The sequence below is a fragment of the Glycine soja genome, chromosome 4 (genome assembly GCF_004193775.1).
Source record: "Glycine soja cultivar W05 chromosome 4, ASM419377v2, whole genome shotgun sequence".
NCBI lineage: Eukaryota > Viridiplantae > Streptophyta > Magnoliopsida > Fabales > Fabaceae > Glycine > Glycine soja.
The window spans coordinates 3,864,498-3,920,673 of NC_041005.1; the positions used below are offsets into that span (position 1 = coordinate 3,864,498).

A 56,176-nucleotide genomic window follows, 5' to 3' on the forward strand; every position below is an offset into this window, starting at 1 on the left:
AAGTTTGCTCATTAGTATACAATCACCTATGAATGTATCTTCTTGTCCAAATATCGCATTCTTGAAAATTGATAAATATAGATATGTATCTTGTGATATGCAGGCCTAATGATTAGATGCTATAACATAATATAAATGTATGTACCACATGGTGAGAAAATAATATTTCGGCAAACCACATGAGGATAAACTGTAATTTATCCTAAATTTAAGGATGCGGAATTATGGATAACACCTTCTAACGAGTCAACCTCCAATGTCGTGATTACTCGAATGCTCAACTTACGTAAGTTATATTTTGCAGTTTTTGTCCATGAAACTTGCCACTGTAAATCCACAATTGAATTTTAATGTAGAGCAGATCTGTTCCAAAGATGTAAGTGTAGGTCTCTACAATTTACTCACCAAAGTTTTAGTACAAAGTTAATATCTAGCTTAATTTGTTTCTCTAACAATAACATTCTCCAGTCACACATTGGACATGGACCTATTGGTGGATATGGTGCCAGCATCAGCATGCCTAACCCATCAACACAATTCCCTCCAATGCCACAGGTAAAGACTAAAGAGTGAAAATCTCTTGCTTGTGATAATAATTATAATTATACATGTATATGCAGTCTGTTTTGAACCAAAGCTTTTATGAAACAAGTTACAATACCATTACAGCTCTTGACAATTTGGGAACCAGTGGTAATTCCAGAAACTTCTTTGTGATTTAATTCTTTTGCATAATCAATTCCAATTTCTGTGTGTTTTTTTATAATAATTGATTGTCATTCTGTGCAGGATGGTTGAAAACAGAGTTATAGAGTGTGAGATATCTGGTCTTGTTTCTTTTATCAGACTTTGGAATTTTATTGTCCAGTTGACTGCACAAATTAACTGAAGTTGAAGGCAGAGTAACTAAAAGTAGTCAGTCGTGGTATAGGACTATAGGGTGTTAATACCTAACTGTTTGTTCTTTGATTTTTTAGCAGAAGATGATTGTTCGCAAATAGTGTTTCATATTGGAAAGTGAGGGTAATTCTGTACCTAACATGTGGGGTACTTTATGCAATGATATTTGGTTATCCTTCAATCTGCATATATGAGTAAAAATGTTGCAAAATGTATCAAGATGAGATATTGTTGAGTGGCATCAGTGTTCTATATATATGAATGATCTCATATTACTCTTGAATACTATCAGGCCTTGCTCGAGAGTCTCTTGTGTGTTCTAGGAATGAGATTCTTTGTATTCATGGAGTATATGTTGCGCCAATTCATAAAGGACATCGTATCGTATAAAACAATGCATAATTATGTTTTCTTTTTTAATTTTGAAAACATTTTTTTTTTGGTAAAATGTGCATGAATTCACCCGATAAGAATTTTATTACATTGATTAATTAATTTTATTATTTTATCTTTTAAAATTCCTAAAATAAAAATATTTTCTTTTACTTTATTTGATCGAAGGGGCAAAGATTGTATGAGAGTTAATAAAAGTATTAAATGTGGAATTTAATCTTCATTTTAACAAAGAATGTGAAAAAAAAACTATTATAATATATATTGAACATCTCTAATTAATTGTCATACATTCATTAACAAATTAGTAAATATATTACATTTAATGAATATAATATTTATCCTTATTGTTTTATTTGACTATATATCATATGTTGAACATATGTAATATTTAAAAGTTTTAAGAATTTTAAAATTAATTCATTTTAAATATATATTTTATTTAGTAAACTATTCAAAATTATGTTATATTTAATAAAAAAACGTTTAAATAATTAATCTTTTTACTTAATTTGACTATATATTAGATGTAATAAAGATAATATTTAATATTGTTAGACAATTAACTTTATAACGTATTAATTATAGCATCTGTTCAATACAATATACAATTAACATAAATAATATTATTAAATATAACGTATTGTTGATTAAATATAATATATGTTTATTGAACAATTTTTTTCATTTAGATCTATATATCTATATTGAAAATTTATTGTGAAAAATAATTATTATAGAAATTAACACCTATATACTTTTTCATCGTAAAATTATTATATCTTATTGTTTAAAAAATTAACTTACAAAAATAATTCAAATATATTAATAGATATATCGTACTAATTTATCTCTTAATTTTTAATTTTTAGTATTAATAATTTGACTATGTTTGTATGCTTAATCTTTTACATAACATTATATTTAATAAAGTAGTATTTAATATTTTATGACAATCGATTTTACTTGTAATATATTTGTTGTGATATTTTTTTTTTTAAAATACAACTTTTTTATATAATAATGACAATGAAAATCCAACTTAAGACACTTACTCTAATTCCCATATCGACCTAATGGATTATTAAATAGGAAACATATCTAGTGATTGTAATAAATATTTGATACAAATTTTTTATATGATAAATTTATTAATTTTTATAATAATATCTTAAAATTGGTATAAATGATGAATTTTATTTGGTTGAAAGTATAACTTTTTTTACACTAACAAAACTTACCTATTAATTTAATAAATACTGTACGACGTATATTTTAATATACTATTTTTTTTTCTGTATAAAAGAATTAGTTGATAAAACATACTCCAAATAGAAAAATAGAAATACATATGAATATATATATATATATATATATATATATATATATATATAAAATAATTTATAACTTGTTAAAATATACATTAAAAAGTTTGATTGTTTTGTAAAATAATTTATAAATTTTTTATTATTCTGTGAGAAATAATTTATAAAATATATTCTGAAATATTAAAATTTAAGTATACATTGATATAATTAAAATAAAATGATAAACATATAAATTGAATTTAAAAACTAATTATGTGGCACATTTTTGTTCTTTAATTAAAATAGTATGTTTTTAATTTATCTTTATTGTTTCTTACTAATTTTTATGACTATGTATATTTACCTATTGTCAAAAGTTACGTCACTAGAAGGATTATGATTTTTTTGATGTAAAATAGAAATGTAAAAATTACAATAAAAAGTGGTCGACTATAAAATGATTATTACATTACTTCATGTAATTGTAATATTTGATATATTTTATTTTTCAGTCATAATTTCATTAACAACTAAAAAGTCTAAAATCCACAAGGGAAAGAAAGATTAGAGAAGTGCTAATACGTAGCAGCTACCTTCAATTACAACTAATTTCTGGGAACATTTATATCACAAACGGCTTAGTTGGTGCAAACACCACATACTTGGTAAATGAAATATGTATCAACAAGAAAAATTATGCCAACGGCTTCTGACGCATGGGATTAGATTTAAATCATTGATTGACCATTTATATCTACTCGCACGGTCTTACAGATCTCTGTGATTGTGTTGAATAAGATTTTTCTTGAAGTTGTTTTGCGAGAGGAACAAAATGCTTAGCGTATCGTTTGTTCCACGTGTATTTTTAATAGAGACCATTTTATTCAAGACACAAGTGGAGTACAAAATATGGGCATATTCCTAGAAATTCAATACTAGCTCCTTCTAAATCTTGTTGCTTAGTGTCTATTTGAACGTTTGACAGATGCATAGAATCAATTTCTCTTGACTTAGACATACATTTCAATACAAAATCAACTTGGATTACTTAATTTTTTTACTTTCTTTTAGAAATCATAGGTATTTTGAAAGGTTACGAGATACCATCTCACTGAAATCAAATAAAATTATTATTATTATTGATAAAATTGTCTTTGAACTTTTTTAAGCAATCTCTCTGGATTCTTTAATGCAACTACATATAATCCAATTATGTTTCTTAATTTGAACACACATTTTAATTATATTTAATAATTTAAAAATTATTCTATCTAACTTTAAAACATGTTTAGTTCTTTTTTCTTTGTTTTATATATTTTCTTAGAAATTTATTTTCTTCACTAAAAGCTAAACAAAGGGTGGTACACTGTCTTCTTTAAATTGATCAGTAATGTCGAAACCTATTGAAATGGTACTCTACGTGACGTCTGAAATGATTCACGAATTCACGCAGGGTGTATATATAGTGAAATGGTACAACATGATAGATGGGAGAGAATAAATTAATCCCATTGGCGCTTCTTCATAAACCAGAGGTTGCATGTAAATTGTGAAACAAACTGCTTCTACAACTCATTAATTGGGTGGGTGCTCTATTCATCTGCTTGCTCATTCATTCATTTAATTAGGAGACATCACCAACATAATGTAATAAATCATCTACCCCATTATTTGGTAGAAACTAGAAAGCGAAACATATTATTGCATGTGATATTAATGATCTAGGCAAGACCATTTTGATAGTTAGAGAGAAAAGGTAGTAGCTTTTGGGTTAACTTGCAGAATTGGAGCGACAATAACAAGCACCTGAAGCCACGAAAGAACTCACATCATTTTAACAAGGCCTTTCGTAATTTTCATTTGCTCAATTATTAATAATACTAAAATAAAGAATTTAACTTTGATACAATTCATTTTAAATCATTCCAGATATAACTTTTCATTTCAAGTAACTAATGATTAGGTAACATATGCACCATTAGTACAATTAAATAAATTATAGTTTGTAAAAGAAAAGGCTGAATAGTAGAATGGCATCAAGCACGAACGAAATTAATTAATGGGTGACAAAAGCGTCCAATTTTCAGTCCTTGTTTTAAGAAGCAAAAGCAAAAGCAAAAGTAAACAAGCAAAAAGCACAACTAATCCTTGTTCGTGCTTGTTATTTCGATGCAAGTACGATTAATTCCTGAATTTAGCTTGTAAAATAATACGATACATTGTATTTTATATTAAGAAAAGTTTGGATTTTTTTTTCTTTGGGTCCAAGGAAAACTGGAAAAGTTTGGATATTGAACTGGCGAGATGCTGTCAATTAAGTACGATTGTAGTGGGGCCTCCAAACGCGCCACAAGCTCCCAACTTGATAAGCCACACAACGTCACAAAACCGTTTGCCACCGCTACCTTGCCCTGAATGAGATATGTCAAACGGCGTGAAGGATCAAATGCTCTCAAATTTCATTGCAGCGTTTCGCGGAACAGTAAAAGCCTTTTAAATTTCTAGCTTCAGAAATATTGTTCCGACAAGCACGGAATGAACGGTAACAAAGTTATAGAGCTGAAGGGTCAATAACATTGTTGTAACTAGTGGCCTATGGCATTTAATCCTTTACTAAAAACAAACATAACAAACATCCAGCTGGAGGGTGAATCCAATTGCCACGGCACTGATACTTTTTCTTTATTTCTCATACTAAGCAACTGGTATTCAAATTTCTCAATAGAAAAGACATGAAGAGGTAAATAGGGACTAACAAATATCTATATAAAGTAACCATTGGTAACTGATTTGTACCCCCAGAATAAAAACAAACTATGGGTGATTAATGTTAGTGGAAGAAAGCTGGTTTGAATTTGAGAGTTCACACAAGATACAACTTAACAGATGTATCGCTACCACAAACGACAGAACCCAATTCTTTGGTGAGCCAAAAATTCTTCAAGCTCCAAATCCAATAGCAACCATATTGAAGAAACCTAACCATTTTAATGAACCAAACCCTGCATCCACGTGCCACTGTACAAAACCAACCAACCTTTTTTTTCTAAGTAGGTCCTTCGATTTAATTTCCGATTACATTTATCGAAGTGTTTTGGGCCGAAAAGAGCATGGCATTGTCCCCTTGTAGTGGCGTAGTTCAAATAAAAATTGGAATCTTTAATTTCAATCTTCTGTTGGATATGATAAGAGAGTAATGGGCAGCACTCATCAAACGCAAAAAATGGACTCTTCATCAAAGCTGTGTTGTGCACATCTTAGTAATTTCCAGCTCCACATTTAAAAGCGGTGAGAATAACAAACTAATAGGCAGAGGAACACCTTGAATTAAAAGGGGTATCACATTCCAAGGGCCCCAGAAATCAAAACCCACGTTTTCGCTACCATCATGAAAGTTGACAAAATATGAATTTTTAAGTAATATTGAATTTGCACTACCGAATACCAAGCGGTGGAGGAAGTAGCAAGAACCATGACAAGGAGAATAATGTTGCTGCTGCTTACTATCACTATGAAATAAATAAATCCCAATGGGTGTCGGGTGTTTAAAGTTTGAACCACAAATTTTCTTACAAAAGAATTGATCCGGCGAGAAAAGAATCCACATAAAATTACAAAAATGAATCAAATTAACAAAAAAAAAAAACAAGGCTAAACTTACACACGTTGAATTGGCCTCAATTGCACCCATTTCCCAATGAAGCCCTTTACGGTCCATAATAACACAATAAAGTATCGTATTGGGTGGATTTGATTTACGAGCTTGGAGGGAGGAGCATGAGCAAGAAAAAGCAGCATTATGGGTCCGTCCTCCTCTACACTCTCCATTGCCCCCAAATAAGTGTCTTCAGTAATTTCATAAGGCCTGGCTTTCGCACCTTTGTGCTTTTCCGTGCATGTAAAAGTACACTGTCCTGTCAAATTTTTTCATTTTTATTTTTCTTTCAGTCCACCTGTTCACCAATCAAGTCTAGACCAACCAACAAGAATGATATTCCCTGGAATAACAAAAAGTAGAAGTGAATCCCTTGAGCAGAGAGAAGACTCCTTGCTGAGGCTGTTAGAAGAAGAAAAGCCAAAGCAAGCTCCTTCATATATATTCTGTTATGTTTTTTCTTCTTCTTAGAGGCCTTTTGCTGCTCCTGCTTTCGAAGTTCCTCTTTCATTTCCTCTAGATCAGGTGCTGAGGACCCTCTTTGATGCTTTGGTCCTTTCTCAATCAATGAAACCAAATCGCCCTCCGAGGAACGACCAGATTTCTTGGTGACCACCCACTCGTATGCACTACCAAGCTGGAATAAGCCCGAGATCATGGCGTTGAATTTGGTAACTGACATGGTGTTCTCAAATAAGAGATAAGGGACGATAAAGGGGAAGGCTTTTGGAGCTGGAAGAATGTTGAGAAAAGACATGGCAGCAGGGATGTAACACACAACCCACGCAGGAAGCTCGGCCTCCGGCACGAACATTGTCATAGGCAGGATTATACAAAACAAGGTGAATGAATAGAATGGCAATATCAGCTTTCTAAGAAGGAAGAAGAGGAATATCATGTTGAATTTCTTCCACACACTTATCTGCAAAAACATAATTGACACCAACACTACATAAGAACCAAAACAACAACACATTGATGTGTCAATGCATATTACCACAACACAAAAAAGAAGGTCCTCATCGAGAATTGAGATATGTATGTACATATGTACATACCTTGGCCCTGATGATATCAGGCAAACAAAGACGGAACAGTTGCATTGGCCCAGAATGCCATCTATGCTGCTGTTTCCTGTAAGCTTCATAAGATTCTGGTAGCTCGCATTGGCACTACAAACATTAATAAAAATAACTTGCAATCAGTAGTGAGAATGAATTATTGGCAACGACAAACAATTTAACCAACATAAGTGATATGAAATAATGTGGAATGGCAATTGTCGGGCGAACCTCAACATCGTTGAGGAAAATGAACTTCCAACCGTGAAGATGAGCTCGGACGGCAATGTCCATGTCCTCAACAGTTGTCCTCTCCAACCAACCACCGGCATCCTCCAAAGTCTTGATCCTCCACACTCCCGCGGTTCCATTGAACCCAAAAAAGTTAATGAAAATCCCATTGACTTGCTGCTCCACCTCAAAATGAAAAGACAGGTTAATGTTCTGCAGCCTCGTTAGCAGGTTCTCATCCCTGTTCACAAATGACCATCTCGCTTGAACAAGCCCCAAATCATCATTATCCTGCACCATCACCAATCACCAATTAAGTCAAACAAACAAAGACATTTTTCCATTTCATTCTTCTAACAGGACAATCACATACCTAAAAAGCAAACATTAGGCTTATAGCGAGTTATTGTAATTCATAACTTACAAACTCACGCAAACGACATTGAATGAAATCATTAAATTGCCTACCTTAAAATGAGGAACGGTTTTCTTGAGAAAATCCGGGGTAGGCTGAAAATCTGCATCAAAAATTGCAACAAACTCGTAGTCTTTCAAGTAGCTACAATTCATGGCGGATTTCAAATTCCCAGCCTTGTACCCATCTCTAATCACACGATGCCGGTACAAAATGTTGGCACCCTCTTGCTGCCACTTTTGCACCTCCTCCTTTATCAACGACTGCGTCGTTGGGTCATCCGAATCATCCAAAACCTGAATCAACAACTTCCCCTTCGGCCAATCCAAATTACACACCGCCGCAATCGACTGCTGATAAACCTAAACAAACACAACAACATTAATTAGATCGAAACCGCCATACGTGAATTCAACTCAACCAACCGACAAAAATACGAGAATTAGTTCCCATCATTTCAAATTGGAACGTTATGTTATGTTATGTTATTGTTACCTCTTTCTCATTGCACATGGGGATCTGCACGAGCACCATTGGGGAAAAAGAGAAACCCTTTTCTTCTCCAGATTCAAGATCTACGACACCCCCACCTTTGGGGACAGGCTTGATCTTCTTAAACCGGATCCAGAAACACCCCAAACAGAGAACAAGCCTATCCATACTCTGGATAAGGAAGAGCACGATGCACGCATTGGTCAAGAACTGCAGAGGAGGAGCGAGATACTCCACGCGAACGAAAACCCACCTTGCGTAGAGCCAATCGAAGAAACCCTTAACTCCGAAGGACGGTGCCCACAGCAAATGCTCCAGCTGAAACCTCGCCGCGCCGAAATACCACCCTTCGAAGTACGCGGCGATTTCGAAAACCAAGAGGACCACGGAGAGGCAGAGGAAGAGCTTGATGCAGGAATAGAAGCGCGTCTTCACGGCGGGGTTTTCGTTCTCCCTGCCTCCGCCGGTGTCGGCGTCGGTTTTTCCGGCGGCGACGCGGCGCTTCACGGCGGCGACGAGGCCCACCAATGCCGGGGCGAGGGAGGTTAAGCAACCCGCGGCGCGGTGCGCTTTGAGGAGGAGAACCCACGTGAGCTGTTTGGCATTTTTGCCCCTCCCTTTGTCTCTTGAAACGCCCGAAGAAGGTGAATTTGTTAGCATTAAGTCTTCTTCTTCGGGACCCTCGAGTTCCACCATCGACCAATTTGGGTTCTCCATCTTCACCACCACAGGGGTTCCCCTGTGAGTGTCCTTCACCCCCCAATTGAACAACGGTGGTGCCATTTTCGCTTTTGATCTCACCAACACAACAAAGATGTAGTATTATTTATATAATAATAAAATGTCCCTCTCTGTTTTTCTTTTTTTTTTTTTTTTCGAAAGCTAAAGGAGGAGAAAAAAGACTGGTAGTAAAACACTACTACGAGTTTGATCTCATTGTCAGGACCGAAATGAGAGCGAGGAATGATAACGGTGACAGATGCGTGGAGGAAGAAAGCAGAGAGAGGCGTCGCTAAGACATTGTGACATTCGGAGAAAGCTTATACGGGGAATGTTTTTCAGAGAAAGAAAGAGCGAGAACACTGTGACTTGTTTGGATGAGTGGTACGAAACAGGGCCCTCTCAGCTACAATCGCAACGAACGGTGTCTTAAAAAACCCAACTAATAACAACAACGGAGGGAGCGAGCGATGTTGGAAAATGGAAATTTCAATTTCAAAATGAAAAAAAATAAAATTGAAAACATAGGATTCAAAATGGAAAGGGTAACAGCTCAACACGTCTTTGAGTTTGGTTTCGAGAATTTTTATTTTAATGAAAGAGAAAGAAATGTGGAAATTGAGATGCGAATTCAACAAGAATATTACCCAGAAAGCACCTTCGCAAAAGTGTTTCTTTTTTTACCGTAACACGGCAAAACTCGGATTTTCTCTCCGTCACGATCCTATCAATTTAAATATAGGAAGAGAGCAATCATCGTGAATTAAAATTATGGCACAGGTAATGCTTCGGGAGACAATTGATAAAAGTAGAACCAAAATCGCGACGTGACACGCAAATTTTCCGACACTTCCCTTATTTTACCTCATTAAACCACCAACTCCTTTTAATTTTCAATAAACATTCACAACAACCACACAACTATAGAACCTTGCAATATCTTTCAGGAAGATATAATTCTTTAAAAAAAATATTTTTACAGTGGTAGGTAAGGATTTAAAGTTACAGAGTATATCTCTATGTGCGTGATGAAATTGAAAGCTTCGATCTTTGGCTTTCTTTTTCATTTTTAGTGGGTTTCCTTCCTCGCGCGTGAGGATTTTCTGAAGCGGTGATTAATCAATTATTCTGTCTTTTAGTACTACGGTAAAAAATTTAAGGTGGGTTATTATTATTGAAACCGGGAAACAGAGGTGGAGAAAGGTTCAGCGAAGTGGGACGCTGAATTAACAAAAGCCAAGCGCAAACCAACGCGTCAAAAAGCCAAAAAGAGTATTTGGTTTTAATTTTTAAATTAATTTAGGTTGTTTAACTTTAATTTTAATGTTCGTTTTTCAAAGTTGAAACCATTTCTTTTTATTCCATGATGCTTTCAGGTTTCTAGAGGTTTTTTATTTTTCATTTTGGTTGGTGGTGGAGAATGTGAACGAGGTGCTAAGAAATCCGTAGCCGTCCCTATTCATTTGTGGAGCTGACCAGGTCCTTATTCCCCACCTTAACGCTAATTCCAAGCTTATTAGTTCGGGCAGTGTTGATGTACACGCTCTACGGAGGAGCGTGACGGACACACATCTCATTTGCTATTTTTGTTGTACTACTATAATTTTAAGGCTAAATCCACTGGAAAAAAGAAGTGATGCAATCCACTGCAAATTTAACCTGGCAAATTTTGATGAGATAAATTTTAACCAAGCAAATTTATACAAGTCGACCATGATTGGACTCAAAATTTGCAAAAATCTCATATTCCGTTTTTTTATCCTCGTCTTTATGAGTTTAGGTAAAAAAAATATATATGGTCAGGTTATCCGTTCTTGCTCCGTGTTCGTTTAGAGATTATATCATTTTTTTAAGGAAAAAAGTTATGTATTAATAATTTATTGAATCACAAATTAGTGAAATTAATTTGTATAGGAAACTTGTTGATTTTTATAAAAAGAAATACTCTTAAATATATAATAACAATGTTTTTTTTTACGGATGACGTAAAATTATTTTACATTATTATTAGTGCATCATTAATAAAATTATTCTTTTAAAAGAAAAAAATATTTGGATATAAATGTAAGGTTTCAATTAATAATTTAGTTAAAATGCATCAATATTATAAAATTATTTTTAAATTAATTTAAATATGTATCTTAACTATATTTAACGATTTAAACTTAATTTGGTGGAGTACATGTTAGGGACATAGATGACAAAAATATTTGTATACTTGAATATTCACCGATAAAATTGATTATAGTAGAAAAGAGATATCTAAATGGATATTCACAAATAATTTAAATGGTTTTTTCTCTCTATCCATTTGTAAATGGAGCAAGATGAATATCATACTTTATTTTTCGGTAACGTGGATAAATATCATACTACTTATACTGAAAGTATTTGCTACCATACATTTACTTAAGTTCTCTTTCAATAATATAGATGTGCTTATATGAAATTTATGTTTTTAAAGTGTAGTTTTATTTGAACTTATACTTTAGATACAGCAATTTTTAGATATGTAATTTTTTTTAAGAAAATGAAAAATCTTATACACTTATATTGTAGGAGAAAACGATGTAATTTTGGGGTATTTAAATTATTTTCTTAAAAAAACTATTGGAAGGGGAAATTTTAAAAATGGCTAAAGTGATTGTTTTCACAAAACTCTTTAATTTATAAATTCATAATTTTATTTACAACACCTACTTATCTAGAGTACATGGCAACTTTTATTGATTATTTTTTACCTGAGGTTTCTAAATGGATATCCAATCAAGTAACAAGGCTAGTTTCTATACGACGAGCCGTGTAATGGATGGCTACTCCCTACTAGTGCCCGCCCACCCCATGCCCCATGGTCAATAGCTAATTAGGGATAATATATTCTTATTATCTTTTATATATCTCATTTCTTTCCATGATATACTAAATAAATTTAGGGGAGATTTCAATATTATTCTTTTTAATTTTATTTTAATTTCTTTCAAATCAACTCATAAAACACATTCTATTTATCATTTATTTTTATCTAATTTTTTATTTCCTGTTTTATTCACTCTACATTTCTTTATATAAAAAAAAAAAATTGGCGCGTCACTTCGTGAAAGGAAAATTCAAAGGGTAAATGGAGAAGGAGTTTTCTTGGAGGAAGATGAACAAGTATTGTCATTTATGGCTTGTGGGAGATTATATTGGGGTGAAGGTAACAAGAATGTTTGATTTTTGCTGATTCGACGATAATAGAAAACACGGAAATCCAAGCGGAGCACATGTATCTTAACCATTCACCGGTTGCACGGGATTAGGAACCACGATGGCTTGTTGTATTCATTCATGCATGGTTTCGGAACACATTCAGTTCCATGTTTTTTCGCACACAAAAATACAGATTCAACTTTTGTTCACTTGTTTTAATTTTGCTGTCAAATATGATTGACTCCATCTTTTAGACATTGTCAGAAGTCAATATATTACTCAATTACAAGCATCCATTAACCATTTGTTTTTGGCAAATTATACTTGATAGGATAGGATGAATGACATGAAGGTATAATAATGTAGTATTTGTGAAGAAGTTCAATAATTAACGTAATCTTTATTAATGTAGTATTTGTCTAATTGAAATATATATTTATATAACTATATTAATATTGCAATATAATATGTACTATAATGTATGAATATCTTATAATAACAATAGCATGCACTGATACTAACAGCGGACAGTACTTAACATGGAGATACTTGGCTCCTCTTTCTCAAAATATAATATATACACTACTATCCCTTCTTTTTCAAAATATAATATATATTTTTATCTATTAAAATATTGTATAATGCAAGGGAAACAAATACATAACCTGCTACTTTTAGTTTGCTCTTTGTCGTGGTGGTGTTGTTTATTCATGGTAACGTTTCAAAGCTTGGGATTTTATTTTTCATTTTCAGATTTCACATCACACTTATCAATTTTTTTTTATTTCATTCTTAGATATATTTTGGCTGAATCTGTCCAAGCTTAGTAGTTAGTAGTGTTCGATATGACCATTTATACTTTTCGGTATCCACCATTGTTTTTGGGGAAAATGTAAATTATATTAAACCCAAAATGATATAACAATAAACGGGACATACCCCGCAGCTAGATAAAATCAAAAGCCTTCATAATATAAGAAGGCCTATATCAAAATGCTAAAACAAATGCAACAGGTGCGCTTGTCTATACATAAGAAACTTAATCTTGCTAATAATCTCTATTACAGAAAATTGATAATCTTCAAAAATCAGCTTGTTCCTAAACAGTCAGATGCAGTAGACTGTAATTGCTATAGCCAGACAACGTAATTTTCTTTGAACACCTGATGTGGATCTGCCCCTAATTAAAGAGTTAGTAATGCGCTGTAAAGAAGTGAAACGCCTGCGGAAATGAGCCAAATGACGAATGTGAGCCCAAACTTGGAGAGATTTCCTGCAAGCAAAGAATAAATGAGCATTTGACTCAGCCTCATTTGAACATAAAGGGTAGAGGGAATCCTTGTTCAAAAAAGCAACTTTGTCAAGAGTAAGCAACCGGTTCCTTTTAGCAAGCCACAGAATGAAAGACATCTTAGGGGGGATTGTTGGATTCCATATAACAGAACACCAACTAACAGTAGGCTTCTTGACACCTCTAATGTATTCATAGACTTTGCCAACAAGCAATTGTTCATTGGTGCTCCAAGATTGAATCCTCTTTTTGGCCTCTTCCGTACTTAGCTCTTTTGAGATAATAAAATCCCTTATTTGAATGATTTTCTTTATCAAAACTGAATCTGATGAAGAAGTATTGTAATTCCACACATCGCTCCCATATTCAGCCTCAGCTAGCTCCACTCGGTTGGAGATGTTGCTGAACTCCTGCTTAAAAAGATTTTTCAATGGAGCTTTAAGAGCTTTCAATTTCTTACAGACCTTGAACATGCTACAGCCATGAATATTTTGCTTTCAGTCATCTGCAACAATTCTTAAGAAATTTGGATGATCCACAATAGCATTGTTGAATTTAAATGGAGAATTACCTCTAGGCACTATCAACTCAGTGGTGACAACTAGAGGAGTATGGTTTGAAATAGAAATAAACTCCATAACTTCACAAGTCGGTATCCACCATTGTTTATCGCTATTTGATGTAACTTATGTATGCTTATCTTTATCTGAAGAAGAACAAGATAAATGTAACTTTATTTATCTGTCCACTATTTTTTTACAGACTAGTTACATTTATTAAGATTATATTAGTTTATAAATTGTTTTACATTTGTTTTATATTAAGAACAACATATTGATGATTTGTTGTTGTTGTATGGTCTTTTACTCTTGTAGATGAATTTTTTTAGTGTTTAAACTTGCTACCTTAAGTCTAAGAATTGGTTAGTGCTTGTTTATAGGGTGTTTAATTAGTTTAGACTTGTTTTAAGTATTTTTGAAATTTAATTAGTATTTATTTTAAAAAAATTTCAACCCTTCTCATGATTAACTTTTGGATCTATGCCTGATATAAGACCTAAATTGTGGGGGACAACTTACAAAAGGATTATAAAAAAGATGATCTTTGTTTATCTAACTAGTAACTAGTTTGCACATTAGTTTCCTTTTCTTGTGTTCGAAAGAGAGATACCATGATTTCTCAACAAAGTTGATGATTGAAGTATGAAGGTGTCATGTAGAATAGTGATGGGTTGTCCCATGGCAATACCGATGGGGGGTGCTAACTAGCGTGAAAAGGCTTTGTCGAATTTTCCTTTTTAGCTACAGCTAAACGAGCCATGCCATGGCCAACACCCCCTGTCTACGTATAAAAGGCATTTCCCTTCCTGAAACTTCTCCCTTCTCTTGAGCCACGCACGCAAACACAACTCTTCTCTAGATCCATATCCTCGTTGCGGCCAGCGAAGCAAAGAGAGAAACTGGAGCGAGAAAGAGAAACAAAGAGAGAGAGAGCATCGCACCGTTGTCGTCGTGGCCGAGAGGTTCGTCGCAATGGTGGACCTGTACGTGCTCGGATGGATCATATGCGCCGTGCTCAGCCTCGCTGCGCTTCGTAATTTCGCTTTCACGCGGAAGAATTGTTGCGCTTCGTCGGAGACCGGTGCCACTCGCCGCGCGGTAAATGTTACCACCGCTGCCGGAGAATGCAGATCCTCAAGTCGCGATGGCGCCGTTGACATCATCATTGTCGGAGCCGGTGTTGCCGGCTCTGTTCTCGCTCACACTCTCGGCAAGGTAATTTAAATTGATCTCTCCTTTTAAGCTGTTTCGATTTCGATGCCTGCTTTCTTCTTCATTTACGCCTTCCTCTTGCGTTTTATCCGAAACCTGACAAAAAACGCGTTGTCGTTTCTTCGATGACCGAATTCGATTGGTTGATAATAGTAACAGATGTGAATTTTGATTACGGCTTTATTTTGCGAGTAGGATCAATTAAGTTTAGGTTGCATGTAGTTGTATCGTTATAGAAACAGAGATTATTAGAGAAAGGCACAATGCTAGTGTTTAAAGAGAGTTGCTCTCGTAGTGCTTATTGATTTTGATCTTTTGTTGAGATTTGAGAGAAAAATGTTAGGAATATTGCTTTTCTTCGTAGCTTCGGCGATTTGAAATTAATGTTACGTTTGTCTCTGATTTTATTGTTAAAACACGTGATTTGAAGAAAAATTACAATACTTAGTTGGCAGGTGATGGATCCTGCACCTGAAGCCTTTGAAAGTCGAAAACTCTGGAGTTTGAATATTTTTGTCGGCTAAAGATATAATTTGTGTGATTTAGGATGAACAAGACGTTAGGTGTATACATGTTTCTGAAAATTGTATTGTTTTCAATTTTAAGATGGTGGTGCTGCATTTGCATAGCATCTTTGCTTCTAATCTAAAGCTGCTGGTTGTTTCCATGAATAAACAGTTTGATTTAGATTTAGAGGTATTTACCTAGAGACAGAAATAAACTGTTTGATTTTTACTATTACTTTATCATGCGTCCAATTTAAACGTGAGGCCAGAAATTTAACTTTTACTGATGGAGATTCTTTATTTATGTTTGACGGTGCTGTTTATATGGCTTGATTGTAGTTGTTAGTTGTTACATAATTTATTAATTAATACTAATATTAATTTTGAAAGATGACCACTAACTTTTCTGGTTGTGCATGGGAAAGGGGATCTGTGATCTTGAACTTTACTTTAGGACTTTAGGTTATGCGGTCCAGTTGGTTCTCTCCTCACCTTTCTCACGTCCTTTTTTGTGGAAAAAAGTTTTGGGGTGTACAGAAGGAAGAAAGAGAAAGGTAGAAAGAAAAAATGAAGAAAAAGAGAGAAACTAATAGATACATAAATGATGTGATATAAAATGGATATGAGATTGAAAAGAAACTGAATGTAGGAATATAGTAACTTTTTTTTCTAGTAATTTTTGTGTTGCGGACTTGTGGCGATGATCAATTAGAGCCGAGGCATTTTTTTGGGATTTTTTAAGTACTGTTTTCTAAAACAGATTCATTATTAAGTTTTGACAGCATAATTATTATCTAATGTAGGATGGGCGTCGGGTACTTGTCATTGAAAGAGATTTGAGTGAACAAGACCGAATTGTTGGAGAGTTGCTACAACCTGAAGGCTATCTCAAATTAATTGAGCTAGGACTTGAAGGTAGTGCAAACTTAACTATGTGCATTTGGCATATGATATTTTTTTCTAGATTGTGGCTGATCATGGGTGCTGGAAATACTCATAAATTTGTTGGTGCAGATTGTGTGGAGAAAATTGATGCTCAGCAAGTGTTTGGTTATGCTCTTTTCAAGGATGGGAAGCACACACGACTCTCTTATCCGTTGGAAAAGTTTCACTCAGATGTTGCTGGCAGAAGCTTTCACAATGGGCGTTTTATTCAGAGGATGAGAGAGAAGGCTGCCTCCCTTCCCAAGTATTGGTTTCTTCCTTCATTTAGTATTGGTTGCATCTGCCTACTATACTACACAGGATTTAGTTTTTGAAAAGCACATCATTTTACCTCATTTCAATATTTTCTCGTGGATGCCATTTGAACTGACTTGGCTAGATATTTTAATCATGTTACTTTGATTTGAAGTTATTCATGCAATCAGGTCGTATCCCTATATTTGATCATACAGGCAACCATATGCTATAAGTGCTCATTATTGTTAGGCAATATAAATTCAGAAAAATATTTAATAATTGAAAAATAGACCTACCATTCTAAACTTGAACTAAAGGTACTTTCTTGTTCACATAAAGTATGTATTTATTTTCTTAATTATTTTTTATTTCACAATATATGACTGGAGCAAGGAACAGTTACTTCCCTACTTGAAGAGAAGGGTGTTATTAAAGGTGTGCACTACAAAACGAAGGATAGTCAAGAATTATCAGCTTGTGCACCCCTTACCATTGTTTGTGATGGCTGTTTCTCAAACTTGCGCCGTTCTCTTTGTAATCCTAAGGTGATTAACTTTTCAGCTCATTAAGCTTAAATACATGATTCTGTTTCCAGAGTCAAATAAAATTTGGTTTCTCTCTATGAAGTAACAGACTCCTATACAGTGAATCAACATTTTGCTATTATTCTTGGAGAGTTTCCCCCCTTATCCTGGTTATGTTCTTGTTAGTCATGTTTGAACAGATGAGTAGTCTAGAATTCCTCATTACTGGTATTTTATAATACTTTGTTCACAGGTAGATGTTCCCTATCATTTCGTTGGCTTAATATTGGAGAATTGTGAACTTCCTTGTGCAAATCATGGCCATGTCATATTGGGAGATCCTTCGCCAGTTCTGTTCTATCGGATAAGTAGTTCAGAAATCCGTTGTCTGGTTGATGTCCCTGGTCAGAAGGTCCCATCTATTTCCAATGGTGAAATGACAAATTATTTGAAGACAGTGGTAGCTCCATAGGTATCCCATTTATGCCAAAGGTTCTACAAATTGTTTACTTTTTTTTAAACCTTGGCACGTAATGTATTTCAATTTAAAAAATGGCAGTACTTTTGTTTCACATTCTCAATTAATAGTCTCAGATAATGATAAGGGGGAAATTCATGCAGATTCCTCCCGAGCTTCATGACGCATTCATAGCCGCAGTGGACAAAGGCAACATCAGGACAATGCCAAACAGAAGCATGCCAGCAGCTCCTTATCCTACTCCTGGAGCCCTGTTGATGGGAGATGCATTCAACATGCGCCATCCTCTAACAGGGGTGGAATGACTGTAGCATTATCCGATATAGTAGTGTTGCGAAATCTTCTCAGACCTTTGCGTGACCTGAACGATGCACCCAGCCTTTGCAAATACCTAGAATCCTTTTATACCTTGTGCAAGGTAATGTGCTCTCAAGCAACCAGTTCTTTGTGCTATTTGTTTTTTCCTTTGTGAACTATAAAAATGAATAAAACAATCATTAAGCCACGTCGTTCTGCTTGTTACCTAAACTATCTTAATCTTTCAATTTGTAGCCTGTGGCATCCACAATAAATACGTTGGCAAGAGCCCTTTACAAGGTTTTTTGCGCATCACTTGACCCAGCAAGGAAGGAAATGCGCCAAGCTTGCTTCGATTATCTTAGTCTTGGAGGTCTATTCTCCGAAGGGCAAGTCTCTTTGCTTTCAGGATTAAACCCTCGGCCCTTGAGCCTGGTTCTCCATTTCTTTGCTGTTGCAATATACAGTGTTGGCCGTTTACTGCTCCCATTTCCTTCACCTAAACGGATGTGGATTGGAGTTCGATTAATTTCTGTAAGTAGCAACAATTTTGTACTTCGTTCTCTAATCTAGATAATTAGTCGTAAAACCCTCTTTCATTCTAAATGCAAAAACCAATTTTATCTTTTGTCAGAGTGCATCTGGAATCATCTTGCCAATAATTAAGGCAGAAGGAGTCCGTCAGATGTTCTTCACTGCAACTGTACCAACTTACTACAGAATCCCCCCGGCGGATGCATAAATGTGAATTTCATTCTTTGCAAATTTAACGGGTTCAATTGAGACGTTTGTAAACATCCTGGCTTTAGTGTCATGTAAAGTCAATTTTAGATTAAAAGTTTTATTTTTTAATCTTTTTTAACGAGGTGTAGTTCACGGCGTAGTTCAAAGTGAGAATCATAAAATGCTATACAGGTCCTGAGGAATTTAATTGAAAACTTGATAAAAATAATTTCATGCAAGTTGCAAAAGTCGAAATCTTGAGCATCGTTTATCATACGGTAACACCTCTCTTTGCAATACTTAAAGTTCAAGAATCATGCCATAACTTGTATAAAAAATGTAAGCTGAAGAAAAGCTAGTATTAAATGCAAAACTCTTATATTGTTCATTTACTATACTTTTTTTTCAATTTAGTTCTGGGAATTTTACAAGCTAATCTCACTTAAGTTTGTTGGCAAAGTCTATGAATACATTAGAAGAAATCTCTTCAAGTTTGGGCTTACGCTCATTTCTGCAAGTGTTTCACTTCTTTGTAGCGCATTACTAACTCTTTAATTAAGGACAGATCCACATCAGGTGTTCAAGGAAAATTTCATTGTCTGGCTATAACAATTATAGTCTACTGCATCTGGCTGTCTAGGAACAAACTGATTTTTGAAGATTATCAATTTTCTGTAATAGAGGTTATTAGCAAGATTAAATTTTTTATGTATAGACAAGTGCACCTGTTGCATTTGTTTTAACATCTTGATATAGATCTTCTTATATTAGGGAGATTTTTGATTTTCTCTAGTTGCGGAGTATGTCCCGTTTACTGTTGTATTATTTTAAATTTAATATAATTTACATTTTTTTTTCCAAAGAATCACCTCAAATTCAGCTCATCTGGTTCCAAAATTGATGCAAATTTTGACTGTTAAGAGAATAACTTGAAAACATACTAGGGATTTTGGGGCTTAGGCCTTCCCCAGAATTAAAAATAATAGTGAAAGACCAAAACAAGATTTCAAATGAAGTACTAAAAAAACTAAATAAGAAATATAAAAGAGACACCAATAAACATCTTAAAATGGAAAGAACAATTATGCCAATTTCTGTTTGGGATAATATTTCAACCTTCGGAAAGCATTTGGGTCTAGGGCTCTGCCTCTTTCTAAGGCTTCCGTATACATCCTTCTTATGTTTACTCGGCATTCGACGCTTGGCAATGACATAGCCACTCAATCAAGTCATGTTGCCAAAAATTGAATACTTGATTACCAGACTTCGTACAAGCCAAACGAGTTATGCAAATCTGTTAGTTAAACAAGCGTTACATTCTTCTATCTATTGAAGGGTTAAAAACAGAATCGAACTGCTATCATCAGTATAATCTTCTACATAAAGCTAAGATTCCAAGTTTTGGAAGCCACCTTACACATACAATCCAGCTTCCTTACCAAAAAGGACACGAAAAGAAAAAAATTAACCAAAAGAATCTTCATCATTTTTCCTTTATTACCATCAATTATGTTTTTTGCACTTACCAAATCTAATCTCTATTCAGGAATCTAGTTGCATTAGTTTGTTTAAATAGGTAAACAAAGTTGCTACGAGATAGTTTCTGACAAATTGATAATTGGTTGACAAAAAACGATAGATAAATAAAGTTGGCAGTTAAAATCCAAACACCAAAGTGAAAATGCCTAAGAATGAACGTTCCGTTCTTGGTAAAACCTAATCTTGTAAAAATAGGATAATGAATGGGTCGTCAAACCAAGAGTTAGTGATGTGACTAACATTATATGTAATAACAGTGTTTGACAAGGATACTGCAAGCAATGTGTGTATGACATAATATGTATATTGTATGAGAAAATAGTTTGGCTACTTTGAAGGGCTCCAACTGTGTAACAAAAAGTGAATGTGTAATATTTCATTTATTCGTAAATAAATTAAAAATGTTTTTTTTGTTAAAAAAATAATTTTAGAAAATGATAAGATTTTTATAATTAAATAAATAAGAAAAAATAAATGTATCAAAATAATGATTTGAAGAAAAATAAAAAAGATATTTGATTTCTTCATTTGATAGAAAATAAAATAGAATTTTTTTTATAAAATAATAAAAATAAATAAATAGAGTAAATAATAGGTTGTGACTATCCTATTTATAAATAGAGACATGTTAAGTTAATTTTGAGATTGACGATACATTTCTACGCTTTCTCTACCTCTCAAATTCGTTTTTCTTTCTTTCCTTTCAAAACTCTTTTTCTCGCATACACTCAAACTTGTCTTAGTAAAGCGACGATCTTGAACTCGTTAACCGTTGGATCGTCGTGATATTTTAACATCAGGTTCGCAACTCATTTCCGAACATTCTCACCGTTGGAAATTATGAAAAAATGTTGAAGCTAAGAGAAGTGTCTTTCAAATCGTGGCGTTCTCTTCTCTCGCAAAGACTCCAAACATGTCCAGTAAAACTACGATCCCGGACTCGTTAACCATATCATCGTGAAATTTAGACATATGGTTCAAAATTCAATTTCACACACCTTCACGGTTGGAATTTGCAAAATAATATTCATGGAGAGAGAAAAGTGAATCGCATGAAGACGGTATAAAATGAAGGCTTTAATCTCTTCTCCTTCTCTCTCTATCAGAAGAAAAACTTAAGGAATCTCAAGAAATTGCCAGAGATGCCATTATCGTTGTCAGAATACACACGTGAGCCCGCTTAGAGGTAATGGATGAGTTTATCATAATTGAGGTTACAATGAACATGTGTAAGGATCCTTAGAGGATTAAATTGAGATTTATTTTAGGATGTTTATTGAATTATAATTTTATTTTATGATTATAAATACAATATTGTTATGTTTGACAGACCAATTGATGTTCTGATACGAATTGGTTGATAAGCTTGAGTGCTCTTGGTGTTTTCGTATTTTTGACCTATGATTTTGATTTATTGATTTTAATATGATTGTGTGAAATTATTTGATGGGTTTTACTCTCATGTTGTTACAAATATTTTGTATAAATTGTTATATTGAGATTATGAAATGGTGATTCAAATTGTGAGTAGGTAACAAATTGAACCTGTGATGAATGGTGAGATACATGTGTACTGAGATGTTGTATGTATTGAGTTGTGAGCTATGAACTGTGCAATCACACAATTATAAGACCCTTTAAGGGCGACGAGTTTTTGCGCAATGAGTATTGCGATGGGATCCACTGTGGAAATCCGACGAGTTGAATCACTTTGAGACGCGACAAGTTAAAATGATTTTGAAAACAATTGAGTAGTTGTATGTATTACATAGTTCATAGGTAAAATATATATGATTCATGAGGTGTGATAACATGTTACTTTGGGATTATACCATTGTAATTGAGATTGAATGTATGATAAATTAAGTATGTATTGACTTGTAATATGTATGTGCATTGAGATGTTGTATGCATTGAGTTGTGAGTTATGAATTGTACAATCACACGACTATAAGACCCTTTAAGGGCGATAATTAATGCACGGCGAGTATTGTGATGGGAACCACTATGGGACTTGACGAGTTTAATCACAAACACGACGAGATAAAATTATTTTGAGAACAATTGAGGAGTCGTGTGTTTTGTATAATTCATAGATAGAGTCTATGTGCTAAAATGTTTTTGGGATTGGACTTGAATCAGGAGGGAGAAGCCCTGACGGACTCTTCGGAGTCTAGACCTTGGGGATAAATACACCTGATTTGAGTGCTCCTTTAAGCATGTGCTAATCCCACATGGTTGAAGCATTCTTGCAAAACAGCGTGACCCTGACTGATCTCCCTATGATTTTACCTAGTGAGAGTGACCTGACTTACTAGTGTGTGGTTTATCTTGTTATGTACTTCTAAGCGCCCAACGAAATTTTTCACTGACATGGTACCACATTGCATATAGGATTAAGTCTTAGTGTAATTGTTGCATAACGCTTGTTTATTAATCGATATTGATTGATTTAGTAATATTGTGTTTTAATCCTTGAGTACGTGAATGTTGCAAAAATGAATGAGACATGCTGTATTGTGATGTGATCTTACGCGACAAAGTTGTGAAATTACGTGAGCTATGTTTAAGTAAGTTGTATCTCATTTACATGATATGTATATCTAGTTGTCTCATTTCTCTCTCTTAATTAGGAATGTGATAACTCACTCTCCGTGTGCTATTTGTGTTTGGATCCTGTGATGATCTCAAACTTTGTGTTCATGGGAGCAGATTAAAAACCTCATGGTAGAAGACGCGGGAACACAATGCTCTGATAGGATGTGACATTGGAGTATAGGTTTCTGTATTAATTGCATGAAATCTTGGACGACCTTGTTTTGAGCCGAAATGATTTATTATTTATTTGAATAAGTTTTATTATAATGTTAGAAAAGTGAATGTGAGTCTTTTACTCTTTTTAAAGGCTTTTATTTAAATGTGTTTTAAAAACTTTTAATTAATTCTGATTTCTTATTCTTTTATTATTAGTACATATATGTGAGCGATAGAGGACATGACCCAACACAACCCCCTGGAATCTACTGAGACCACATTACATTTACAGGGACATTAAATATCTGGTTGGAATGCTAAATAATTAATACATACTCTTGTTTTTTATGAATTTCATTTTTTTAAAATAATGTAATTCTCTAATCATTGCAGAAAATTTACTCACAGCACCACTATATTTTAGCTGGATGATAATTCAATGAAGTAATGAGGAACTTTATTAATTAGTTGGAATACCTAGCATCCTTTCCGGTCCCAGGATAGTTGGGCAGATTTAGGCAACTACGTATGATGGTTCCTTCTTTCCTGTTTTATGGCCTCGTATGAAGTCAACACTTCCTTGAACTTTGCCTCAGCAGCCACTGTAACAATTTCACATACATGGATCTGTGATTGATAACATCATGGCTTGAGGCTGTATGAACTGATTATAAGTCTATACCTACCTATATTATCCTGGTTCTGATCAGGATGATACTCCTTGGCCTTGGTCCTAAATGCTGTCTGCAAAGATGAGGGGATAATTTGTTTATAAATGAATGAAGACAGAATAACAAGGTGATGTAGATAACAGAGGGCAATTAGTAATTATCAATACCAACATATTTACAAAAATATGAAGAAAGAACACACTAAAGGAAATCAAATCAGGACTAAATCATGACAATTATATGACTAAAGATAGAACACAAGTTTTCAAGAATTATGGCAGGCTTATAATTTGTCTGGACTCTGGAGCAATAAGCACAAACCATACATGACACCATGACATCATTTTATATGGTTTCAATAATTTCAAACAGAAAAGTTATGAAACTAGTGTTCAAGAATGATGCTCAAACCCACCATTTATCTTGTACCATCAACGAAGTTTCAATTACAGTAACATGTTACGTATCATAGAAACTGAAGCTGAAGCTGAAACATATTTTTTTATCAAGACAAGTATGATGCATACAGTAACTGGTGGATAAAATCTTAGCATCTGATTATGCAAGGCATTGTAACAAGAAGATAAGTTACCTTAATCTCAGCTTCTGAATATGGAGTTTTTCTAAACCTGAGGTCCATCAAAAGAAAGTTAAACTCAATGTCTAATCATGAATGTAAAACAAGCATGCTAACTTATCATGCAAATAGTAACACACTCATGTATGGGTCTTTAAGTATTTATGAAGTTACATTCAAGCAAAAGTATGGATGCACCATTGTAAGTTGTTAGGGGATTAGAAATTAATAACAGAGGATGGCTTTGTTGAATTAGAAAAAGAACACGCAAAGTTACAGTACAAAAATATCATTCCCTCTCCCAGAACGTGGTACTCCTCCAAAGATTCACAATCACAGAATGATCCCCACGCCCCTTCATACTACTACTCTAGAATACCTGACCCCTCACCCCAAAAGCAGCTAGTCACACAAAACTAACTCCTAACAACTGCCTCTCCTTCACATGGAATACCCTCTTCGTCCTCGAGTAAACTCTCCATTCTGTGGGTTTCATTTGAGTCAAGTCCAAAACATGATCAACTTGGGTCTGCTCCTCCTTCTCTATTCTATGCTCAGTTCTATCACAAGTTGGATGTTGCATGTTGCATTTATTAGTAGATATTAGATATCAAACTCACATACTTGATACTTGTTTTAGTTTTTAATTACATACTGCTTAACAATGTTGTCAAAATCAATATCTTAGGATTGGGAGGGGTTGAAAGATTGTAATCAGAGGATCATAAGTTCATAACTAGATTTTAAGATCCTAACAACAATGCAAAATTATACTTAAACATATACATATGCATATATCATAGCATAACTAAGAAAAATAACCCCCATTCAAACCACACCATAGAATTTGAACTAAAGTTAAAACTAAAAATTCATAACCATAAGAATCAATGCAATTCGCAATTAGTCACACAAGCGATAACGTAAGTTTTTCATAAGAGAGATATATTTGAAACCATGCTTTCTTGAAAGAGAACAGAACAAAGAGCAAATAGACAAAAGACAAATCACAGAACAGAGGCACACACAAATTGCTGAGAAGAGCAATCCCAACATCAGAGAGCACAACAAAGAGAAACTGAAGCCAAAGGCAGAGCTGTGACCCAGAACAAAAGCCAAAGGATTTGAACAACGATAAATGTCTGAGCAATTACGGTTGAGTCAAAGAAGGGCACAGGGGAACTAGGGCACTCGTCATGTGACTAGAAGGAGCTTTGAAATGTACGAAATGGAGTGAAAATTGGATGAAAAGCTGGGTTTTTCGTATCAGGTAACAAAATCTGACCCGGAAAATCCACCTGAAATAGGATTAGCTATTGCAGTTCTACAGACAAGATCATCATCCTCACTGTGATCTCACAGAGTCGCAATTCAGCAACCAATCCAGCTCACATCTGCCCCCAAATATCACAGAATTGTGCAATCTCACAATCTTAATTGTGATCTTAACAACAATGTTGCTTAAAATGAGATTGCTCATTAAATGGCTCTGGATGTATTATTAAGGGACCCATAATAATGTTCTCCTTATCAGACCATTTCTTCCTCTCTACACAAATCTCATTTTTTTTTTCTATAATATGAAGTACGAACAGCTATATTGTACTTCCTCAAGTAATGTAAGTAAAAATATGGTATTTCCTATGAAACCACATATTAGATGGACCATTATCCAAGATTTCTGTGAGTACCTGTCAAGACCCAAAACTGAGTAGTGATGTGATAATGCATAGTTTCCACTCTCTCTTGGAGTTTCTCGATAATTAGTCCTCTTGTCTCTAAAGGATGTATCAGCCTTCCAGTACCAATCTTCTCTTTGGGAATGCTGATGATATGCACCAGGACCACTTTCCCTCCAGCTCTCATAGCTTCTTTTGTACTTATTCCTTTCTCTGTTAAACACACTTTGCATGCGCCTTATTCGTTCCTGCAAAGAGTAAATGGAAAATCACTGAGTGGTGAGTGATGCAGAATGAAGAAGCATACTTAAGGATTATCATGATATTCACAGAACTTTTAGAATTTTCTATTATGGAAAAGATCTTTCATCAATTTTAGGGATTTGATCTTTAAAAAATTATATGTTTCTTAATCTTAGGAAGATACTATCATATTAAGATTTCCTATTAGATATGATTCAATTAAGTCTCATATTTTAGAAAATTCATATTTGATTCAGATTTTATATTTCATTTAGATTTATCTAGTAATGTTATCATCTTTGATTATAAACACATTTTAAGCGCCTTGTATTATTCAGACTTTTCTGCATAATTATAATATTGAGATTTACTTTTTCCTCAAAACCTCAGATTTACTTTGCCCAAGAGAAGTACTCTAGTCAGCCAAAGATGAGTCATATCAGCTTAGGTTTATTGTTCTACATCACCTTGGCTGCTAAGGTGCCTACAATAACCATCCAATCCAACATTCATGCAAGCTAAAATTTGCATTTCTTTCTGGTTCACTGCAAAGCATTAAAATTTGATTTCTTCCCAAAATATTCTGATTCAGCCTACCGAAAAAATATAGCATGGCACATCTTTCCGTCTCAAACTTGAAAAGTACAATGCAAACTTCATATAGATAGCAAGAGGAGTTGTTACAAAAAAAAAAAAAAGGATAACGAGAGAAGTGCTAGCAACATAATCCCCAAGTGTCTAACACACTCTTTTTATCACCCCCTCTACTATTGATTAAAATTTACTGAAAACTACAAAATTGAGGCTCCTTAGATAACGATAAAAAGTACACAAGTAGAGAGAATAAGAAAAGAAAAAAAACTCACCACTCTTTCGATCTCCTCCTCTAACTCCTCTTGCATGCGCTTATTGTGCCTCCTCCATGCCTCTTCCTGAAAAGCTGATCGGAAAGAACCACCACTCTCTCCTTTCCACGATGACTGTGTCCTCGATAACTACAACAACGATTAACGTGTTCAAAACCATACACACTCAGTTTCACCGTGAATTGAATCTCTGCTACTTTCAAGACGATCGAGAAGAGAAAAAACTATACTCTTCAGCTCTCACACGCAAGTCATGTTAATAACACACGACGAAACGCGTAGTTTCATTGAATAAAAAAAAAATACCGTGAATTACTAATCACTCTATTAGATTTAAAATTTTCAATGCCTTTAGTTCGTAACAAATTTGAATTCACTTTCCGTACCTGAGTATAGAACCATTCAGCACTCCTCCGCAGCTGACCGACCTACAAATTCGAAAGCAATTGTAATATTCTAAACGCTAAAGTAAAAAAAAAAAAAAATCCGTATCTGAAAACTAAGATCGATTGAGAAAAACAAATTAAAGAAAAAGCAATCACCGCAAAGGTAGTGACGGTGGCGCCAATGAAGCCGAAGAGAATAGCTCCCCAAATCTTATTGTTGTCATTGCCTTTATCTTTCTCTGCGTCCTCCTTCATTTCGTAAATGAAGATAGCATTCAACAACTTCGATCACCGACTCCACAATGCAAACAATGAAACAAGCACACACACATCCTTTGCCGCACTTTTCCTATCTTCGCTTTATTCGCAACTCGCCATTCGAAGTCGCGATTTACAGACTCTTCCGCACTCATGAAACTTTTTATTTTGTTAATCGTAATAAATACGCGGTTAGTTTAGTTATTATTGACAAGCCAAACGTAACTAACAAAATTCTCATATTGGGCCGAAGAGATTAAAGAAAGTGGGCCCGTTGGAAGCTCATTATGAACCCATACCGTGGATATTTTGATTCGAACCGACCTCACTTGCTAAAACATAGCCACTGGAACATTAACATATGTGAACGGCTTAGAGACATAAGATTCATACAATAATGTAAGGTCTCACTCTATTAACATGTGAAGAGACGATTTATTTAACGGAAAAATATGTATTTGATTCTTTTGTATGTAAAATTTTCTTAAACTAAGGACAATCACAAATTACAAGCGGGGCTAATATCTGACATAGTGGGTTTGAGACATTTATATTTTTTGACCCATGACAAATCCAACATTAGTTGTAAAGCTGCTAAAATCGGTCAGTCGTATGGCTCGTGAAGTCAAGCCAAAGTGGACCATAAAAAGATTGGTCTAAAAATAGTTGGGCCAATTTGGCCTTACCAAACAGATCCGATTAGGTTTGTAAATTCTTAGCCTAAATGTTATCATGCCTATTTGGCCTAACATTATTTTTTATTTTAAAAATAATATAAATTTAAGAAGAAAAGAAAATAAACAATTTGACCACGCCAAACCAAGAACTAAGAAAAACATGGCCTGTAAAAATTGAGATCAATCATTTTCATCATTTAACCTGTTAAGTCAAGTCAAACCAACACAACTCAATCGATTCAATAGGTTTGGGATCTCACTAGACTTTTCACTTGGATAAATAAAAATACATAGTTATGGGACCCAAACGAATATGTGGGTCTCAGAATCCCTTTGTATTTTTTCTCTCCAACCGGAAAGGTCCAATTAACCAAGAAGAGTTTTTTTCCCAATATGACAACTCTAATTAGTTGGATTCCCATGAACTCAATCTCTATTTTTCTGTCCTTTATTTTTTCTGTCCATGCGCGTTTCATAATGCACAAAGTTCGATTTAGTCTCTTGTATCAATTACAATGTCATTTTGGTTTTTTCCTTAAAAAAATCATCTCAAATATTTGTCATTTTCGTTATTATCCTATATTTAAATTGTTATTTTTAATGAATAGACTTAGGTGGTTGGAGTAGCGCCTATTGTAGAGAAGATGGTGGAAAATAGATTTAGGTGGTTTGGGCATGTAGAGAGAAGACCGGTAGACTCTGTAGTGAGGAGAGTAGACCAGATGGAGAGAAGACAAACAATTCGAGGCAGAGGAAGACCTAAAAAGACTATAAGAGAGGTTATAAAAAAGGATCTCAAAATTAATGGTTTGGATAAAAGTATGGTACTTGATAGAACATTATGGCGGAAGTTGATCCATGTAGCCGACCCCACCTAGTGGGATAAGGCGTTGTTGTTGTTGTTGTAATGAATATTATTGTGTATTGTTGTAACTTAGACCTAAGTATTATAATTTTTTTATGTATACTCCGAGTGTTAAAGACCTATAAAAATGTGTTATTTTAAACTTTAGTGTTATTAAGCCATGATATTATGTTTCTCTAATGTTATTTTATATATTATCCAATAAAGTATAATATTTAAAATATTTTTTTATGGACTCAAAAATTGAAAAATGTAACCTCTAAAATGTTTGCATAGGCAATAAATCACATATACATAATACTCCCCCGTCCTATTTATAAGATTTATTTATTTTTATTACCTGAAGAAAGGATGAAAATAACTATTTTTTTGATAAAATTAACTAAATTAGTCAAAGTTAAAATTTGGGAACTAAAATCAAATTTTACTCATGAAATTATATCCTTCTGTTCCTATATATAAAATGTGTAAGTTTATCTTGAGGTTTTCACTCTTTTTATTCTTTCTCACATTCACTCATTTTAATATTCTCTTTTCATAAAATGGTACTTTACTCTCCTACATTTTATATATTCTTTTATGCTTTTAAATTTTAATATTAACTGAATGATTTAATAATATGTAATTAAATATCATTAACCAATTATATATATATATATATTATTTTATTTTCAAAATTTAAATAAACATGCATATACATATGATCATGGTTATCAAACTCTTGAGTTAACTCACTAACACTTACGAGTTTACGAGTTCACGAGTTGACTCATGTGTAAACTTTCTTTTTAGTAAACTCTAAGTAAACTTGATAGACTCTCGAGTTTATCATCGAGTCAACAAGTTAAAAAAAATTATACTAAAATATAAGTCATTTTGAGTTGTTTTTTTGTCTATTTAATGTTTAACATACATTCATTTAGTGTATTATTTTCGAATAAAAAAATTATTAGTTTTACTAACATCAAATCCTTGTTCTCTAATAACATCGAACTCTAGATGAGAATAATGTATAACATCTGTAATGCTTTATTTTCAGGTTGACGTTCCCTCTCGTTTTGTTGGCTTAGTTTTGGAGAATTGTCCTTGTGCAAATCATAGACATCTCATATTGGGAGATCCTTCGCCAGTTGTGTTCTATCCTATAAGTAGTTCAGAAGTCCGTTGTCTTGTTGATGTTCCTGGTCAGAAAGTTCCATCCATTTCCAATGGTGAAATGGCAAAGTATTTGAAGACAGTGATAGCTCCACAGGTACCCCATATATGCCAGAGGTTTCACAAATTCTTTCTAAACCTTGGCACGTGATTTATTTTAATGAGAAAGATTTTATTTCACATTCTCAGTTAATAGTGTTAGATAATAAGAGGAAAATTAATGCAGATTCCTCTTGAGCTTCATGACGCTTTCATAGCCGCAGTGGACAAAGGCAACATAAGGACAATGCGAAACAGAAGCAAGCCAGCAGCTTCTTATCCTACTCCTGGAGCCCAGCTGATGGGAGATGCATTCAACATGGGGTGGAATGACCGTGGCATTATCTGATATAGTAGTGCTGCGAAATCTTCTTAGGTATTTGCGTGACCTGAGTGATGCACCTAGCCTTTGCAAATACCTTGAATCCTTTTATACCTTGCGCAAGGTAATGTGCTCTATGACCTTGAATGAGGCAACCAATGCTATTTTTACCCCTTCTCAGAAATGATACTTTAGAGAAAGGCTAGTGGTATACCACCACAATTAAATTGCCTTCTTATTTTTATTCGATGTGGCAATGTTTGTTACCTAAACTATCTTAATCTTTCAATTTGTAGCCTTTGGCATCCACTATAAATACGTTGGCAGAAGCCCTTTACAAGGGAGGAAATGCGCCAAGCTTGCTTCGATTATCTTAGTCTTGGAGGTCTATTCTCGGAGGGTCCAGTCTCTTTGCTTTCAGGATTAAACCCTCGACCTTTGAGTCTGGTTCTACATTTCTTTGCTGTTGCAATATATGGTGTTGGCCGTTTGCTGCTACCATTTCCTGCACCTAAACGGATATGGATTGGAGTCCGATTAATTTCTGTAAGTATTAGCAACAGTTTTGTACTTCGTTCTCTAACCTAGATAAATTAGTCGTAATGCCCTCTATCATTCTAAATGCAAAAACCAATTTTATCTTTTGTCAGCACCGGTTTGTTTAAATTTATATTTGTAAACCAATTTTTTTTTATTTTTAATGTATTTATCTAAATTATTTCTATTTTAAAAAAATAATTTCTATTTATTTTAAAAAGTGAATCCTATATCTTCTAAAAAAATATTTATTTTAAGTTTAGATAAATTCATTCTTATTCTTAGGAGCAATTATAAATTAACACCCAAGGAAAAACAAAAATTCTCATATTGGGCCAAAGCGAATAAAGAAAGTGGGCCGTGAGAAGCCCATTATGAACCCATACCGTTGAATATTGTTTTTCGAACCAACTAACCGACACTTGGTAAAACATAACAACAGGAACATTAGTTACATTCCCACGAACCGAGCATTAGTTATATTCCCACGAACCCAGTCCCTGTTTCTCTGTCTTTTTTTTCTTTATCCATGCGCGTTGTGGAGGACAGACAGAATGCACCAAGTTTAGATCTAGCCTGTGATACCAATCGCATATATAGAGCAAGCTCTATAACACTGCATAGAACATTGTACGGATCCGTGTCCAGAACAGGTGCAATAAGTATGGAATAATTGGCTTCCTATGTCTGTGGAGCAACCTTTAATATTCTTCTTTTTTTTTCATCTTTTGATATAGCTGCTACGATTACGCGTTGCTGTGTGTTACTTTATTTACCAATCCATTTATTGATATGTTCATGCTGCTGACTAATCTTGCACTAGCAGAATATACTATATAACATCGTTGTGGTGATTGAATCATGTCGCGGAGACCGGTGAATCCGTCTCGGCGATTCGGAGACAGTGGAGGTGGATTGTTTTCATCTTCGAAATCAAAGTCGTCACCGGTTGTGTCGGTTGGGCTCATAATTGTGGTAATGTATAGATTCAGATAATTAACACATGAAGCTCACTTATACGGTTTTGTTACGTGGAGGAGATTCTAATTGCTTTTAGGTTGGTAACTTTTATAGGGATGCCTGTTTCTCATTGCGTATGTGTACAAGGGCTCAGGTTTGGTTCCAATTGTTTCTCACTTAAATTCAGATGGATGTTGTTTTCCTTTTGTTATTATGTCTCCTTACCTTGCCGTGGTATGTTACTTGTTGTATTGTGTCTTTTTTCCTATTTTCCAAATTGTGCATTTATTTATTTATTTCCTCTCTGGTATTTTTTATAGGCGTTTTTGGTAGCCGTTTGGAGTCTGTGAGCAGGGTTGAAGGTAATTTTGTTTTATTTCTTCTGAGTCTTTGATGGCATTTGCTTTACCTTCTATTTTAAACGATTAAAAATATGAGGGTGGTATTTTGTTTGCTATTGCATCAATTGTGCCTTATTTTATTTTATTTTATTTTTAAATGGTCTTTATTATGCTTTAAAGTGTGCAACTGAAAATGAATGCAAAAGCACAATCCTAGCCTGTTCTTCTGGCTATTAGTGTTTTCTGATTCTAGTTAGTTGTTTTATCTTTACTTGTTTTAGGATGTCAATATCCTGCCATGGTTTATGGACCTGTTATTGTCTGTTTAGGTGTAACTGAAACAATTCTAGTTGGTTTTGTACTGGTTGTGCATGAATGCTTATAGTGACCATCTTCTGACTTGTGTAAGTAGGATAAAAGAAATTGCATTAGTTAGTGATCTTGTTTGGATCTTATGTAAAATAAGTGCACTGTATGTTTGTCCTACTGTGCTATTTACTGGGTTGCTTCAGTGTTTTACGTCTTGTCTAGCAGCCCGGCTTTGTGCTAATAGTAGTGTGTTGTTTTTGTAAGGAAAGACCAATTTTAAACTGAATAATTTTCAGTTGTACTTCTCCAGTTCAGAGATTACTTCAGTAATATTAACTATACTGATATCTTGAGTATGTTAGCAAAATATTCCAAAATCATGATAAAGGGTTTTGGTAATAGGGTTCAGTTTTTGGAGTTGTCTAAGAAATTGTGGTCTGGTTCTTACCTAAAGGCCATAACTTAGTAGCATTTTCTAGGATAAATATTTTTGTTCATTTGAACAGACACATAATTAGCTTGGATTTTGTTTTACACTTTTACTTCCAGATATATTGTAATAGCATGCAGAACTTACAAATGCAGGTGATTATTTGTGTGCTGGAGAGGTCCTACGAGCAATTCCCATTTTGCAGAAAGCATATGGTGATAGCTTACATAAAGTTTTGCATGTTGGTCCTGATACTTGCTATGTGGTCTCTAAATTGCTAAAGGAGGAGGAAACTGAAGCCTGGGGTATAGAACCTTATGATATAGAGGATGCTGATGGTAATTGCAAAACACTTATCGGCAAAGGCATTGTGCGTATGGCTGATATCAAGTTTCCTCTTCCATACAGGCCAAAATCTTTCTCTCTTGTAATTGTTTCGGATGCCCTTGATTTCTTATCTCCCAGATACCTTAACAAAACTCTTCCAGATTTGGCAAGGGTATCAGCTGATGGAATAGTGATATTTACTGGTAAGTGCACTTAAATTAGTGCCTAATCCCGTCTATAAATTAAAAAAATATTTTTCAGTCCAAGGAGATTCCTGTGATCTGCCATTAATTCACATAGCTGTATTAGAGTACAAAATCATAACGAGGAAATGACAGTAGGACATATGTTTCCAGCATTACTTTGGTTCATGAGCTATATAGGAATTATCTTTTTGGAGCATTGAATTGATGAGACTGGCGTCCTGTATAGTTATAGATCAGAAATGTGTTTTAGCTTTTTATCTTATACAAACCATACTCTTAAATACTCTGATACTGGATTTAATATGGATATAAGGCTTTCTTTGGTTGAAATTTTGATGTGTTACTTAGATTTTGAGGTTTTCATATGTTGGTGCTGGTAGGCTGTGTTAGCCCATATTTTCGACGAGCTAAAATATGCTCTAAGTATGCATTAGATGTCGTCTCGAGTTTCGAAGCATATTACAGAGCAAGAGTCTGGTCAGGACCTGCTCGAATCGAAAAGAGAGGAGAATCTTTAAGAAGGAATTCCCAGGTTCAAAGAAGTATTTACGAAGTACAAAGCTAAGACAAGAAAGAGGACTTCGAGCTATTGGGCAATTCGAACTGGTGTATGGACGAGTCGAAGTCGAGGCAGCAAGAGTTCTGGACTTAGCGTAATTTCTGAACAAATCTTCACCAAATCAGTTCGATCTCGAGTAATGTGGATAACCGTTCTAGGAAGCGGTTATGCAAGGTGTACGTAGCAGGACACTTGGCGTTAGGATAGCGTTCGACCGTTAGGGCAGTTTATTTTCGAAAATCTATATATAGCAGTTTTTTAGTCAGATTTGGGGGTCGCAAATCATTTCTACAAAATCCTTAGATACTCAAAGTACCCAGCGCAGAGAGAAACGAGTACACAAGGAGAATGTATGTTTGTGAACCATTTTAAGTTTTCTGTAAACTTTACATTTCGAATGCAATGCATTTTTCATTTCACTTTAGAATTCCTGTCTTTTAAATGGTTCATTCGATCGAGTGAACTCACTGCTCCTTTACATTCTGCAATTTTCCTTTCCTTGCCTAGTTACTTCCAGCATTTCGATTTCTGTTAAACAATTTTCCTTTCTGCAAATTTCGAACTAGTAAATGTTTGTTGCAATGATGAACATTCAAAAGCTTTACATTTAAACGCAAAATACACAAGTGACATGCTCCTGAGATTCACTAGTTGATCTCGCAAGCAATTAACTTAGACTAGCGGTTGTTTACCAAATTCCAGCGTAAACAAATTGGCACGCCCAGTGGGACTGGTCAATTGTGTGTTTTAGTTTTAAATTATTATTAAAATTGTTTAGTGCAGTTGGTTTATTGCATTCTTAATTGTTTTGATTTTGTATGCATTTAAGAAGTGGGAAATCTGTTCCACACTTAACAGAATTCAAAACTCGTACAAGGATGGCTAGACCACCCCCAAGTAATCGAAACAATGACCTTCCAAATATGGAGGGGCAACCAACGCAGACCTCTGTCAGTAATGCCAATATAAATTCTGGCATAGGAGCAATTCCTGACCAAACTGTTGGCACGATAAGTTCGACGGTTATGAATCAGACAGGGGTAACATCTCCCATGACCAACATGACGTTGGCAAGTTCGACCACGTCAGCGTCTGCTTTTGCCCCATGGAATAACCCTAGTTTAGGGAATCCCAGTGGAAGTCCCTTTCGACCGCCTCAAAACCCTCTATATGGCATGCCTACATCTTTGATGGCAGGGTTGCAAAACTCTCAACCAAATATAGAGAATCTTAATATGTCCTCTCCATCAGGATCTGTAGCGGGTAATCAAGGTAGGGTAATTCCTCAACATTTAACCAATACATCCGTTTTGTCACTTAGACAACAAATGGATGAAAGTAACCATGATATGGTTAACATGTTAACACAACAAATAGGAACTGTTATTAACCCCTTAATTCAAAATACAAATGACAGTTACCAAATGTTAACAAATCAAATAAGTCGAATTGCTGACTTTTTCGGGGCACCACCCATACAACAACCACCAATTCGACAGATCCAAATACAGGCGCCTGTCCAAGAGATACAGGTGCCTAACAATCCCGGGATGCAAATGGCTCAAGCACCACAACCAGCGGCACGCATAGAGCCACCAGTCCAACAGGTCGAACCAAACCCTGGTATAGTATTGGTAAATAGAAACCAAAATGCTGATGAAGTAATAGGGAATATTCAACAAAACCGTTTCGATAGGCAGAATAACCTGGCCCAAATGGTCGAAACGATTTTGGTGCAGAATGGTTTGAACTTAGGCTTACACAGGCCTAATTTTGTGTCTCCATTATCTGAGTATGTGTTACAGACAGAATTACCAAGGGGTGTGAAAATCCCTAAGTTTACTAAGTTTGCAGGAGAGACAAATGAGTCAACTGTCGAACACATTGCTAGATATTTGGTCGAGGCAGGGGATTTGGCTAATAATGAAAATTTAAGGATGAAATTTTTCCCTAGTTCCTTGACTAAAAATGCTTTTACATGGTTTACAACCCTTCCGCCTCATTCCATTCATAATTGGAACCAATTGGAAAGGATTTTCCATGACCAATTTTATATGGGACAGTCTAAGATCAGCCTTAAAGAGTTAGCCAGCGTACGACGCAAGGCACCTGAATCAATTGATGATTATTTGAACAGATTCAGACTCTTAAAGGCAAGGTGTTTCACCCGAGTCCCTGAACATGAATTAGTCGAAATGGCTGCTGGTGGCCTAGACTATTCGATTAGAAAGAAATTAGATACCCAATATTTAAGGGATATGGCTCAATTGGCTGATAGAGTTCGACAACTCGAACGATTGAAGGACGAAAAGGCTAGAAATTCTAAATTCCATAAGAAGGAAAAGGTTGCATATGTCGAAACCAATGACAGTGACCAGGAGTTCGATATTATTTATGAAGATATCGAAGACAGTGAGGTTGATTTAGCAGAATTAAAACCTGGACCTCCTTATGTTTGTAAACTCCTTAGACCTTCCAATGGAAAAAACCCTGTTGAACCTAAAAATGATAAATTTGTGTCTAAAACTTATACATTTGACATAACTAAATGTGATGAAATATTTGATTTATTAGTCACAGAGGGCCAGATTGTTGTTCCTAAGGGCTTGAAAGTACCCCCAATCGAACAACAGAAGAAAAGGGGTTATTGTAAATTTCATAATTTCCTTGGCCATAAAACTTCACGTTGTGTTCTTTTCAGGGATTTGGTTCAAAAGGCTCTTGACGAAGGGAGGCTAAAATTTGGTGAGAAACCAAGGGTTGTTCAGGCAAATGCTGAAACATCCAAAGCTGCTGAAACTCTCTATGCGGAGCCCCAAGAAATAATGATGGTCGAAACAATGGAGGTGTCCCATGTGCAAGTTCAGGACGTATCTGAAGAGGATTACAACGAACAAATGAAGGTTGTGTATCCTCAGGCTGAGGAGGAGTTAATTGATTTCTTGAACAGATGCAAACTCGAAAACAAGATTGTGATGCTCTGCCCTCGCTGCAGTGCAGTATGTGATAAGGAGGCTACTGAGGGCCTCAAGAAATACCAAGTTGTTAACAAGGGGGCAAAGCAGAACCAACGTTTCGATAAAGGTAAAAGAGTTATGGTGCAGTCGAATACTAATCAGAAATCTGGTCGAAGGAATACTTTCGCTCCTCCTGGTTCAGTTCCGGTCGAAAAATGGATGCACCAGGGACTTATAAGGTTCAACAAAGGGATTATGGAAGTAGGTGGTTCGAGTGGAACGAAGCAAATTGGCCCACAGGAGGCCAATAGGTACTCTTATAGGAACAATTACAAAGGAAAGAATCCTATGACGAGGACCCAATGGCGCAGGTTCCAGCGTCAGAAGAAATTGGCCCAACAGAATCTACAAACGGGCCAGTATAAAGAAGTATCTAGGAGGCCGGTAAAGGAGAGACTCCTGCCTCCAGTGGATGAAGACAAGATGGAGGATGAGGATCTACTGGATTCTGAGCCAGATTTCGATGTCATCTGTGTGGTATCCATCTTGCCATCTGAATATGATGTCCAATCTGAAGTTACTGAGATCGAAAGTGAGTTCGATCATTTTGATATGGCTGACCCAAAGCCAGTATGTTACTATGTTATGAATAATGGCTGTGTGGAAGAGCAATTAGCTTATTTCGAAAAGCCAGATTTTCAGATGAAAAGTCATCTCAAACCTCTTTTCATCAGGGCAAAAGTTGAGAATGTTGGAATCAACAAAGTGCTCATTGATGGAGGAGCGGCTGTCAACTTAATGCCTCGATCTATGCTCTACAAGATCGGGAAACATGACACAGATCTATCTGCCCACAACATTGTGCTTTCGAATTATGAGGGTAAAACTGGCTATTCTTTGGGAGCCATTCAAGTAGATGTTGCTGTAGGCAGTGTAGTTCGACCAACTCTTTTCCTGGTGATACAGTCTAAGGCTAATTTTAACTTGCTATTAGGAAGGGAGTGGATTCATGGAGTTGGGGCTGTGCCATCTACCCTTCACCAGAAGCTCATTATCTGGAGGGAGGATGGGATTGTGGAAAATATAGAGGCGGATCAAAGCTTCTATAAGTCAGAGGTCGATAATGTTACTGCACAAACCTTTGACAAAAAGTTGGCTAACATAGCACCTTGTGGTGACAAGGAGGCTGTTGTCGAATCGAGTGACAATGTTGTCCACTCTGTCAAACTCCATCCTACCTATGGGTTTATATGGGAGAGGGAGGAAATTGATGCTGTTCCCTCTGAAGATGGAGTCATTCCACCAACTGGGTGGAATACATACGAAGATTAATATGACTGAGGCCACTGCATGGGCCAGAATTACGGCTTATATGGCCGAAAATAGACTAAATACGGCCTTTGAGGCTGAATCTCAACAAAATATGGCAGTTGAAGCCAAGATCGAAGATCATGAAAACAAAGAAACAAAGGATCGAAGACTGGATTGTATTTATGATGATGAGCCGCTGGGTTTTGAGAAAAATCCCATAAGTGAGGCGCCAAAGATGCAGGCTCAAGATCCTTTGGAAGAGGTTGATATTGGAGATGGCTCGATTAAAAGGCCAACTTATATCAGTGCCAATATCACCTCAAGTTTAAAAGAAAAGCTGGTGCCTCTTCTTAGAGAGTTTAAAGACTGTTTTGCTTGGGACTACCACGAAATGCCTGGGTTAAGCAGAGAAATGGTCGAAATGAAATTACCTATTAAGGAGGGAAAAAGACCAGTAAAACAACTACCAAGAAGATTCGCACCAGAAATCATGTCCAAGATTAAGGAAGAGATCGAAAGGCTGCTGAGGTGTAAATTCATCAGGGCTGCCAGGTATGTCGAATGGTTAGCAAATATAGTCCCTGTCATTAAAAAGAATGGAACTCTTAGAGTATGCATAGATTTTAGGGATTTAAATAATGCTACACCTAAAGATGAATATGCTATGCCAGTAGCGGAAATGTTGGTAGATTCGGCAGCTGGTTTCGAATTTTTGAGCATGTTAGATGGTTATTCTGGTTATAACCAAATATTTATTGCTGAAAATGATGTGTCGAAAACAGCATTTCGATGCCCTGGTGCTTTAGGCACTTATGAATGGGTGGTTATGCCCTTTGGGTTGAAAAATGCTGGGGCCACTTATCAAAGGGCCATGAATTCCATGTTTCATGATTTTATTGACACATTTATGCAAATTTATATTGATGATATAATCATCAAATCCTCCTCAGAAGATAGCCATTTGGATTATCTTAGGCAATCTTTCGAACGAATGAGGAAACATGGATTAAAAATGAATCCATTAAAGTGTGCTTTTTGTGTGCGTGCAGGAGATTTCCTGGGATTTGTGGTACATAAAAAGGGCATTGAGATAAATCAAAATAAGACAAAGGCTATTTTTGAGACGAAGCCTCCTTCGACCAAAAAACAGCTTCAGTCTTTGCTAGGAAAAATCAACTTCTTGAGGCGATTCATTTCGAATCTAAGTGGCAAAGCTCAAATTTTTTCGCCATTACTTCGACTCAAGAAAGATGAACCATTCAAATGGAATGAAGAGCATCAAAAGGCTTTCGATGAAATTAAAGAATATCTGATCAAGCCTCCTGCGTTAATGCCTCCTAGTCGAAACAAGACTATGAAGTTGTATATTGCTGCGTCTGACAAGACCATTGGTAGCATGTTGGCTCAGGAAGATGATGATGGCATAGAACATGCAATTTATTATCTTAGTCGTGTACTAAATGATGCAGAAACTAGATATACGGCCATAGAAAAACTTTGTCTTTGTCTGTATTTCTCTTGTGCAAAACTTAAGCAATATATAAAGCCTGTTGATGTTTATGTGTATTCTCATTATGATATTATTAAACACATGTTGTCAAAACCTATTTTACACAGTAGAATTGGAAAATGGGCTTTAGCCTTAACAGAATATTCTTTAACATACAAGCCTTTGAAATCTGTTAAGGGTCAAATTGTGGCTGATTTTATTGTAGATCACTCATTGATCGAAATGCCGCAAGACTATGTCGATACAGAGCCTTGGATTTTGTATTTCGATGGTTCGAAACACAAATATGGAACTGGAATTGGAGTTTTAATAATATCCCCCAATAAAGTTCCAACTAAATTCAAATATAAAATCAAAGGGCTTTGTTCTAATAATGAGGCTGAGTATGAGGCTCTAATTACAGGCCTTGAAATTTTAATTAGCCTGGGGGCAAGAAATGTTAACATAAGGGGTGATTCAGAATTAGTAGTGAAGCAATTAACACAAGAATACAAATGTGTTAATGAACACTTAGCAAAATATTTTGTTATGGCCAGTTCTCTTCTGAATCATTTCGATTACATTAACATTGAGCATATACCTCGACTAGAAAACCAAGAAGCAAATGATTTAGCCCAAATAGCTTCAGGGTACAAAATGTCGAAGGAAAAACTAACTCAGTTGATCGAAATAAAAGATAAACTGGTGTTACTAGAGCCATTAAGCACTAAATTGCCAATGCCAAAACTTGTGGGGGCAAGTACACCACAAAATAATAAAGATGAAAGTATGAATGATCTTCAGGAAAAAATTCAAATTTTGGCCATTGACAATATGTTAGATAATGATTGGAGAAAGTCCATTATTGAATATTTGGAAAATCCAATAGGCAATGTGGCTCGAAAGATCAAATATAGGGCTTTAAATTACGTGATTGTGGGGAATGATTTGTTCAAAAAGACTGCAGAAGGAGTGTTGCTAAAATGTCTAAGTGAATCAGAAGCATACTTGGCAGTTTCCCATGTTCACAGTGGGGCTTGTGGATCACATCAAGCAGGCCATAAAATGAAATGGCTTTTATTTCGACAAGGTTTGTATTGGCCTTCGATGTTAAAAGACTGTATAGAATTTGCTAAAGGCTGTCAAGAATGCCAAAAGCATGCAGGGATACAGCATGTACCTGCTAGTGAGTTACACTCCATAATCAAACCTTGGCCTTTCAGAGGATGGGCTTTGGACTTAATTGGTGAAATCAAGCCTGCCTCTTCTAAGAACCAGCGTTATATTATAGTTGGTATCGATTACTTTACAAAATGGATCGAAGCAGTCCCTTTGCCAAATGTTGATCAGGAAGCGGTAATTAGTTTCATTCAAAATTATATCATTTATAGGTTTGGTATTCCTGAAACAATTACCACTGATCAAGGTTCAGTTTTTACTGGACGAAAAATGAAAGAATTTGCCCAAAAAACTGGCTTTCGATTATTAACCTCAACACCATATTACGCGCAAGCAAATGGTCAGGTCGAAGCAGCCAATAAGATTGTAATTAACTTGATTAAAAAACACATTGCCCAAAAGCCAAGAAATTGGAATAAAACGTTAGATCAAGTTCTATGGGCATGTAGAAATTCTCCTAAGGAATCAACTAATACTACCCCATTTCGACTGACTTATGGGCACGATGCTGTACTTCCGGTCGAAATACATTTGCAATCAGCCAGAGTACAAAAACAAATGGACATTCCAATCGACCATTATTGGAAAATGATGTCAGATGAGTTAGTTGATTTAGACGAGGAGAGATTAAGAGCATTAGAAGTCTTGACTAAACAAAAAGAAAGAGTTGCTAAAGCTTATAATAAGAAAGTGAAGTCGAAAACTTTTAATGTTGGAGATTTAGTTTGGAAGGTTATCCTGCCCATGGATAGTAAGGATCGAGCTTTGGGCAAATGGTCCCCAAATTGGGAAGGACCGTTTAAAATAATTCAGATCTATTCGAATGGTGCTTATGAATTAGAGGAATTAACCCCTCAGAAACGTACTTTGAGTATAAATGGTAAATATTTGAAAAAATATAAACCAACATTGCTCGAAGTTAAAATAAGCATAGAATAGAGAAATAATGGAAACATAAAAATGGCGATAACAGTAAAATTGCCACAAAAGGGCATGTGTCAGTATTACATCAAAAGTAGAATCGAAATACAGAATTCGAAATAAAGAAATTATAAGTTCTACTAATGCAGGACTAAGTCCTCATATAGTTTCTTCAAGGTGGCCATCTCTTTGCTCAAAACCTGGTCAGCACTCTCCATAGCTCTCGCCTCATCTGCTACCGCTTGAGATGCACTAAAGGCCTTCAGGCCTTCCCTCCCTTTTTCGGCAACCAGCTTCTGAATCGAATCAGCAGCCTTCTCCTGGAGTTCTTTGCGTTTGGCCTGCTCTGTTACAATTTTCTGCCTTAGATCATCGACCTGAGACAGCAAATTTGTAATAGTTGCCTCCCAGGAGGAGATGTTATCATCACAGGCTTTGATCTCAGAAGATCCTTCTTTCGCTTCTTTGGTGAGACGCTCGACTTCACGTTGAGCCGCTCGGGCTTTCTCGAGCAGAAGGATATGTGCCTGTTTCTGGGCATCGAGTCTGGCGCCATTGTCGCGTTTTTTCTGCACAGTATTTGCAAATTGATCGATAATGGACTCGATTTGTATAACTTTACCCAGAATCTCATCAGAAGTAAGGGGGTTATGCAATTTCTTCAAAAAGTTCAGATGCCCAAAAGCAGCAGAAGGGTTCTCTTCAATGGATTTAAGTACGTCTGCCCGTGCGTATTCCATTGATAACTTCAAAAGCAGGCAATCTTGGCGTACTGTAGAGGTTATATCAGCATCAGATGAGGACGAAGCACCAGGATTCTTTTCACTTGAGGTGTTGGCTTGACTGGTGTTCAGCAGGAGTCGAAGGGCTGCAGCAGGGTCTTCGTCTTGCATTTGAATGAATGTATCCTCTGCGATCCCTATGCTAGCGGAAAGCTTAGATGTCGAAGACGCTGGGAAAATGTCTGAACCTCCAGCTTCAGCCTCTTGTATGGCCTCTTCATCGGAAAAGTGTTCTTCAGATGAACTTCTTTGACTCGACCCCTGAGGACTGCTGGGTCCAATACCTTGACCTTCACCCTGTTCCTCAACATTCACTGCATCCGTCTCAGGAGCAGGAGAGGTTCGAGCACATGAGGGTATTTCTTCTATAGAAACATTTTGTTGTACCTGATTCGAGTTGTCATGGAAAAGGTTAACAAATAGTTTCGTATTAGCTATGATTAAAATCATATTAAGAATGATACCTCGACGGTAGGGTGTTCTTGTGGTAAGTCCGGTTGTTCGACAAGGTTGCCCATCTCAGCAATAGAGGGAGTAGTTTCTGTTTCAGCGCCGCCAGCATCAGTCGAAGGTGGTTGGACGTCAACAGGTTGATTCTCACCTTGTTCTTTTGAAGACTTGGTCTTCTTCTTTTTCTTCCTGACTGGCTCACTACCCTCGACCGTCACAGAAGGTTCAGGCTCGATCTGCTTCACTTTCTTTTTCTTCTTAGGCATTTGAGCCTGAGAATCGCCTGCCTCTGTTTGGTCAGCAGATTTGGTCGAAGTCTCAGGTGATTTTCTTTTTCTTACAAGAGGTCTTTCCTCTTCTTCCTGTGTTATGAGGGTAAAGAAATGTCAGAATATAGACTTAAAAGAATTATAATATTGACATTAGAAATAAGACTTGCATCTTTTTCTTCGTCGAATTCGATGACCACACGCTTCGAGCGTTTTGAGGTCGTGGTAGTCTCGGTGCTATCATCTTTCTTATGACTCTGAAAAAATAAAGAAATATGAGGCAAAGACGTTAAGAGTAAAAGATAAGTTCAGAAGAGTTACCTTCTCTTCTTGTTTCCATTCTTGGATCTTCACCCCAGTGGGTTTCTTGGGTCTCACATCAGCTCGAGACGTTTCAGCAATTTTCTTTGTCATGATTGTTTTGCCTGAAAGTAAGAATATTAGAAAAGGCAAAAATACATATCAATTTAGAAAAATCAAAAGTAAGTTAGTACCTCGAGCTTGAAGGTTTGAGCGGATATTCTCGACCGTTGGTTGTGTAAAACCACTCTCAAGTCTGGAGATCATGATAGTTGTGTTTCCAACCGAACGGCCCGAATAATATTTCTCCCACCAGGTAACAAATCCCATGGTGCAGAAGTGGGAATGGTTGAACTCAAAAGGATGCAGGTTATAGTTTTCATCAAGAGAAATCTTCAAAAATTTCTTGAAAGTCTTTTCTGAAAGATTGGCCCCTCTTATGACGTCTCTAGGATCTTCGAACAAGCTTTTGGGACGGATCTGCGAAAGGCCAAATTGTCTTGAAACCAAATTAGGTTGGTATCCAACCAGGCCTAAATAGTTCGATTGAACACCTGTACGACAGGACAGGATCTGTGGATTCAAGTAAAATGACCATATTTCATTCACTTCTTCTTCATTGTCCGGATCGACAGCAGGAAAATCGTCAGTAAACCAGGCCGGGCCGACCTCTCGACTAATGAATGGAGCATGTTGGGGAAGAAACTTGTCAAAACTCAGAAAAATCTTCATGTACTTGAGGAACAGCTTTTGTGGGTTTTGATCGAAGGTCTTGGGTGTTAATCGAAGTGCTCTCTGGCCTTCGATCGAGCGATTGGCAACTTCTTCAGCATAGTCTTGTGGGATTATTAATCCCATTTCTTGTTCGAAAGTGGCATTAAGCCACAACTGGAGAAGCCACATAGGCCCAGATACTAAGAAGGAAGACCCATCCTTCGATTTCTTCAGGTCATCGCATGCCTCACCAAGCGATTCGTATAGTACTGCTAACAAGAGGCGTCCAAATCCAAAGCTCTGACCTTCATGAATTTGTATTGCCATTGGAATAAATCTTTTGGCTACTTGCAAGGATTTTGTGCAAAAGACGTAGTGAGATAGCCATAGGGTCAAGAAGGCTACATGCTCTTCATCAGAGACTTCCTCTTCGACCGATCCTTTGTGTTCAGCTATATATTTGGAAAAGGTGTTCTCCTTATATAGTAGCTTAATATTATCACTAGATTTAGTAGGATCATAAGTTTCTCCGCTAGGCCTAAGGCCTGTGAGAGCGGCTACGTCTAAGAGAGTGGGGGTCATCATACCACATTTAAATTGAAAGGTGTTGGTAGAAGACTCGAAAAAATGCATAGCTGCTATCAGCATTTCTGGTCGATATTCAGGACCAAATCGAGAGAATTGTATTAAGTCAAATATGCCATATGTCTTCCAGAAATCCTCATACGCTTGTTCGACTCGATCAAGCCAAGGTATGTAATCCCTATGGGCTATTGACGGGGCGGATCGAAAGAGTTTGTGGGGTTTGCTTAAACAATTGAAGTTGTAAGGCTCACTATAAAAAATCCTAGGTTCGCAAGTTGGGTAGCAGGGGAATACCTTGTTCATTGAACTCGAGAGTGACTCTTGGTCTGGCAGAGGTCCACCGAAAGCGTAAACTGTCCTTTCCACTGCGAAAGGGATCATCACCTCCGATTCCCAGATTTCTGTGTGTTCGGCGTCACCTTGTGGTTCTGGAACCACCTTCTCTCCGTCGTTCCTGACTGTAAAACGGTGCCATTTCCCAGCAAACGGAACTGCTTGGCCTTGCGACATTGTGAGAAATCTGAAAAAGGGTGATTTTCTCGTGAAGGGTTGGGTAGCTGATAGAATCAGTGAGTGAGAGCTTGGGTTCACGGAGAACAATGGCAGAACTCAGAGATTCGGTGAGTTTGATGATGAGAGGAATAACGATTATCTGGAAATAGGAAGGTTTCGCCGAAAATAATGGAAGCAAGGAAGAAAAAGAAGGGTTTCAGGAGCAGAGAAGAAGAAAGGTTTCGGGGTTTAGGAAGCAAAGAAGATAAAGGGGTTTCTCTGGGGTTTTTTGGCGCTATTTATGAAGGTTTCACTTTAAAAAAGGGAAAATAATATAATAAGAATCAAGGGTCAGAAATCAATCACATCAGATTTCCCTTTTGACTCCCCAGCGTGACACGTGTCCCACTCTGCCTAGAAAGGTGGAATTAATGATGGGTAGTGGGAGATCGAGGCGACGGTTACCATTAAACGTGCCATCATGTCGCCGTTTCAGGAAAGCTGGTAGAAGAAGAGAAAAAAATGTCAACTTCTCATCTTCCTTCGATCTCGAATCGAAGCGGACATTTTTTGGGGGCAATTTGTTAGCCCATATTTTCGACGAGCTAAAATATGCTCTAAGTATGCATTAGATGTCGTCTCGAGTTTCGAAGCATATTACAGAGCAAGAGTCTGGTCAGGACCTGCTCGAATCGAAAAGAGAGGAGAATCTTTAAGAAGGAATTCCCAGGTTCAAAGAAGTATTTACGAAGTACAAAGCTAAGACAAGAAAGAGGACTTCGAGCTATTGGGCAATTCGAACTGGTGTATGGACGAGTCGAAGTCGAGGCAGCAAGAGTTCTGGACTTAGCGTAATTTCTGAACAAATCTTCACCAAATCAGTTCGATCTCGAGTAATGTGGATAACCGTTCTAGGAAGCGGTTATGCAAGGTGTACGTAGCAGGACACTTGGCGTTAGGATAGCGTTCGACCGTTAGGGCAGTTTATTTTCGAAAATCTATATATAGCAGTTTTTTAGTCAGATTTGGGGGTCGCAAATCATTTCTACAAAATCCTTAGATACTCAAAGTACCCAGCGCAGAGAGAAACGAGTACACAAGGAGAATGTATGTTTGTGAACCATTTTAAGTTTTCTGTAAACTTTACATTTCGAATGCAATGCATTTTTCATTTCACTTTAGAATTCCTGTCTTTTAAATGGTTCATTCGATCGAGTGAACTCACTGCTCCTTTACATTCTGCAATTTTCCTTTCCTTGCCTAGTTACTTCCAGCATTTCGATTTCTGTTAAACAATTTTCCTTTCTGCAAATTTCGAACTAGTAAATGTTTGTTGCAATGATGAACATTCAAAAGCTTTACATTTAAACGCAAAATACACAAGTGACATGCTCCTGAGATTCACTAGTTGATCTCGCAAGCAATTAACTTAGACTAGCGGTTGTTTACCAAATTCCAGCGTAAACAGGCTGAAAGATGATCTTTAGCAGCTATCAATAATCTGTCGAACTTTTGTCTGGCATATTGGCATCTGATAATTTTATGTGTAAATGTAGGTTTTCCAGATAATCAAAAGGCTAAGGTTGCAGATGTTTCTAAATTTGGAAGAACAGTGAGTATATTTTACGTAGAGTAATCATATTTTTATTGCTATCGTTGCTTCAATATAAATTATTGATCAAGGATTCTAATAGAGTAATCATATTTTTATTGTTTTCATTGCTTCAATATAAATTATTGATATAGGATGAATATTTAGAACGCCCATGATCCTAGATCCTCAACCTTTTTGAAGCAAAGGATATCACACACACACACACACACATCAATCTGTCTATATATTTGGTTTATAAACAATGAAGGGAATGTTTTTTAGTACTGATTTGCCTTGTTTCAGGCTAAGATGAGGAGTTCATCCTGGTGGGTTCGGTTTTTCCTTTCGATTAACTTAGAGGAGAACGAAACTGCTTCCAAAAAGTTTGCACAGGCTTCAACTAAGAGTTCATACATTCCAAATTGCCAGATATTCCACCTGAAGTCTCTCCATTGACTTTCAGGATGCTTTAAGTACAACAATCATTTGTACCATGTGTTTTCATCTACAACGCTTTCTTTTATAAAGGCAATTAATTAATCAATTTTTTTTCACCATGGTATATCTGTTTGTTGCTGACTGTAATAGATTTATATTCTTTGACATACCAACTGTTGGTTAATTTGAAAATCGAGATAATACTTGGATAAATCTGAAGTCGTGTATAAACACTTTCAGATTGAATCAAATTTTGGGGTTCAACCAAAATTGTTCAATCGGATAAAATCAGAAGATTATAATTCAAGAGTTTTGTTTTGGTCTTGTGAGTTTTTCACATGTTATGCTTTCTGAACCAGGATGATTATTTATAATCAAAGAACAGGTGGTTATTGGCGGTTGATGGAAGTTATTTATTTTTAAAAATTGCCGTTGATGGAAGTTTTAGTAACTTCCATGTAACTTCCAACCGTTGATGGAAGTTTTAATAACTTCCATGTAACTTCCAACCTTTGCCTAAACCGAACATCTCGTTATTACATTAAAACAAGCGTGCACTCTTATTTTAACACAATAAAGAGATCAATTACACTAAAATGTCCAACAAACCTCCCCCATTTTAGTGTAATTACCGATCAAATCACCAAAGTCATAACATACCACAAACTACTGCATAGATGAAATATCGTGACGATTGAATTTCATCTTAGCAAATTATACGTTTCAAATATTCGAATATCAGGGTGTCACTAAGGATTGAACCCTTTCTATTCATAATGAATACATGAAGATAATCTGCACAATAGTTTATAACATTACTCTTGCTCGACACTAGTTTTACTAGCCTGTGTCCCTATCCTTCATAAGCATATCAAAGCCAAGTCCCAGCTTCTTGAAGCGGCTAAACTTCATGCTTATATAGGTAGTCCTTTTCTTTCTTGCACCTGCAAATGCAATTTTTCAAAAGAACCATTAAGAAGTTATACTTCAACCTCCTTAACTTGCAGAACCGAACACATACCTTTTGGGATACTTTCGATGATGTGTTCCAATCTCTACATGTTAAGCTTTCCACATTGAATTCAGCACCTAATGTCATATTAGATGGGAATTGGGTATCTTAACATAAGAGATTTCAGATGGACTTTAATCCTAATCCCACAGCCGACCTTTTTACGAGATCTCTACTTAACCCTTTGGTTAAATGATCGGCCAAATTATGTTGAGTTCTCACAAACTCCACTGATATCACACCATGCATGATTAACTCCCGAACCATGTTGTGTCTAACACCCAAGTGTCTAGACTTCCCATTATACACTTGACTATATGCCTTAGCCAAAGTTGCCTGACTATCACACCTGATAGACATGGGAGGTATAGGTTTGGGCCACAATGGAATCTCATAGATTAGATTTCTTAGCCACTCAGCTTCTTTACCAGCTGCTGCTAAAGCTACAAATTCAGATTCCATTGTTGAATTTGTAATGCAGGTCTGTTTCTTGGATGCCCAAGAGATAGCACCTCCTCCAAGGAGGAATACCCAACCACTTGTGGATGAATAATCCTCCATATTGGTTATCCAACTTGCATCAGAGTAACCTTCAATAACCGAAGGAAATCCAGTATATGTCAAACCATAATCAATGGTTCCCTTTAAGTATTTGAATACTCTATTCATAGCTTGCCAATGATGAGAACTAGGATTACTTGTAAACCTACTGAGTTTAGCAACAGCATAAGCTATATCAGGCCTAGTACTAATCATTGCATACATGAGTGATCCTATCGCCCTTGAGTATTCAAGTTGAGACACTGCTACACCTTTATTAGGTAATAGCTTCAGGTTAGGATCAATGGGAGTACTTACCGGAGAACAATCTTTAAAATTAAATTTCTCCAATATCTTCTCAATATAATGTGATTGAGAGATGGAAATACCATTATTTCCACGTTTGATCTTTATTCCTAAGATCACATCCGCCTCCCCCATATCTTTCATATCAAACTTAGAAGACAAAAATGCCTTAGTTTCATCAACTTGATCTTGGTCGGTACCAAAGATCAACATGTCGTCTACATACAGACAAATGATAACTCCTTTGCCATGAGTATCAAACTTGCTGTATAGACATTTATCTGCTTGGTTTATAACAAAACCACTAGACAACACAACCTCATCAAATTTTTGATGCCATTGCTTAGGCGCTTGTTTCAAGCCATAAAGAGATTTCATCAGTTTACACACCTTATTTTCATTTCCTGGCATAACAAACCCTTCAGGTTGTTTCATGTATATCTCTTCATCCAATTCACCATTTAAGAATGCAGTTTTCACATCCATTTGGTGAATCATCAGATTGTGGATAGCAGCAAGTGCTAACAACAGTCTAATAGTGGATATCCTAGCAACAGGAGCATATGTATCGAAAAAATCAATACCCTCCTTTTGCCTAAAGCCTTGGATAACCAATCTGGCTTTGTACTTGTCAACAGTACCATCCACTTTCATCTTTCTCCTAAAGATCATCTTACATCCTAATGGCTTACATCCAGGAGGTAAGTCAACCAATTTCCAGGTATTATTTTGCATGATGGAATCCATCTCACTTTGGATTGCTTCTTTCCAGAATACAGCATCCCTTGAAGCCATTGCTTCACTAAAAGTCTTTGGGTCTTCCTCAACATTAAGGCAATATTGATATTGAAATTCAATATCATTCCTTGACCCTTCAACCAAATAGAGTTGAAAGTCATCACCAAATGACTTAGCCTTTCTTACTCTCGTACTCTTTCTAGTTTCAGTACTAGTTGAAGGTATATCCTCAATATTAACTGAGACTTTCGACATGGAATTCATGTCCTTTGGCCTAGGTATAGATGTAAACCTTTGTTCATCAAAGATAGCATCTCGTGACTCTATAACCGAGTTCACAGCAACATAATCATTAGATTCTAGCACATAGAATCTATATGCTTTAGAATGTTCAGCATATCCAATAAATATGCAATCTATACCTCTTTCACCTATGGTTTTCCTTTTAGGTTCTGTAAGCCTGACTACAGCCCTACATCCCCAAATTTTGAGATAACTCAAATTTGGTGTCTTTTTGTGCCAAAGTTCATATGGGGTAACCTTATTCCTTTTGTTAGGAATTCGGTTCAACAAGTAACAGGCTGTCAACATAGCCTCACCCCAAAATCCTTCACTTAAACCCGAATAGGATAACATGGAATTCACCATTTCTTTCAAGGTTCTATTCTTCCTTTCGGCTACACCATTTTGTTGTGGTGTATAGGGAGCTGTAGTTTGATGTATTATTCCAGTAGATTGAAAATAAACCGGATCATAATACTCACCTCCCCTATCCGTACGAAGAGTTTTGATTAGCCCATTTTGATGAAGTTCTACCTCTTTCTTATAAATTTTAAATTTATCAAGAGCTTCATCTTTTGTATTTAATAAATATACATAACAATACCTTGATGCATCATCAATAAAAGTAACAAGATATTTTTTATGACCTAATGATGGAGTAGCATGCAAATCACACAAATCACTATGAATAAGGTCTAAGACTTTAGTCTCACTTTTAACATCCTTAAAAGGTTTCCTAGTGATCTTGGTCAACATGCAAGTTTTGCATTTTTCAATGTTCATATCAAAAGGAGGAATCATACTTGTTTTTGACATATCTTTTAATCTTTTGTAATGAACATGTCCTAATCTAGGATGCCAAATTTCTGATTTTGTCATATTAGTTATAGAACTACACGAGGCCATACAAACAGATTCATGAACAAAAGGAACATCAATGTTTAATTTAAACATTCCATTACAACGATAACCAAATCCAACAAACGAACCATGTCTTGACAAGATGTACTTGTCACTTTCAAGTACTTGCTTGAAACCACAATTATTTAAAACCATACCAGACAATAAGTTCTTACGAATACCAGGTACAAATAAGACATTATCCAAATACAAACTTTTTCCGGAAGTAAAAACTAAATTAACACAACCTAATCCTAGGATTGGTTCAGTTGCAACATTGCCCATCTTCACAATAGAGCCATCATCGATTGGTCTAAATTCCTTGAACCAACGACGATCTTTGCACACATGGCTTGTTGCTCCCGAATCAAACCACCAAGCAACGTCATCATCCTGCACATAGAATGCATCAGATATTAGTGATACATAATTCGAATTCGTATTCGAATTAAAATTATTCACTACAATCTGACCTTGTTGCTTTTCAGGATCATTAGACCCACTTGGACCAGCCTTGTTCTTTCCTTTGAACACCCGGCAATCCATCTTTAAATGACCAGGTTTCCCACACTTCCAACATGATAATTTTGTCTGTTTGTTTGGACCTTTGTTCTTATTTCCTTGAAATTTTCGTTTGTTACCTTTAGCATTGTAATTTTGCTTAACTGTTCCACTTTCCTCTACCATATTAACGGAAAAGGAACCTGCTACGGTTTTATCATTGACTTTGTCAATTTCCTGAGCCCTCAGCGACTCCTCAATCATGAAATGACTGCCGAGTTGAACCAGAGTCAACTCTTCCTTCATATGTTTCAAGGTATGCTTGAAGTCTTTCCAAGAAGAAGGCAGTTTATCAATTATAGATGAAACTGCAATGGATTCATCCATTTTCAAATCATGTTGAGTAAACTGACCCAAAATCCGCAGCAGTTCATTATATTGCTCCATAACAGGCCTCGAATCAATCATTTTGTAATTAAAGAAATTACTAACTAAGAATTTGTTACTTGAGGCATCTTCTGCCATATACTTGGATTCAAGAGAGTCCCATAATTCCTTAGCAGACTCAACATTTTGATAAATATCAAAGAGAGAGTCAGACATACCGTTCAGAATGTGTCCACGACAAATGTAATCGTCGTTCTCCCATTTCGAACGCTTCCTTGTTTGATCCAGAGTTTCGCCTTCCATATACACCGGCATCGGTGTACTCAGCACATACACCACATTCAATGTTGTCAAGAGAAAATGCATCTTCTTCTGCCATCTTCTGAAATCCTGCCCTTCAAACTTGTCCAACTTCGCAAACTTGCTTGTCATCTTCGAACTATCGTTCGTCATCTCGAAAGATTTGATTCAATCTTTTGTTGGTTAATTTGAAAATCGAGATAATACTTGGATAAATCTGAAGTCGTGTATAAACACTTTCAGATTGAATCAAATTTTGGGGTTCAACCAAAATTGTTCAATCGGATAAAATCAGAAGATTATAATTCAAGAGTTTTGTTTTGGTCTTGTGAGTTTTTCACATGTTATGCTTTCTGAACCAGGATGATTATTTATAATCAAAGAACAGGTGGTTATTGGCGGTTGATGGAAGTTATTTATTTTTAAAAATTGCCGTTGATGGAAGTTTTAGTAACTTCCATGTAACTTCCAACCGTTGATGGAAGTTTTAATAACTTCCATGTAACTTCCAACCTTTGCCTAAACCGAACATCTCGTTATTACATTAAAACAAGCGTGCACTCTTATTTTAACACAATAAAGAGATCAATTACACTAAAATGTCCAACACCAACTCTTGGCGGTAAAGGATAAATGAGTTTGGTATTTAACTAATTTATCAGTTGAATAGGTGATCTAAAGTGTATTGGCGGTGATTGTTGTACTTAAAGGGATACTCCTTTTTCCTTGAGATATAAATTGAATCTCATTATATATGCTGGATTAATCTGGTATAATGATAAACGACCGCATTTGCTTTTACTCTAGCTACATTACCTCTAAATCATCGCTGATACAAAATGAGGAATAATCAAATCTTCATGCTAACTTCTATGTTAGACTAGAAAACTAAAAGGAAGTTCTTTCTCTTGCTTACTCTTCACTCCCTGTTCTGAACATATAATAGTCTGGATTCTAGTAATGAAAACATGTCACATTCTGTCCTGTATTCCATAACCAGTTTTTTTCTCCCCAAATCTTTGCATATCAGTTGCAGTTTTCTAAATCCAAATATAGAAATGGTTCTTCATTTTCATGAGTCAATAATTTTCTGATTAAAAAGGCTTTATGCTATTTATTTGTGCCCGCCCCCCCCCCCCCCCCCCCCCCCTTTTTCTGTAAGAGCCTTTTTGCATCAAAGTTAACTTCAACTAGAAAAGTAATTCTTTGCACAACCATAGCACACCGTATTTGATGTTTTTTCACTAATAAATCGGAATGAAACAGATCCTGGACTTGAAACTGAAATAGTAACATAACCTTATCCACTTACCTTTACATTTCATATGACTATCTTTCCCCATGACACAAAAGTTACGCCCTGTCCTTGTCTACTATTACAGAACAGAACCTACCTCATATAGCCAAGCTGCCAAAGATGCTTGCTGGATTGATGGCATGAATACAGAATTGAAGGCATTGGAAGCAAATCACACATACAGAATTATTGAGAAAAACCGCCTATTGTGAAGCCAATAAAGTATATATGGCACTATGGCAGTGCCGGAAGGAGTGGATTGCAAGGACAACAATAAAGTATCTAAGCTTTTGAAGCCATTATATGGCATAAAGCAAGCCAGACGGAAATGGTATGAAAAGTTGTCCAGCTTGCTTATTTGTCTTGGATACATACAAGCTACAACAAATTACTCCTTATTCACAAAATCATGAGTTTATCATAATTTCACTGCCTTGTTGATATACGTTGATGAAATAGTTTTGCTGGGCAATTCACTTGATGAAATTGGCCATATGAAGTCCCCTCTTGATCAACACTTCGGAATTAAAGATTTGGGAGTACTGAAGGACTTCCTCGGGTTTGAAGCAACTCTTTCTTACCAAGGTGACTAGTTCAATTAGTTGAATAGGGTAACGAGGGTTACAAAGTTTATATATATAATAATTTATTTATTTATATTAAATAAAATTTTATAATAAAAAATACATGTAAAATTAAATATTAAATATTTTATTTTATTTTATAATTTTTTATAATTCAATTTTTTTTAATAACCCTTGACTAATGTAAAATAGTATTTATAAAATTTATTGAACAAAATAAGTTGTTAAGTAATTTATTGTTTTATTTTTAAATAAAAGGTCATGAATTCAATTCTTAAAAAAATATTATTTTTTATTTTATATAATTTTTTATCACATAAACATCATATCAAGTGTAATATTTGATGGTTAACCTACCTATGATGATACTATTTATAATGATTTTGTTTAAATATTTATTATAAAACTATTTATCATTTATAACTAACAATACCTTTTTAAAAATATATATATAAAGTTAAAAATATTTTTATTCATTTTATTTTTTTAATTTATAATATATTTATGAAATACATAAAATTCATAAACAAAATATTAGAATAGCTTGCTCATTGATCATATTTCCTGCATATATAGCTTGGCAGTCGGTAACTTCTTAAATAATTTAGCCGTTAATAATGATTAAAATTTATTGGCTTTTTACCACCCTATGTAATATCTATTGATAATTTGACCATAAATATATGTTTGACAAATTAATAGTCATTAATAATTAAATATTTTACGTTTACATTAGCAATGTTTTTTTAACTATTATTGACAACTTTCGATAGTCGATAATTGTATTTTTGTCGTAGTATAAACAATTTAGCATTTAAAATTATTAAAAATAGTTTTGATATATTGTTAATATAAAAAAGTTATATTAATAACAAGATGTCATTTTTTTTTGTACTGGATTATTTAACTTAATTTAATTTATGAATTGCACCGTACCCGTCGTCTACTGTAGAAAAGTAAAATGTACTATACATATAGTCTTATTTATGCTGGGGCTGCAACTGAGCATCTA

At 35.6% G+C, this 56,176-nt stretch overlaps 4 protein-coding genes and 1 pseudogene across 10 annotated transcripts in view; 3 read left to right on the forward strand and 2 right to left on the reverse strand.

Moving 5' to 3' along the window:
• The window catches only part of LOC114408791 (transcription factor bHLH74-like), a 3,990-nt gene extending 2,864 nt beyond the window's left edge, over positions 1 to 1,126 (forward strand). Inside the window, exons 5-8 of one of the 4 annotated variants that reach the window (XM_028371955.1) lie at positions 305 to 382; positions 469 to 555; positions 621 to 693; positions 790 to 1,126. In XM_028371955.1, the coding sequence (XP_028227756.1) occupies positions 305 to 382; positions 469 to 555; positions 621 to 693; positions 790 to 812 (261 nt within the window). In that variant the 3' untranslated portion in view covers positions 813 to 1,126. The remainder of the gene's footprint in view (positions 1 to 304; positions 383 to 468; positions 556 to 620; positions 694 to 789) is intronic. The other 3 variants (XM_028371956.1, XM_028371957.1, XM_028371958.1) reach the window with 3 other exon arrangements.
• Positions 1,127 to 6,010: 4,884 nt separating this feature from the next.
• LOC114408792 (probable xyloglucan glycosyltransferase 12) lies at positions 6,011 to 9,991 on the reverse strand. Its single transcript, XM_028371959.1, has 5 exons — positions 8,458 to 9,991; positions 8,016 to 8,324; positions 7,548 to 7,838; positions 7,314 to 7,427; positions 6,011 to 7,177 (listed from the first exon to the last, which is right to left on the reverse strand). Exons 1-5 carry the CDS (start codon positions 9,235 to 9,237, stop codon positions 6,545 to 6,547), a joined length of 2,127 nt encoding a protein of 708 aa, XP_028227760.1. The 5' UTR covers positions 9,238 to 9,991; the 3' UTR covers positions 6,011 to 6,544.
• A 4,769-nt stretch (positions 9,992 to 14,760) lies between these two features.
• On the forward strand, positions 14,761 to 19,391 carry LOC114408796 (annotated as a pseudogene).
• A 674-nt stretch (positions 19,392 to 20,065) lies between these two features.
• LOC114408795 lies at positions 20,066 to 28,285 on the reverse strand. 2 transcript variants are annotated; one of them, XM_028371964.1, is made up of 8 exons: positions 28,008 to 28,285; positions 27,852 to 27,893; positions 27,466 to 27,594; positions 26,369 to 26,604; positions 24,693 to 24,729; positions 24,116 to 24,173; positions 23,907 to 24,031; positions 20,066 to 20,430 (listed from the first exon to the last, which is right to left on the reverse strand). In XM_028371964.1, exons 1-7 carry the CDS (start codon positions 28,104 to 28,106, stop codon positions 23,952 to 23,954), a joined length of 681 nt encoding a protein of 226 aa, XP_028227765.1. In that variant the 5' UTR covers positions 28,107 to 28,285; the 3' UTR covers positions 20,066 to 20,430; positions 23,907 to 23,951. The 2 variants fall into 2 exon arrangements, with proteins under 2 accessions (XP_028227765.1, XP_028227764.1); XM_028371963.1 differs by lacking the exon at positions 20,066 to 20,430 and having other exon boundaries at positions 23,672 to 24,031; positions 28,008 to 28,284.
• Positions 28,286 to 31,607: 3,322 nt separating this feature from the next.
• Positions 31,608 to 48,441, forward strand: LOC114408793 (probable pectin methylesterase CGR3). 3 transcript variants are annotated; one of them, XM_028371962.1, is made up of 7 exons: positions 31,608 to 31,713; positions 32,531 to 32,679; positions 32,779 to 32,818; positions 32,985 to 33,026; positions 33,900 to 34,274; positions 47,842 to 47,897; positions 48,183 to 48,441. In XM_028371962.1, exons 2-7 carry the CDS (start codon positions 32,566 to 32,568, stop codon positions 48,333 to 48,335), a joined length of 780 nt encoding a protein of 259 aa, XP_028227763.1. In that variant the 5' UTR covers positions 31,608 to 31,713; positions 32,531 to 32,565; the 3' UTR covers positions 48,336 to 48,441. The 3 variants fall into 3 exon arrangements, with proteins under 3 accessions (XP_028227763.1, XP_028227762.1, XP_028227761.1); XM_028371961.1 differs by lacking the exon at positions 31,608 to 31,713 and adding an exon at positions 32,010 to 32,366; XM_028371960.1 differs by lacking the exon at positions 31,608 to 31,713 and adding an exon at positions 32,011 to 32,357.
• Positions 48,442 to 56,176: the final 7,735 nt, after the last annotated feature.

Bases quoted from the DNA above. Each gene is read 5' to 3' on its own strand.
- LOC114408792 (XM_028371959.1), bottom strand. From the start codon at position 9,237: ATGGCACCACCGTTGTTCAATTGGGGGGTGAAGGACACTCACAGGGGA. The intron at 7,839-8,015 runs GTAGGCAATTTA...GTGATGGTGCAG, and splicing joins AAACCGTTCCTCATTTTAAG to GATAATGATGATTTGGGGCT. The intron at 7,178-7,313 runs GTATGTACATAT...ATGTTTTTGCAG, and splicing joins CTGATATCATCAGGGCCAAG to ATAAGTGTGTGGAAGAAATT.
- LOC114408795 (XM_028371964.1), bottom strand. From the start codon at position 28,106: ATGAAGGAGGACGCAGAGAAAGATAAAGGCAATGACAACAATAAGATT. The intron at 27,894-28,007 runs GTGATTGCTTTT...TCGAATTTGTAG, and splicing joins CCACCGTCACTACCTTTGCG to GTCGGTCAGCTGCGGAGGAG. The intron at 26,605-27,465 runs GTGAGTTTTTTT...TACTCTTTGCAG, and splicing joins AGGAGGAGATCGAAAGAGTG to GAACGAATAAGGCGCATGCA.
- LOC114408793 (XM_028371962.1), top strand. From the start codon at position 32,566: ATGTCGCGGAGACCGGTGAATCCGTCTCGGCGATTCGGAGACAGTGGA. The intron at 33,027-33,899 runs GTAATTTTGTTT...TTACAAATGCAG, and splicing joins GTCTGTGAGCAGGGTTGAAG to GTGATTATTTGTGTGCTGGA. The intron at 34,275-47,841 runs GTAAGTGCACTT...GTGTAAATGTAG, and splicing joins TGGAATAGTGATATTTACTG to GTTTTCCAGATAATCAAAAG.